We start from the raw sequence: 72,089 nt of genomic DNA on the forward strand, positions 1-72,089 counted from the left end.
CACCCTATTCACCTTAATCTAATGGAATTGCTGAAAGAAAGAACCATACTTTGAAAGAAATGGTTGATTCCATGATAATTAGTTCGGGTGTAAACCAATCAATATGGGGGAAGCTATTTTGTCGGCTAACTATCTTCTAAATAAGATACCTCACAAAGAAAATAGTGAAACACCGTATGAACTTTGGATGGGAAGAAAACCATCATATAAGTATTTACGAGTGTGGGGGTACCTAGCTAAAGTTGTACCACCGCCTAAGGTACAAAAGTTAGGTCCTAAAACAGTGGATTGTGTATTCATTGGGTATGCACAAAGTAGTAGTGCTTATCGGTTCCTTGTGCATGATTCTAAGAATCCTGAAATGCACAAGAATACCCTAATGGAATCAAGGAATGCTTCATTCTTTGAAGATGTATTTCCTTGTTTGAACAAGGAAGTTGAAAGCCCATCTTTACCAAACAACGAAGTTGTTCGAGAGGAAGAACAAGCTCGATCTGAGGAAGAAGAGATAGAACTCAGAAGAAGTAAGAGGGCTAGAGTTGAAAAATCATTTGGTGATGATAAAGTGAACCTAAAACCTACCAAGAGGCGGTTACTTCTTCTAAGGGACCTCAATGGAAATAAGCCATCAAAAATGAAGTAGAATCTATCTTACAAAGTCATATGTGGGAACTAGTGGATCTACCTCCAGGTAGCAAGCCACTGGGTTACCGCTGGATTTTTTTAAAAGAAAGATGAAACCTGATGGCAATATTGATAAGTACAATAAAGACTAGTAATCAAAGGTTATAGACAAAAGGAAGGTCTAGATTACTTTGATACATATTCACCAGTAATGTGAATAACATCCATTAGATTAGTTCTTGCCATTGCAGCAATTAGAAACCTACAAGTTCATCAAATGGATGTGAAAACTGCTTTCGTAAATGGGGAGTTGGAAGAAGAAACTTATATGGAGCAACCTGAGGGTTTCATTGCCTCGGGACAAGAGAAAAAGATTTGTGAACTTGTTAAGTCTCTATATGGATTAAAATATGCTCCAAAACAATGGCATCAAAAGTTTGATTAAGTCATGATGGAAATTGGCTTTAGAATCAATGAGTGTGATAAGTGTATCTATGTGAAAAACACCACTCACGGTTATGTCATCTTGTGTTTATATGTTGATGATATGCTTATCATTGGTAGTGATGACAAAATAATAAGATACATGAAGGATATGTTGAAATCCAGGTTCGAAATGAAAGATATGGGTTTAGCGGATGTGATTCTTGGAGTCAAGATCACAAGAACTCAAAGTGGTTTGGTTTTAAGTCAAATACTTTATGTGGATAAGATTCATGAAAAATTTGCTAAGGGAGATACTAGCATAACTAGAACTCCAATTGACACTAGTCAACATCTACGTAAAAATAGAGGTGATAGTGTTAATCAAGTGGAATATTCAAGAACTATTGACAGTCTAATGTATCTAATGAGTTGTACCAGACTTGACTTAGCATATGTTGTGAGCATACTAAGTAGGTACACTAGTAAACCCAGTTCTAAGCACTGGAAGAGTATTACTAGGTTACTATGGTATGTGAGATACATGCAAGAATATGGACTGCATTATGTCAGACATCCAACAGTTATCAAAGGATACACAGATGCAAATTGGATATCTGACATAAAAGATTACAGATCTACAAGTGGATATGTGTTTACACTTGGAGGTGCTGCTGTAGCATGGAAATCATCCAAGCAAACAGTTATATCTAGATCCATGATGGAATCTAATTTATCGCCTTAGATATTTGTGTTGAAGAGGCTACGTCAATTTGGAGGACATTCCTAAATGGCCTAATCCGGTAATGGCCATATGTATACATTGTGATAACCAATCGGCAATTGATAGAGCTCAAAGTATAATGTATAATGGGAAATCAAGGCACATTAGACGTAGACATAAAACAATACGACAACTAATCTTTACGGGGGTTATCATGGTTGACTGGATAAAGTCAAAGGATAACATTGCGAATCCGCTTACAAAAGGCTTGAGTAGAGATGTAGTTTATAATTCATTAAGAGGAATGGGACTAAAGCCCATGAATGAATAAATTCATACGAAGGAAACCTTACCCAGAAGACTGGAGATCCCAAGATCTGGGTTCAAAAGGATAACCTAATTGTATGAATGAGGCAGGTCACTATGGGGGGAGTTAACACTACTTCCTAGTCCAATCCTATATGTAGTGACAAAATTAGGCTAAACAGATGGTTTTTAACGATTCTTGGAATCACCTATGTGATAGAGAAATGGGGTCGCTTCAAAGGGAATTATAGGGGCATAATTCCTAAAGCTCTTGCAGAACCAGGTTAGTGTTCATGACCAAACCAAACAAGTCTATGAGGATATGGCCTTTTTAGGGAGAGTCTTGTGAGATTTACATCGTCGTCTACATAAATGACAACTCAGTTCAAAGACACTGAGATCTACTAACTGCTAGGAGATTAAGTGTAACATCTTAAGGGAGGGTTCAAAGGGTAATACCTACTTATCCTATGCAAGATTCAACTGTTGAAAATTTCGTTTGGAAATTGGATGTGCAGAGATCGATCTCCATTCATGTGGGGGATTGTTGGAAAATTTAGTATAAATAGTTATATTTTTACTAACTTTGGATATATATATATATATATATATATATATATATATATATATATATATATATATATATATATATATATATATATATGTTATATATATAACTAACTCTAAGCGGGTTTGTGTTCTCCTCCACGAGGACTTCGAAACGATATATTATATGTCCAAAATGGAGTATATGTGAATGAGATATCGATACTCAAAGAAGAGTATTTGAGAATAAATTTAGCAAAAACGGATGAATATGGGAATGAGTCTCATATTGGTAGAAAGACCAAACTCAACAAGGTTTATAAGCTTGAATGCATGTAAGGCTTATAAGCTTGTGTCTATGCTTTTACTACAATTCCTATCCACGCGCAGCGGGGGGGGGTGCAAAATTTGGATTTCATAGACCAAAAACACTTAACTCATGCATGGGCGCGACCTGCGGACACGAATGCAGCTCCGAAAACTCGGGCTCGCGCTACCCTTGTTTTTGCTAAACTTGACAGCTTTGGTCCCTATTTTTGGATTCTGTAACAGATGCATTAATTACGTAATTAATGACATTTATTGGCATTAAACGCTCAATCAATCATTGATTTGTTTCCATTACACAATTCAAGTATAAAAGGAAACCTTTACCATCTCATTCAATAAACAAATGAAAGTACTCTTCTTTCTCCTCCTTCTCTGTACTCCTGCTTCCGGCGACTCTTTCAGGCAAGTGAAATATCCGGCAATACACCACTGTTAAGGTTGTTGTAACTTGGGAACAGACGGCGAATCCGTTTGAGGAAATCGAGTCCAACTCGAGCCTCAACCACCACGTTTTGCTACTAATCTTTTCTTAACCAGTTAATGTGGTTATTGAGCCTAAATGGAGCCAAGACAGATAACAAAATGCTAGAAAAATCAACTATTTTGAAGATCTTATGTAAAAGTTATGGTTAATCAAAGCTGACTAAAAATTCTATATAAACTAAAGACAAACCAACAACCCTAACAACCCCTATTTAAGGTTGTTGTAACGTTTATTTCCTGGTACGTTTATTTAATTATTTTAGGGATTTTTGGAATAAGAATTTTGGAGGGACTTGACTTCACGACGCAACCAAAAGCTAGTTGCGGCGTGTGCCGGTTGTTTAAGTCGCGTCGTGACCATGTGTGGGTAGCAACGTGTGGTCGCCACAACTCAAAACCACAAGTATTGGTTTTAGTACCTTATTTAAAGGCTCTAACTTTTAAGGTTTTTCTCACATTCAATCTCCATTCCCCTTGAGATCCAAAGCAAAATACACTAGCCTATTTTCCATCCTTCCTTGTGTTTTGGTACATGTAGTGTGATCCTTTAAGAAGAATAAGTTAAATTCGGTGCATAAGAAGCTTGGTCTAGTGAAGTTTCTACCTTCTTATCACCTTAAAATCCTTTGTAAGTTATAAAGTTTGGATCTTTATGGTTGAATGCTTTTAGATCTAGGTTTGTTATCGTGATTTGGTCCCTTTTTCTTGAATGAATTGGATTTGGGAAATCTCCAAGTTAGTAGTTGTATTGGATGGTTTTATGGACTAATGAAGTTGAGTGAAGTGTATGCTCAAGCCCTTTTAGAGTTGTATACAAAGGTCCTTGTCATTTTGGCCTCATTATAGATCTAAGCTTGTGTTGGCTTTGTTAAAGGTTTGGTTAAGGATAAAGTTGGAAACTTTATACATTAAGAACCTCATTTGATGGATTTTGGAAAGTTATAGCATCTGACTTATTGGATTATACACTTAATAAAATTAGTGCTTCTGTCCGGAAAATATGATGCGACCAAGGCATGGTTACGACGTGTAGGTTGGTCTGGTCTCACGACTAGCTTGTCTTGTAGTGGTTGCGATGCGACCAGAGACTAGTCGTGATGCGTTGTCGCGTTGTCTGTTAACCGTAAACTTTTTGTCAAGTTTGACTTTTGGTCAAACCTTGGTGGATATGAATATTGAACTAAGGATTTGCCTCTATTTGATATCAGGTAGTTCGAGCTAACTGTTTCGTTTGTGGAGACCTCTTTGAGATTATGCTTGCTAGATTCATGTGAGTTTTCTCACTATACTATGTGTGACATTATATGTTATTTATGTGGTAGGATGTATATGTACTGTTAGTGTACATATATATGATTAAACTAAGATAATCTTTTGTTATGTTTGAATGGTCCTATGGGATGATGGCCGTGAGCCTACATGGCTAGTATGAGTAGGAAGATGACTGGGAGTTTACATGTCAGCTGGGTGTTGACCTATTGAGGTGTTGACTGTGAGCCGACTGGGACTCTACAAGTCAGTTGGGATGTTGGCTGAGTGCTTACTGACCCCTAAGGTGTTAATTTGTGAGATTAGTGTTGGTATGCATTATACGTTTGATGGACTGTGTGGTATACTTGAGAACTCACTAAGCTTTGTGCTTACGTTTTAAAGTAAATTTTTTTTCTTATGTTCATTGATTTTTTTAAAAAATAACTATTTAGTTATATTTTTATCTCAATTCTTTTTGGTTTTAGATTTCAAAATGTTGTCCTTCTTTTAATAGATTTAATTTCAAATTTTATTTTTATGGACAATTTAGTAATCATGCTTTGTTATGTTTTAATGCTACCAAATGTCTAGTTCTACTTCGTTCCCATCTAGTTCGTGTACCAAACACTAAATTAAAATGTTTATTCATCTATTTCGATTTCTCTCGAAAGTAATACTTTCAAGTGTTTGTATTGCAAATCTACTTATTTGGTATGGTATCAGGTAATAACCTTTTTTTTTCTTCTATAAAATGTTTTGTTTTAAATTAATATCAACTCTTATTGAGAGTGAAAACTAAATTACAATGTTGGTATAAACCTAGATTTGGTCTTCACCCCATGACACATTGATTCAAATGAACTTGCTTGAAGTTTATGGACGAAGAGGACAACCCAAAACCAGTGTTTTAAAAACTGGTTCAAACCGGCCGGTTGAGCTGGTTGAATCGAAGGTGAGGGCGGTTCGATTTGGACCGGTTTTATAATGATTTCCTTATCGGATTGAACCGGCCAGTTTTGGTAAAAAACCAGTTCAACCGGATGAATTGAACCGGAATGGACCGGGTTGAACCGGACATTCTTGGATTTTTGTGTTTGTTTTGAGTTTCTTTATTTGATTTTGACTTCTATAATGATTGTTTTTATATGTTGCATTCTATTTCGTTTGAAATACTAAAAAGATGACAAGTTTTGTAATTAATGTATGCAGGATAATTAAAACATATAAAAATATAGAACAGGTTTGACCATACGGTTGAATAAGAAAAAGTCACCTGACCGGTTCAATTAAAAAACCGGTTTTTAAAATATTGTCCAAAACAAAAGCCAATGATGGAAAGGGTGATTTTTTTTAAGAAATGGTTGCTTCTTATAGTTTCTTGATGAAGGGGACGAAATTGATTTTTATTTTTGATTTTTGAATTTTTTTGTCATTGATATCATGTAAGCTTTTGTTGTAGGCTCTTCTTATTCTCCCCCTTTCAATGTATGGACTTGCCTCTTAAAGTATCATATTATTAGTTTATAACCCGTGGAAATCACAGTTACAAAATAAATTAAATTTTTATGGTAAAAATTAAAAAATTATTTGTCATTTATTTTAAACAAATCATTAATTAAGAGATATACCAAAATTTTAAAGTTTTGAAGTGTTGCCTAATATATCTTTTTGACACGTGACATAATATTAATAAGAAGTTGTATTAAAATGACACATGTCAAATGAAGATTAAAACTATTATTTTATTAGAATAGTGATTTCAATTATATTTAACTTTTCAAGTTGTCATGTCTGGTTATAATCACAACCATGCATTTTGAATATTTTCATGGGATCATCTAGAAAAATAAAGATATAGTAATTTCAATTATATTTAGCTTTTCAATTGTTATGTCTGGTTATAATCACAATGATTTTGAATATTTTCGTTGTCATGTGTGGTTATAATCACAACCATGCATTTTGAATATTTTCATGGGATCATCTAGAAAAATAAAGATATAGTAATTTCAATTATATTTAGCTTTTCAATTGTTATGTCCGGTTATAATCACAATGATTTTGAATATTTTCATGAGATATCTAAAAAAATAAAGATATAATGATTATTTTACTAAAGGTTAATGGAAGACTGGAAGTGAGACAAAATAATAATAGTAATAACAAACTAAACTTTCAAGGCCATCCAAATTAAATATATTTTATAAGGACCAAAACACCCCAAATCACATAAAATGTATTATTGACAATTATACATTATACAATTAATAACTTAAAATAATGCAAAACAATCCCTTGCGTATAGGCATAAAAGAAGAAAGCATGTACACATAGGGGTAGAGGTAGACTTATTTTTTTAATTAAAAATAAATATTCATTACAAGTGGCTTATCTTTTCTGGTTGGAAAAGAGTAAATTGTAAAACCATGTAAAAACCCGACCCGATTGCGATTGGGATTGCCAGCTCAGCCTTGGCCCGTCGACAGGCCTTGATGTTAATGGTGTCGACTGCGCAAAAATCATAATTCTAACCTTTACTTTAACCGGAGTTTATCGGCAATCGGCGATCCCCCACCGTCTCTGATCTTTCTCTACCCAATTTCACGCACACAACGACAGAAACATATATACGCACACAGTGTTCAACAATCAGAGGTTGTTCGTCTCTGAATTTGATAGATTATTTTCCGGTAGAATTTCGAATTTGGGGCGTAATTACCTACACTGGCAGTCAACAAAGATTCGAACTGAGGGAAGGCAGAATGTCATCATCGTAATCTTGAGGTTCTCCGAGGATGCTAAAATTTAACTCGTAAAAGTGGGCCTGATCGGAGAAAATCATGTGGTTTACGTTCTGGAGATCCAAAGATCGATTCACCTTGGATGAACTCAGGTAACTATTTTTCCTTTTTAATTTTTCTTCTTTGATTTTCTTTTTTGGGGATTTAGTTTAATTTAGTTATCGGAGTGGGGAGATGTATTTTAGGGCAAAAGTAGAACGCTTACGACGATAAATTTGTAAGGGAAGACAGAATAAATATTTGAAGATTAGTATGTCCACTTCGGTATTACGCAGCTTATTTCATCCATGGGCATATGACATACTCTGTTTACAAGTTGGCCGACCACATTAAACCTGACTACCACCTTCAGAAGAGTATAGATGTTAAGTTTTTAATAAAATCCATATGAAATTTGCATTTAGAAACGTAAGGTTTGAAACAAATAATGGAAGTTAGCTCGTTTTACATGGAACCAATGGAGTTGTCATTTTGAACCTTACATGGAGTTTATTCTTCTGGGATATAGTGGTGCTGCTTTAATTTATAGTATTTTGCATATGATATGGTAAATGTGATGAGTGTATATGTTATCTCTTGTGACTTGTGAGTCTTGTCTTATCGTTCCCACCTGAGAGCATAACATGTGTCACTCTTTGTTCTAAACAAATGCTCTTTTATGTTTTTGGAGCTTTACTATCAAGGATACTGAGATAGACGAGTACAACATCCCTTTATTCATTCTACCATAATCAAAATTATCATTCATCTTCTGTCCTTAAGTTATTGGACTCCTAAGAATGATATATGTTCTTTACAGGCACTTCATGTGTAAGATACTACATTTCCCACACCCTATTGGTACCACTACAGTTGCACCCTTAAACTATCTCTTTCATTTGATATCCTCAGATTGTAGAGTGCCTGTCATCACTAGATTTTGATATCTGACTTGGTATTATCTTATAACATGATATCATCATAAGAAAAAGATATACCATCAGTATTTTGCTTGTATGCCCTCTGTAACCACATTCACAACTAAATTTTGATGGAACAATCATATATTCTCAAAAGAACAGAGTATGCAGTATAACATATTTTGTTCAAACTTTTATGGGAATATAAATTATTGCAAGATATCTACACAACACATATTGGTTGTCGTTTTTTCTGTTTTAAAAAACTGGATCCATTTAGCCTGTCTCAATGTATCTAAACATTTTAATTTGTTTACAATAATTAAAGTTCATAGCCATGGATCTATGGCATATTAAACATTCTTGATTCATGTACAAGAAATTGATTTGCTTCTGCTGCAGATATTTAACTGACCAACTGATGAAAATTCAAGTTGTTAATGACGTTAACAAGGTAACAACATTAAATTATCCTTCATCCATGTTCTTTCATTCTCCTTTTAAATGCATACAACATCAATATGTTTACTTCAATGTTTCTAATGACCTTGCTCTTCTTTATATTGTGATAGGATTTTGTGATAGAGGCACTGAGATCAATTGCAGAGTTGATAACATATGGCGACCAGCATGATGCAAATTTCTTTGAGTGCGTTTTTTTTTTTTTTATTTTTACATTTTTACTTTATTATTTATATTGAACAAGACATTTGTTAATGAGGTCTATTTATCAGGTTTTTTATGGAGAAACAAGTCATGGGGGAATTTGTACGGATATTAAAGATCAACAAGAATGTGATTGTTTCAATTCAACTGCTACAAACAATGAGCATTATGATTCAGAATCTGAAAAGTGACCACTCCATATGTAAGATGATTATATACATGTAGTGTAGCTTTATATTTTGAAGATGCTTTATTAATTTCTCGACTCTCGTGGAAAAAAAATGCAGATTATTTGTTCAGTAATGAAAATATAAACTCCCTTATAACTTATTCTTTTGACTTCCGGAATGAAGAGCTATTGTCATACTATATATCCTTCCTCAGGTTTGCTAAATTTCAGACTCTCTGTTGATTTTCTGGAATTATCCTCTTTCAATTGTTTCTTGCTCCACTTGTTTGTTCTACTTTTCCCCCATATGTCTGTTGACCAATTTGAATTTCGTCTATTGAAGAGCAATCAGTGGAAAGGTGAACAAGAATACCATATCTTTGCTTGTTAAGACTGAAAATGTAAGTTTGTTACTGTCTATTTACTGTCTCTAAGTTGTCAACATTTTGATTTTACTTGATGCATTTGATATGAACAAACACCTTTATAACTGTTTATATATATTGTTGTGCGCTGAAGGTTCATTTTCTCTGATAATACCTGTTTTTGTATATCTTTTAGAGAATTCACTTAAGTAACAAGCTTGTATGTGATGGAATTCAACATAAAACAGTGCAAACTCTGAGTGCTTATATTACCAGGCCTATTAGGAGTCACTTTCTTCAACTTATCTGTCTAATCTTTGAGTTACAGGAAAATGGGTTTGTTTTATCGTGTTTTTCACATGAATTTTATTTGATTTAAACAGAAAGCTTTACCTTTATATGCCTAAGGTACCTTTATCAATTCTGATAAAAGAACAACTATAAAAAGGAGGAAATTTAAAAGGTGCTTGAAAAGAGAAATTGAAAGGCAACTTTTTGAGCACAACTTTAAAGACAATCACCTAAAAAAGATAAATGACTATAGAAGGAAAGAGGTTAAAGCATTGAAATTGGTAACTTTTTCACAATTGACATGAACCCATGGCAAATCATGAAAGGATTTAACGAGTCTTATATAAAAAAGCTTTCCAGTTCTCAAAGCCTGAAACAGGTAGCTGAAATTCCAGTGTAGTTTCTCCTCTGTAGTTCTGACTCTCCAAGTTGCTTCTAGATGATTTATACCAATTTAATGCAACAACCACTTATTTTGGAATACAAGTGTATAGGTCAGAACATACATGTTGTTTTATAAAGTTGAGACTTGAGAGCATGTATATCACACTAAGAGATGCTTTGTCAACTATCTCACCAAAGTTTGAACCTCAAAAGTGGCATGTATACGTGTATATGTTTGATTGTTTTCTATCTCCACTACCTTCCCTCTTCATGTTATAATATATATTTTTCTTCTCTTGTATGCATTTAGGAGGATGTAGTTGCCTTTCCCCTTTATGTTGAGGCAATTCGTTTTGCTTTCCATGAAGAGGGCATGATTCGTACTGCAGTTCGTGCATTGACTCTAAATATATATCATGGTTAGTTACTTTCAACATTATGTAATATTTGCTTTCCCAAACTACCCTTGGTATAAAACTATAAATTTTCTAAAGTGCAGTCAGTCCTTACTCATGTTTATTGTTTTGCAGTTGGAGATGTAGTTGTTAATAAATATATCTCCAGCATCCCTCATGCCGATTACTTTTTGAACTTGGTTAATTTTTTTAAAGAGCATTGCATCAGCTTAAATGGAATGGTATCACCTACCACAGAGTGCGTTTCATTGTTTTCTTAATTCAGTATAAATTAGATGTGTTATATTACTTTTCTATTTTCCATTTTTTATCTGAGAATTATACTTGTGATGATGATATAGGGGTGAAGGGAGCGAATCAACATCTAGCATATTCTCTGCTGTTGATGAAATTGAAGACAATCTATATTATCTTAATGATGTTGTATCTGCTGGGATTCCAGATGTTGGGACATTAATTACAGACAGCATGTTGAAAATGCTCATATTTCCCCTGCTTCTTCCTTCACTAAGAGTTGAAGTTTCTGATGTATAAATCTGTACTCATTATGGTAGTGTTTGGTATGATGGAATCAGGAAAGGAATGGAATGGAATGGACCATTCCTGAAGGAATGTGATCCCTTCAATTTTGTTAATGATCATTCCTTAGTCATGGGTTGTTTTTTAACATCCCATCATGGAATAGAATGAAAAATTGCAACGTAACCCATTTTTATTTATGTGATTTATATCTCTACAAATTAAAACAAGTTCAGTTATTTTAATTAATTTACTGTTTAATGTTTTTAAACAACAAAATAAGTTATTTGGGGTTAAAATAATCTATATAATAGAGTTAAAGTTATATATTGTATTTACATATAATATAAAAAATCATTCCATTCCTACAGGCCAAACCAACATGATCATGGAATGTAATGACTCATTCCATTATCTTGTTTCTTCCGATGCCTAGTCTATTCCATTCATTTGTCATTCCATTCCATCCTACCAAACAGACCCTATATATTTTTTGCCACTCCATTACAGTTTTAAACTTGTTTATTATATATATACTGGAAACCTTCTTTTACTAAACTTGAAATCTTGTAATCACAGGAAAAGGCATTTGGTTCTGTGACTTCTCTTTATTTGCTGTGTTCCATATTGCGGATTCTCAAGATTAAAGACATGGCGAATACTATTGCTGCAGCCTTGATTTGTTCCATGGAAGCCATTTTGCCAAATTCTGAGGCTAAAGTTAATGGCTTCAAGGCAAACCATGATGAAAGTGATGAGAGCCATGTAGATGATGAGAAGGAAAGTGGGAATTTGGATTGTAGTAGCATGATAGTTTCTCTTCCAAGTTTATCTACTTCATCAAGCAATCATCATAATTGCTGGGGTTCTGCTTCAGTTTTAAGGTATGAAATAATGCTTCTGGCATCAAAGTAGCATGTTTTATAAAGGATTTTTCTTTATTCTTTTACTTAAACAGTCTTTTAAAATCCATTCTGATCTTCTACTTTCTTTTCCTTGTGTAGGGATGCTTTGATCTCTTATATTACAAATGGTGATGATATGCAAGTGGTTGGTTCTTTGAGTGTTTTGGCAACATTCTTGCAAACTAAAGGTTGTACTTTTGTCATCTTGTTATATGCTTCTTGATGAATTTTTTATTTTTCCTCATCATATTTTCTGAATTTACAGAGCTTGATGAATCAATGTTAGATGCTCTTGGAATCCTTCCGCAACGTAAACAACATAAGAAACTGTTGCTGGTTTGTGTTGCTGATTTTGCACTTTTTGCTTCTTAAAATTATCATGGGCTTTTTGCTGAATGTATCTGATCACCAACAGCTATATATTTCTGAAAGTAGTTATTTATTTAATTAGTTGAAACTCAATGCTTGTTTTTTGTGATTCTAGAAAGCCTTGGTTGGTGAGGACTCTGGTGAAGAGCAGCTGTTTGCTACAGAAAACTGCACATTGAAGGATGGTGGAGATGGTGAACTCAATATTTACCTTCAAAGGTTAAAGGTATGTTATACCTCTTTAAAAAACTTTATGAAGTGTCGTGTAGCTTCTGACACCTCAGTTGCTGTTGACATTGACAGGACCAGTATGAAGTGTCGTGTTCCTATCAGGAAGTTGGAGAAAGCCCGCGTGTACATAGATATCTAGTACTTTCTGTTTATCCATTTTTAGTTTTTTTTTTGTTTTCCCAGTTTTGGGCTATGTATTAAAAAAATATATTGGTTTCAGGTACTAGACGCGTTGATTAGTCTTTTTTGCCGAACAAACATATCAGCAGATACATTATGGGCTGGAGGTTGGCTTTTGAGGCAATTGCTTCCTTATAGTGAGACAGAGTTCAACACTCGTCATCTTCAGTCCCTTAAGGTCAGTCATGATTATGAATTATGTATACCAAAAATGTTTTTCTTGAAAAGGTGTACGTATCTTTGATGAACATGATTTACCAAGTAAAATTGTAACCTGGTTCAGTTTAGATGCCTGAAAAAAGTTGCACATGAATCTGATAGGATTATGACCCTTTAAAATATAATACCCTGGACATTTGAAATATAATACCATTACCCCCATACATGTGGTTGCAGGAATCCTTCAAGAAGTGTTGTAGCCAGCTTGTTGAAGAGGAAAGAGGAACCTGGCCTGATCTACTCATACAAGTGCTATGTGATGAGTGGAGGAAATGCAAAAGAGGTATATCAACTTCTTTTATGTTAATGTATTTTATATAACGTTTTTTTTTCTTAGTTATTAAAGTGTATGAAGTTCATGTTACTTTATTTTGTATAATTTTTCTTTTTTTCTCAATAATAGCAATTGAGGCTTCCTCCCCTCGAAAGGAACCCAAGTCCATACTTTTCCCAACAAAGAAGTCCTCTTCAAGTGGTATGACTTGTGATATATATACTCATAATTATTTAAGAGCATTAATCTACCCAATTATAGCATTGTACTTGCACTAATTTCTTTATTTAGGTATTACACATTGTTAAAATTGCAATGTTGTAGTAGGAAGAAATGAAAGTAGGATGCTATAATAAACACTAAATGGAGTTGTGTTTGTTTTAAGCTCTGAATTAATCTGTTTGGTTTGGTTGTCTGAATAGACATTATACCTGCTGAATCATCTTTTGCTGCTGGTGAAACAATGTACGAGCGTGTTAAGGTTTTCCTCAAACCTAATCCTTATTAATTAAATAATATTTAATAGTTTATTATTTTAATATTTTTAATATTGTGTAGGTGTTTGTGCTTCTTCATCAGCTCCAAGTTTTCTCAGCTGGTAAATCTTTGCCAGATCAGCCTCCTATCCTCCCTCCAGCTGACTTCCCTGAAAACTCCCGAGCAAAATCCGCTGGTCTTAATGTTATTGGTCCAAAACTTAGCACCGAATTAAATCTTGGTTAGTCTTCCTCACATTGTTTCTTATAGCAATCTGCATTGAAATAAATCAAAAGAAAAAAAGAAATTCAATCATATATACGTTTTCAATAAACAAAAAATATATAATACCAATTAATATGTATCTGTTGACATCCAGTTGATGCAGTGAGTTGTAGAATTGCATTTGAAAGGGGAAAGGAACGTGAGTTTAGCTTTTTAGCAATTTCCATGGGAACTTCCGGATGGATAATTCTGGCAGAGGAATTCCCTCAAAAACCCCAATACGGAACTGTTCGTGTTGTCGCACCTTTAGCCGGATGTAAAGTAAGCCTTTTCTTTTCTTAATTTTTTTAAATGTTTATTTATTTGTTAAAAACATAACAGCCAAGAATCGACGAGAGGCATTCAAGATGGTTACACCTTCGAATCCGGCCATCTACATTACCTTTGACTGAAACGGCCAAGAACGCAGCCAACCTGAAACTAAAATCAAAATCATTGGTGGATGGAAGATGGACGCTTGCATTTAGAGATGAAGCCTCTTGCAAATCAGCTTTCACCATGATTCTTGAAGAGATTGACTTGCAATGCAATGAAGTAGAACGAAGGCTTACCCCTTTGATCCCAGAAGAAGAAATGTGAAACAATTTCATAAAACTTCATTACGGGCTGGGCCGGGCCCCACACAAATAACGCCTTGTCTTTCTGTAAATGTTCATAAGACAAATCTTGGCTCTTGGGTTCGGGTATATAGGAATTTATATAGATATTATATGACAATATATATATATCGTTGTATATTAGGCCATCGTTATGTTATGCGTTTTCAACTCTATTTTCTCGTAGTAGGCTTCTTTGATTGTTGTGAGAAGAATGAATGTAAATCATAATTGCTATTGTATTCATATCGCCCTTATTCTTTGTTTGAATTCAGCATTTCAGGAGGATGTACTGCTTTGGAATAGAAAAACGTTGGACTAAACTTGCAAGTTTTTGTATACAACAAGGACCATTCTTGTAATTTTACTCTGCAAATACGCATATTATTTTTTTTTTATTTGTATGAAAGACAACATTTTGATAACATTTCAAAGAGTTTAGAAATAAACAAAACTTAATACACCATAGACTCATCAAGTCAAATTGAAGTTCAAATGGTGATCATCTAGGTTGGTCAAATCATTTGTATGAATTTAAGGCTTAAATGCGTTCTATGAAACTTAGGGGTTTTTGGTTGTCTAAATGGTTTGATCATCATATTTGAACCACTAATCCTTATGTAGTTATGTTTGTAAATGATTTCCAACCTATTTAGAATGCCATTTGATTCAATAGATGTCATTGGAAACAATGTTGATAATCTATCAAGTCAAATGAGGATTATTGATTAATTTGGGGGTTTGATGTCGATGTGCATTCATTCAAACCTCCAAGCATTTAGTCAATTAGACCATTAAGTTATGAATGAGTTAAGATGAAATAGAGCACAAATAAGTATTATTAAGAGCTTAATCTAACAGTTAAGTGATGAGTAAACTATTTATATAGGATTGGATAATCAAAACACTCTTGATTTGGTGTGAATAATTACTTCCAAGATAAGGTGGGTAAATACCAAGAGTACAAGTCTCTATTAATCTATTTGATAAATGTGATGGTATAAATTTTATAATAAATACCTTTGCTGCTATATAACTATTCAATGGATCAATTTTGTTGAAATACATGGCTCTCCATGTTGATAACCTATAGCAAAGACGGATCAATTCATCAATATGTGGGGCATTTTCATCATTTTCAATTTTGTCCCATATAGCACAAACAACATGTCTACATGGGAAACCTGTAATCTCCCATTTTCAAGTTTACCACATACTGGTCTTGCCATTTGCTTGCCACTTGGTACTTTCCTGCCCCATTGTATTTAGCCACATACTTTGCTGCATCAGTCTTAATCTTTTCAAACAATGTAGTTGCAGTAGGGGTTAGAAGTCCTTCACACTTATCTATTTCCTTTTGCACCACACATAACCTCTTCATGAGATACTCTCTAATATACTCTAAGCAAGTGATAATAGGTTTATCCCTACCTTCATCTAGCTTAGAATTGAATACCTCACAAAGGTTATTCAACAAACAACCTGTATGTGCTCTTCTTGAATAATAGATATTAAGAGAAGACAATTACACATATAGTAAACACACAACAGGAAAGATTAACATTTCTTAATAAATTTCTAGAAACTTACCACTAAAGTGAGATTTAGTCCAAGTGTTTGTTAGGATCTTACACACCCAAGCATGAGCCTCTTCATTGATCTTCTTCAACTCATCCATTGCTCTGTTAAAATGATTGACTGTTGTTGCTCTACCACACTCCCAAAGCTGGTCACTTAAGTCTTTTCCTTTCCACTGTTTCTTCATGTTTTCCTGGATATGCCTCAAACAGAACCTGTGTTTTGCACTAGGGAATACCTTCTCCATTGCTGGTATTATTCCCTAAACAAAAGTCAATGTATGCAACATCAGTTAACCAAATGTATTTAGAAAGGGTAATAAAAAAAGTTAGGTGATACACACCTTTTGTCTATCTGAAATGAATGTAAAGTTTGAATTTGGTCCCAGATCCAGATCTTCTCCTAACAGTTCCAAGAACCAGGTCCAACTACTTGTTGATTCTGTCTCTACCACTACATATGCTACAGGGTATATGTCATTGTTTGAGTCCAACCCTACAACAGTTAACACTTGCCCAGGGTAAGGGCCCTTCATGAAAGTACCATCCAGACCTAGAAAATCGCTTAACCCATATTTGAATCCTAACTTCAATGCACCTAGACATACATATATTCTTCTAGAAGTTCTTGTGGTAATAGACAGGGAGGTTTCTGGATACACATCAATCCGAACTGTTGTACCAGGATTAGTGTTGAGTAGCTCCAACACATAATCCCTCAAAAATCCATACTGTACTTGGTAGTCCCCACTAATGATACGCTCAACCATTAACTTTGCCCTAGACTTAATTTTTTCACATACAGGACCATTTTTGAAGTTTTGTCTATAATATTGTCACACCCCAAAACCGATAACGGCGGAAAACGTTTCGGGGTGGAGGACGTCATGTACAGTATCATCACAATTGCATAATAGTAAACAAGAAACATACAACCATTGCATTACATAGTGAGTTTAATTACAAATGTGTTTTGTAATGTTCAACAAACACCAAAAGTAAATCAAAAGTAAGAGATGGATCTTGTATGCTCCACCTTCTCCAAAAAGCTGCACCTGTAACTGTCTATCTTTGACCCGAGGATACAAGTTATTTTGAAAACGAATATCAGCATAAAGCTGGTGAGTTCATAAGAGTTTAGTGTGAGTCTTTGTATAAAAAGCATTAGAACTGATAGTATGAAAAGCTGCGATTTACATTCATAAGTAGTAGAAAAACCTAGAAAATCCCATATTTTCCAGAAATACATTGTAAGTGAAAACCTTTAAGAAACATGAAATTTTCATCTTTGAAATCCATTTATTTTAAAAGTATAATATTAAATCTCCAACAAGTAATGCAATATGATAGTTTATGCCTGAAGTCAATAATAGTGGTGCAAACTTCCTTTAGTGTTAGATTTTTTATTACTTCGGGATATTAACTTAACTTTTAGTTTAGTATTTTAGTGTGGTTATAGTGTATTTCTTGTATGTTACCGATAGTGTGAGAATTTGAGGACCCCATGACCTTCCCGGTCATGCACAGTGTAGTGAAGTAGTGGCATCCCTGGACCTGTGCGGCTCGAACTGAAGTTAACAGTCGGGATGTAATAGCGTCTGCCCCGTATAGATCTATACATATAGCGTCGTCTTCCTGTCAGAAGACTTTGGGCGTAGTGCGTAGCGAATAGAGTATCTCGTAGTGGGTTAGTGTGTTATCTCTTGATTAGTGCTTTCTCTTGTATTATAGTGTAGTAGTCTTTTGTATAACTCGTATTATGTTCTCTTATTAGTGTATGGTATCATAATAAAGTGTATTATAGTGTGTAGAGTAGTAGCTATAGCGAGTAATAGTGGCCTTAACTATACCTATTATAGTTAACTTAGTGTGTATGATTCTTGTCAGTTTAGTGGTTTAAACATCGAATGAAATGAAAATACTCGTATCCAACACTAATATATATGATATATAACTAAGAAATCAACGACAGTCGGACGGATAACAACTACCCTAAGCCCACAATCAAACAAGAACAGGAAATAAGGCGAGCTATCGGTCCTAAGTCCTTCAAGTCTTACTTATATAAATATATTGGTGTAGTTACATTTTATAAGGAATTTATTTAATAAAAATCTTGTCAAAGGGAACATTTAGAAAATTGTTTATTTATCCAAAATAGTTTTGAAAACGAAAATCCTTTTTATAAAATATAGTGGTAAATCACATGTGATTTGAACTACGGATAGTGAATCACATGTGATTAATTTCCATATACATGAATAATTGACTTGTATCCCCCCCCCCTAAAACATATAAAACATTTGAAAGGTTCATTAAAGGGGTATGAACTCACCTGAAACCAAGTAAATCGGGTAAATCGGGTGAAAGTGTCGGTTGAACGTTTTGTACCAAATAAAGACTTATGCACCTTGTTAAGACCCTAATATCATATGAAATATGTATTTTACAAGAAATTAATCATTTTATGCTTTTCATTAAAATATTTAGGCATTCTAGCATTGATTCGGGGTCTTAGGGCTTAGAAGGGGTTCCCGGGAATCGTATAAGGCCAAATAGGGGTTACGGGGGAGTCCAAGAGTTTACTCCCTTGGAGTTTACGGCCCTAAGGCCACTCCTTGGGAGTTTACGGCCGTAAGCCCCTAGGCTTGGCCGTAAACTCTTGTCCTTCACCCAAAATGCAAGATAAGGCCTTAAATCCATCCCCTAAATTTCTAGTGAATGCCTAGGACCAAATTTGGGGGTTAAAGCCTTCATTTGGTTGTGTTTGAGGGAGTTTACGGTCCTAGCTTGTGCTTGGGCCGTAAACTCCATTTTGTCCCTCAAAATGTGTTGCTAAATGGTCCTAAGCACTCCCTTAAATTATAACTAAATTTCTACATCAGGCGCGTCTGCCAATATTATCCTTTAAGCGCCTCTGCCAGGATTACGTCATACACTATGAGGCGCGACTGCCAGGTTTATGACATTCTCTTTTAGGCGCACCTGCCGACATTATCTTATAAGCGCATCTGCCAAGATTATCCTATAAGCGCATCTGCCAAGATTACCCTATAAGCGCATCTACTATTGTTACGACAATCTCTATTTGGCGCGTCTGCCAAGATCACGACATTTACTACTTGGTGCATCTACCGATATTATTCTCAAGCGCATCTGCTAGTTTTATGACATTCCTTAATTGGTGCATCTACCAATATCATTCTTAATCATCATTCATATCTCATCATTTTATCACATACCAACTATCTCATCTACCCATGTTCTACCCAACATATTTGTAGATATAAAATACATATACAGTTTAACTCATTTAAAAACTATATAAAACATTCATTTCATACTCATCTCAAATAAACAACAATATATAAACACATAGCACGTATTTTATAACAAATACTTCATATTTATGTGTTAGAAGAAAGTAACCACACACTCTCCCAAACATATATACTTAATACATTCAAACAATACTTGTATTATACCCGTGTTTATGAAAGGGACTATACACCCACACGTATAAACAACTTTATATTATACACATAGCACATATTTTATAGAAAATACTTAATATTTATGTGTTAGAAGAAAGTAACTACACACTCACTTGATCAGAAGATGATCGGACAGCACTACGGCTTGTAGAAGTAGTATCTCTCCGCAGATCTGGAAGATCTTCACAAAAATCAAACTTCTCACGGACAGAGCTTCGGCTCGGGAATCATGCTCTTCGGGATTCTCAGGGCTTCGGATCTTGCTTCGGGGTACTTCTGGCACGCAAATCGAGGTAAAACGGGAGAGATAAGAGAGAAAATAGCAACCCTAAACGTCTGGCCCTTCAAATCTATTTATAAGGCAAATTTGGCCCTTGCCACGTCGTGGCAACCTTTTTCCACGTCGTGGGCTTGGTTGTCACTGCATGCGTTATCCCAAGTTCCATCTGGGGGCCTCCCGGAGGTGTCAGGAGACTTGCCACGTCGTGGTCTCTGACAGTTTTGGGGTTTCGCGCCCCGAACTTCAGAAATTCATAACTTTCGCATACGAACTCCGTTTTCGACGTTATTTATATCGACGCGAAGATGAGATTATGCTTTACAACTCTCGTTTAGACTCCATTGGCTAATTTTGACTTTATTTTTAATATATTATAAGTATATTACTTATATATTATCTTTAGTAGGCCGGGACAGGAAAACTCCGTTATAAACTCATAACTCCTTCATCTGAACTCCGTTTTCGTCTGTCTTTTTATCGTTGGACTACTATCGAAGAAATCTTCGACTCTCGTTTAGATCACTAAGGATAGATATCTATCTACCTTAAATTCACTATTTACGTCGCGCTGGGTCGCGCTAGGTCGTGTCGGTTCTGTCGCGAAACTTCGACAGGTCATAACTTCTTCGTTATAACTCGGATTTCAACGTTCTTTATATGCACGGAAACCTTGTGACATATACTACAACTTGGTTAAGATTAATCCTTATAAATAATCTTCCATCAAAAAGTCATTTTTGATGCTTATCGTCTCTAAATTGACTAGCCCTAATCTACGGGTGTTACAACGGCCCAAGCATAGTCTTGGCCGTAAACTCCCCTTTTAGGCTCTAAAATGTGTTGCTTAATGGCCTTAAGCATTTCCTAAGATCATATCTAAATTCCAACATGCCTTAGATGAGTTTTTGGGGCCATTTAACATTGAAATTGGGTGTTTACGGCCTAAGCACAAGCTTGGGCCGTAAACCCTCTTTTAGACCTTAAAAGCTTGTGTTTTCATGTCCAAACTCATCTAGGCTATTTCCTTAATTAGTATACAAGCCTAAGGGAAGGAAAATGGGACTTTTAACATGGAAAAAGGGTGTTTACGGCCTAAGCATGTGCTTGGGCCGTAAACCCTTTTTAGTGCTCTAAAACCTATGGTTTTGATGATCAAAGGCTCCTAGGTACAACCCCTAACTAGTATCCAAGCTTAAAAGAAGAAAAATGGGGACTTTTGGCCATCTTTAGGGTGTTTACGGCCTAAGGAGCTTCTTAGGCCGTAAACTCCTTGATCATGACTCATTCACACGATTTTTGAGCTATAAACATATTGATGCATGTTTAGAATAAGTTAGGGAAGAAACTCTTACGTTTGGAAGCCGGAATTCGCGGTTTTGGAGTCGGAATCGGGTCTAGAGAGAGAAAGTAGTGAGAGAGTGTATGTTTGGGGTGGTAAAAGGGTGTAGAGTGGCATTCAATTTCCTTAAGTATGCCTCGGGTATTGCACCCGGTACACGGCTACCCGATGCTAAAGTTTAACGGGGTTAAAACTTTTTACCCGGGTGAAGTGGTTGAAAGGTAATATAACTTTATTTGATTAAACGAGGTTAACACTTACAAGTTATATTTACTTATACTAAAATGATACTGCCAAGAAAATATAAGTAAACAAATATTTATTTATTGACGACTCCAAATATTTTGGAAATTAATACATAACGACGAATTCCGTTAGTGAAAACGAGATTATGTAACGACAATAAATTTGGGTTGTCACAAATATAATATGCGACAAGTGTTATTATTTTTTTAGTTGGACTGAACTTAATTTTTTCACATACATAATCCACTTTACCCAAATGTCCGGCCATAAAGTTTTGGTTTCTTTAGAGTACCAAACTACCTTGGTATTCTTGGTAGGGGTGAACAAACCGTTTTTTTTTTTCAAACCAAACCGGTTCAGTAAACTGGTTTGGTTCACTCTCTAGCCAAGCAAAACCGGTTTAGCCTCAAACCGGTTCGGTTCAAATCGGTTCACTCAAAAAATTAGTCGAACCTATCTAAACCGGTTACACCGGTTCTAAACCGGTTCAATCGGTTCTAAACCGGTTCGGTTCGGTTCCATACCGGTTCACACGATATAAACCGGTTTCAACGACTAAAATCTCGAACGGATGTAAACCAGTGGTTCAGTTCTCAAACCGGTTCGGTTCACTGTGGGCCGGTTCAGCGTAAACCGGTTTACCGGTTCTTTGATCGGTTCGGATCTTGAACTGGTTTTTTTGTGCACGCCTAATTCTTGGTATTCTTCGATCATTGGGCCTAATCAAAAGCCCACTACCTACTTTAGGTGAAGTTCAATATATGAGCCCAATTAATTTCGTTTCGAACAAAACCGAACAGATTGGTATTTGATCAAGTGCAGTGGACGACGGCGACGATGGTGAAAGCGGTGGTCGGAGAAGAAATCCAGCTCAAATCCGTTGAAGACCGCCTCAGCCATTCCCGTCTCTCCTGCCAGGTAATCCTATCTTCTTCTCTGTCATTGTGTATGTGTTGACTGACGCACACATATACACGTAGTTTGTTAACAATTTTGGTGATTTTGACAGGTAGGGCTGGTGATTGGGAAGATAAGTACAAGTTTGGATAGAGGTTTTGTGTTTGATTTAGTCCCCACGCCGTTAAACGATGCCGGAGAAGCAGCTTCTTGGATCATCGAGAGCAAAGATGATAATAACAACAAGAAGAAAGGAGGATCAAAATCCAAAACGCAATCGGATTCTTCTTCGTCTTTGTCCATTGATAAGGATTGGGTCGCTGAACATGCTCGTCAGGTTTGGTTCGATATCCTCAACTTAATTCTTAGCTTTGATCGGTTTCTTAGTTTGGGCAGCTACAAGTATAGTGCTTGAAACACAATTTTATGAATCACAGTGTTAGAACAATATGAGAAAGGTCACATGCATTTTGAAGAATGAAATGTAGATATACTAGATTGACTCAATTGTGAAACTAACAATTCAACTCAAGCATCTGACTACTAATATAAAGCAGCTAAAGATCCATGATTTACTTGGATTTTGTGAATTGGATGTATGCTTGAATTTTGTATCATACATGTTTTCATTTCTGTTATAAAATTGAGTGGTCTAAATCTGTTTATTCTACTTGAGCTTTTATGTTTGACTGTTTGAGTTGCCTTTGGAATTGTGAACAGGTTTCAAAAATGCTAGTTGGTGGCATGAAGGTGGTTGGCATCTACATATGGATGAATGAAAGTTTGTTCAAGAATTCGACTTTAGTGCTCTGCCAGGTTTAATTTCATTCTATTAAAAACTAAACTTTGTGTCTACTCATGTTCTTTCCTTCAAGTCACAGTTCTTAGTATCTTTTTGACTTGATGAAGAAAGAACGACTTAACAGAGAAAGTCAGAGAAATGAGGATCCTTCCCATTAAGTTCTAACTGTTTACAAACTTTCCCTTAACTTGTAATATCTTTTTCTAAAATGATTTTTACATGTCATTTATCGAGAACATAGAAACAGGGCCTATATGTATATGTGTGTGTGTTTGGTATGTATATATAGATGCATATACCTGTTGTTGATGTAATTTCTATTGCAGACTGTTAAAGGAGTTGCAGATGCAGCACCGATAAGAGATATTGGTTGGGATGAGAGACTGCTTATTCACATAAGCTATAGTCCAAGCAGGTAACTGAAAATTTTAGAAACAATTTGGGAAAAAAATATGTTTTCTCTTTGAGATGAGTCCTTGTTATATCTAATTAGCAGCCTATAATTGCAGATTCTTAGGGGTCATTTCTTCTTTTTCCCATTAAGTCTTGTATGGATAAAGTAGCTAAAGTGTTGTATACATGAGGTCTGTTACTCTGTTTCTTTTCCAGACTAATGAGACTAATGACCACACATTCCAACAAACAATATTGATCAGTTTTAATGTGAGAGTAGTTGGGACTAGGGAAAAAGAAGGACAAATAAGTAAAAGGGTTGTTGGCTGAATACATTAAGTCAGGGTTTTTTTGGCTTAACCAATAAAGTTATTCTGTCCAGATCAAGTTAAATAGAAATGTTCTGATTAAGTGTTTAACTCATTAAGTCAAAAAGAAACAGCCTTGCCTATAAAAAAATCTTACATATCCTAATATATGAAAGCTAAATATTTAAAAATAATGATAATGGAAACATAGCATTTCTTGCTGATTTGATTTTATTCATATTATCTGGTGGGGATTGATTTGCAAATTTCAATTTTAAATCTGATAAACTAATAGTAACTTCATACATTCTTTTTTTACACAATTATGAATGTATATAAACAAAGTTGTTGTATTGAGATTGTAGCATTGTAATGTTGGTTAGGTGGACATGTCGAAATTGCTCTTTGTCTTCAAATATAACCTCAAGCAGCCTACGCCCATGCGACTTCAAAATGGGAAGAGTTTTTTCCACTCTTCAGAAGTTTAGATGCATTTACAACTTTGATATAAGGTATGAATTTACAAATATTGTTTGTCATACAAAAAGTCAGTTTTCTTGCATTGACTTCTCAAATCTGATTATTTGGCCTAAAAAATTTGGTAAATCAGCATCAATATCAAATCTTTCAAACATTGCAAAACAGAGCAACTAGGTTTGGAGCACTTGCTTTGGGTCTGTTTCGTTGGATGGAATGGAATGGAGTCATTCATTATACTCCAGAATCATGTCTGGTTGGCATGTAGGAATGAAATTAATTTTCATATGAACATTTTATATTATATGTAAATAAATACATGTGTAGTATTAACTCTATTCTATATATTATCAAATTATAATGATAAAATTTACTTCTCTTTGGTCTTATATTTGTGTGTTTTATTTTAATAATCCACGAATAACAAGAAGTTGTCTTTTCCCAGGTTTCCAATATTTCATGAGAGCATTTCAAATCCCAAAAAATTTGCTGGAATTCTTCGTGATGTAATATCAAGTCATGCTGAAGAACTGAAGGGGGCAAAGGCTTTGATTAATGGGAATTTGGTATGCATCTATCTGTTACTTACCATTCAAACTCAAGACCTCTGTTTTTGCCTATTAACACTTTACTATAGTTTGTTTGATCATTGATAGAATACGGATGATTTTTTTTGCATTCACTACCATTTATATAATTTTTAAGGGTAAAATTGTCTTCTAGAAATAAATGAAAATATATTGCTTTGTTTCTATTTCATGCATTTAGCCCAATAAAATATGACCATAATTTTTTCTATTTGTGAAGGTGAATGTGGATGAGCAATGTTCATTTGATGGTGTGTTGCATGAAGTTGAATTTCTTATACCTTTCATGCAGCATACATCTTTTCAAGGTATTTATCTGACCTTCCCTAAGGCCTAATCACCTTGTTGTGAAATTATTGTTAACATATGTGATATGTCACTCTTGTTTTCTTAAGCATACAGTGAAGAGGAGGTTGTGGGTATTTTGGTCTTTACTGGTTCAGTCTGTTCTTATGCATACTCTAATTCCAAAGAATCCATTTCACAAGCTTTGGCTGATTTAAAGGTATGAGAAAATCAAAATATCAATCTACTTACTTTTTACTTATTTTGGTTTTATTAAGGGTGTTGTTTGTTGTTTAGGGGGATATCGTTTCAAGCCTACATAGTAGATTAGATATCATCTGTGATGAGGCTGATGGACAGTTGGATTCGGATTCTGTTGCAGATGTTGGTGGGGAGGTTTCAACTCAGACACCTATTCCGCACCTTCAACTACAGTCATTAAGGTCAGCTAGTATAAATAAGTATGTTATGGTCTTATAAAAAGACCAAAATACCCTCGTTATATACTAATCAAAGGCTCCCTAAGTGTGGTGTTATTTTCTTAAATTGTCTTTTTAAACGTGATTTATCAGGAGATGACATAATGTTGGTTGATTAATATTGTTTTGTTTTGTTTAACTAAAACAGGAAAGGATGCAGTCTTTGTTTCCCTCGAAGAGTTTTTGTCCCTTGGCTGGGTGACACGTATATATGTGACTACCTACAGCCTTCTGAAACACTTGAGGTTTTTCCTTTTTTTTTTTTTTTAAAGTTCAAACAAAACAGGTCTAACTAAATTGTGGAATATTCTGTTTATTAGGTTGTTAAAGACCATTGTGTTGAATTGATGTCTATGGAAGCTCTAACCGACACATCCATGGTTTTGGAGCCAGAAGCAGAATCAGCAACTTCCATGAAATTCTCCACCAATTCCAATTCCAATTCCAATTCATTCTGGGCAACAGCAATGCCAGTGTCCCCAGAATTGAGACCATTATCCTTGAACAACAGTGGTGACAAAGGCTCAGTTTCTGGGAAACAGTTAGAAAAATCCAGTAGTAATATTAGCATCATAGCTGCACTGTTGGTTCTTTTTATCTCTGTTTTAGTAGGTCTTTTCCTTTTTGCTTTCAGGACATGACAGGGTCAGGGTCAACTGTTTTTTTTCTTCTTTTCTTGGTGTGAATTAGAAATGTTGTGTTGGTAGAGTCCAAGTATTAACAAAAATGCAGCGGATTATATTTATATGTAGACTATGTGCTATTATAATGATCGGAAATCAAGCTTAGCTTTTTTGTTTGGTGAGAAGGGTATGTTTCTAGTGGCTATGATTTTTTGGTAGAATGGAATCAGGGAGGGAATGGAAAAAAAAAATATGTTGGGTTTGCTAATGCTAGATGGAATTAAATGGACCATTTATTACGATTTCTTTCAATTTTGTTCATTCGTTAGTCATGGGGTGTATTTTTCCTTCCATTTTATATATAACCCATTTTGTTTATGTTTATAAAATTGAATTTGTAAAAAACAGCTGGTTAATCGTAACTTAAAATAATTTATAGAATAAGTTAAAATTATATATTTACAAATAATAATAAAAAAATCCATTTTATTGAAGCATGGCATGTTCTATATTCACACACTTAGTAGATTTTAGTAATTGAAAATTTGATAATGGACTTATTTTATATATGAGCAGATATCACGAACTTACCAAACTAAACGGAAGATGAGCCAGAGTCTTGTTTAGAATCAAGTAGTTAGTTGTCTTTTAAGAACCTCATTCTCCTTCCTTAGTTTCATTACCTTCTGCTTCAGAGTTTCAACGTGCCTATTTGAACTCATTTCCTGTTTGTTTTCAGCTTCACCCAATTTTGTTCTGCTAATCAGTACTGCAACACACACACACACATTAACCAAGTATATCATTGCCATTATTGTATATGATCAAATGTGTGAAATAGCAACCTACTTTTATTGAAAGTACAGTATTGTAACAGAAAAAAAAATGAAAGTAAGATGTTATAATAGAAAGTATGTTGCTATTGTTTTTTGAATTTAGCCCTTATCATATATGAAATATGAACATACATTCTTTTTCTAGACTCTGGAGCTTCCTGTTCAACCCGTTCTTTTCTTCCTGCTCCATCATAAGACAATCCTTCAAATCCTGTATCTCATTTTGATCTAGGAACAGCAGCAACATCACACTTTTTAGTTTTTAGGTGTTGTTTCTTCTTTTTTACTTAATAAACTTAATGGGGACATGACTTGATCTGGTAAGCTATATATTAGTGTTTCTTTTACTAAATACATAAAGAATGACTTAATAGAAAAAAGTGAATTTTCTATTAATTCAACTTTTACAAATTGCACTTGCATTTTTGCAAGTGTGTCGTTATTTTCTCAGATATCTTTTAAATGTCAAACTCACAGGTCATTTCCACATCGGAATGGACTCGATCCAATCTTTTTGATAAAGCTTCAACATGGTTTCTATGTGCACCTAAATCTTGGTGGAGTTGATTAATGGTCGATTCGTTTGCTGTTTTCTGAGCTATGTAATCTCTGGTCAACAATAAATTTAAAAAAATTCAAATAAGATGTCAATTTAGTTAAGAAAAATAGTCTTTATAAGTGAAAACTCACTTGATTTGAACCTCTAGCTCTTTTATTCTCTTCTCATAATCATGCTTAAGCAGACTCATTGCATTTCTTAACTCCTGCTTGCAAAACCAGAGCTTAACTTTCAAGGTCAAAGAAATCAACTTTCCACTTAGAAATTTAAAGCTAAATGCAAGAAATAGCAACCTAATTTTACAAAATGTTGTAAAACTGGATACCCCATAGCTATGATTGGGTAGATTTCTCAAAGCACTATGCTTAATAAGACCTTGGCCCTTTACTTATGTAAAGGCCAAGAAATAGGGGACTTGCAACAGAATTGCATGCAATAACACAATGTTACACCTAGCTATATGTCAAAATAACATGTGGTTATCAAATGCTCACTTACATTCTCTTTCCTGATATATTCATCATTCACCCTCTTCAGTTCCTCTTTCAAGCTGCGACAGTTATTCCTACATTCAAGCTGTCTCATTGAATAAAAATTGTAAGATGCAAAAGAAGTTCAGAATTAAAGTGGTCATTCTCACTTAAGCCTCAAATTATACTACAAGCAGAAGTTATCTGACTCAGCAATTAACATTGTTCACCTGATTAGCCAGTTTGTTGATGGATTCTGTATACAGCTTCATCACTCTCTCATTTTCTAAAAGGAGTAGATATTAGTCAAATAGGTCGTTTACAAGTTCAAATCTAGACAAGTAACTTTTCAAATAGCACAAGAAGATTGCAATATACATGAGCTATAAACAATGGAAGCTCAAAGATCGGTGGTGTTTAATAACAGATGGATAGAGTAATCTCACTCCTCCTTAAAATACAATTGAGAAAATTAATGGCTCTTATGCCATTAGATTTTCATTTCGTTAGTTTTGAACTCCCCTTCAAATTTGGAGTATGGCATATCCCTCACGTAAAGTAGAATCACAATTTAAGTAATTTTTGTACGCCTAAATAACAGAGTTCATATTTAGAAATAGAAAACGAAAACAAAAAGTAACATCCACAAACTTTCATTAAATTTCGTAAATTTGATGATTCATGATAGTAATTGAATAATTACCTTCTAATGTGCGGAGAATATAGTAAATTAAAAGTGATGTTGCTTTTGATCATAATACACACCTGATTTGAGAGCGTTGGCGGTGAATTCAAGCGCTTCTCGCTTTTTGATTTCGGATTTGCAGCTTGATTGAAGAGATTGAATCTTAACGATTCCCTCGCAGAAATCCTACGTAACACGATGATGAAATTTAGGTTATGATAAGCTGTGAATCGATTTGATCCGAAAAAAAAAAATTACAAGGTGAAGATTAAACGTAGTAAGTACATTGTGTATCTCATCGAAATCGGATAGAAGTGACTCCAATGCTTCATCAGTTGCCGCCATCTTGAAACTACCTCCTCTTCTTGGGTTCTTCTTACCGTTTGGTTTGTTTTCAATTTTCAAAGAACCAGGGAAAAAGGGAGGGTAACGCAACGTTGGGTGTTAATTGAATGTATTTTGCACTGCTATTTTGGATTTTGATTTTGGATTCATAATACGGACGTATGCTGCAGGTTATGATTTCTTGGAGCTTTTATTAAATCTCCGCTCTAATAAATGAATCTATCATAAATGAAAATATTTTTTTATTTTACCATTTCTTAAGTTTTTATTTATTTTGAATTAACTTTCTTTCAAAAAAATCATTTTATGAGTTTTTTATTTTATTAAATTTTAAATAATATTTTAATGTAATAATTGTAATAAATATAATAATAAATGGATATAAATTTCATTAATGAACTTCTTTTTTAATTTTAAAATTCTTAAAATTAAAGCTCATTAGTTTATTTTATTTATTTAAATTATTTTTTTAAATTTAAATGATTCATAATTTTTTTTATTTTCTTATAAATTTAAAGTTTTCAAATATTTATACTTCTATATCTATTTTTTTTAAATTAACTCATTTAAACATAAGTTTCACAACTAGTTAGCATAATATTACATAAACTAAGTTTAAACCTATTCAAATATTTGAATAGAGAAAACCAATATTTGCAAAGAAAAAATTTTAAATTTACAAATTTAAAGTTTTGCAAGTAAATTTATAATTTTGTTTTAAAATAAATATACATATTGTTATTAATATTGATTACTTTTTGTAAGTTCAGATATTTGGTAGAGTAAATTATATGAATCGTCGCTTGCTTGCAGGTGTCAAAATAAATGTTTAGTTTTTATTTTCAAAAATTAATTCGGACCATCTCTGGTTTGTTTAAAAATTACACACTTCATCTTTCCAGACATATTTTAATTTTCTCTTATTTGTTTATTATTTTTAGATTAATAAAAAAAAGAAAAAAAATATGTCCACCCTCCCCTTTTCTTTCCCAAGTTTGTTTTGTTCTTCATAACTTTTCAACTACAACCAAAAATCACCGCCACCACCGTATATTCATACCTAGAAACTTGTAAAAAGTAAATCACATAATCAAATTACAATTTAGAACTGTTTCTACCGACCAATTTTTAAAATTTATACTTTTAGCCCTTTTATTTAACATAGATTTTCATTTTTTTATTCTTGTCAGTTTAAAAAAATTACTTTTACTCCCTATTTATATATATCTATGTTTTTTATAAACCAATTTCTATTTTAACCTAAAAATATTTTTCTTTCAAGCCAATATATATATATATATATATATATATATATATATATATATATATATATATATATATATAATTCATCAACTCTTCAAACTATATACAACGCATACCAAAAAATTCGGAGGACGAAGAGTGCAGGTAAGACTAAAATGCAAGTTCTGCTCTCTTGGCTGAAAGATAATGCTTATATTTATGAGAGTTGTGCAAATACATTAACGAATGAGCTAGAAGATTTGTTTTCTGCCCACCCACTTTCAGTTAAATTATGACATGGATTTCCACACGCGATGTTGATAGACACAACATATAAAACAAATAGGTATGATATGTTAGAGAAAAAGGGGATGAATAGATTGCCTGGAATCTCTGAAAGTCGTGATTCACTATCAAATTGAAGTATTTCGATGGTACAGATCGAACACTCAATTGGATAAAATTCAGAGAATGAAATATGAGAATGTATATGAAAATGTTCTTTAAGATGTACCAGAAAAATGACCAAAAAACGGATATATAATTCCTGTCTGAAAACTGTCAACCGACAGTTACAAACTGTCATAAAACTACCAAACTGTCATTAAACGGATCTCAAGGAAAAAAGGGTCAACTTTCGATCCCAGCCAGGGGCTCTGCCCCTTGGACCCCGCCAGGGGCGCTGCTCCCGGACCCCCGTTCGTTTAGGGACTTCGCCCTTAAATAACAATGTACTTTGAATCTTGAAAAACTTGAACAAGTATGCACTCTTACACCATCCTAACTTGTTTAATATTCAACAATATCACTTTTGGTCAACAAAATTTAATCCTATTACCCTTAAATAATAATTTGATGACATAAAATCACCAACAACCCTCCCCATTTAAGTGTAATCCTTATTAAACTTAAAACAAACACAAACAACAACAAACTGATGCATAAATGAAATGTCGTAAACGATTGAATTTCATATTAGTATATTACTCAATCTAAATATTCGAATATCAGGGTGTCTCTAAGGATCGAACCCTTTCTATTCAAAGTGAATACATGAAGATAATACACAAACCAGTTTACATTCTCATAATTTCTAACTTGACACTATATTTTACTAGCTTGTGTCCCATCCTTCAATAAGCATATCAAAGCCAAGTCCCAACTTTTTGAAGCAGCTAAACTTCATTCTTATATAAGTAGTTCTTTTATTCTTGCACCTGCAAATGCAATTTTTCGAAGAACTATTAAGAAATAAATTTTCAACCTCCTTAACTTGCAGTACTGAACACATACCTTAGGATGATCATAAAATTGTGTTCCAATCTTCAAGTATCAAGCTTTCCACATTGAATTCAACATCTAATATTGCATTAGATGGTAATTGGGTATCTTAATATAAAAGATTTTAAGTGGACTTTAAACCCATCCCTATAGCCGCCTTGTGCACAAGATCTCTTGCTAACCCTTTGGTTAGATGATCGGCTAAATTCAACTGAGTTCTTACAAACTCCACAGATATCACACCAGTCATGATTAGCTCATGAATCATGCTATGTCTAACACCTAAATGTCTAGACTTTCCATTGTACACTTGACTATAAGCCTTAGCCAAGGTTGCGGCACTATCACATCTGATAGAAATGGTAGATATCGGTTTGGGCCACAATGGAATTTCATAAATCAAATTCCTTAACCACTCAGCTTCTTTACCAATAGTAGACAATGCAACAAACTCAGACTCCATGGTTGAGTTAGTAATACAAGTTTGTTTCTTAGATGCCCAAGAAATGACACCTCCTCCAAGAAGAAACACCCAACCACTTGTAGAGGAGTGATCCTCTAAGTTGTTAATCTAGCTGGCATCTGAATAACCTTCCAAAACAGAAGGATATCCACTATAAGTTAAACTATAATTAATGGTCCCTTTCAAGTACTTGAATACTCTACTCACAACTTGCCAATGATGTGAACTATGATTACTAGTATATCTACTAAGCCTTCCCACAGCATATGCTATATCAGGCCTAGTACTAATCATGGCATACATTAGACAACCAATAGCCCTAGAATATTCAAGTTGAGATACTGAAGATCCTTTATTTGGCAAAAGCTTGAGACTAGGATCTATAGGAGTGCTAACAGGAGAAAAATTCTCAAAGTTAAACTTTTTCAATATCTTCTCAATGTAATGAGATTGAGAAATTGAAATCCCATTGTTTCCTTGTTTAATTCTTATACCAAGAATTACCTCAGCCTCCCCCAGGTCTTTCATTTCAAAACTGGATGATAAGAATTTCTTGGTTTTATTAACTTCTTCTAAATCAGTACCAAAAATTAACATATCATCCACATATAAACAAATCATGACTCCTTTACTAGAAGTATCAAATTTGCTATATACACACTTGTCAGCTTGGTTTAATGTAAAACCATTAGACAAGACAACATCATCAAACTTTTGATGCCATTGTTTTGGTGCTTGTTTCAAACCATATAATGATTTCTTCAACTTGCACACTTTGTGTTCATTTCCAGGCATCACAAACCCTTCAGGTTGTTTCATGTATATTTCCTCATCCAAGTCACCATTCAAGAATGCAATTTTCACATCCATTTGGTGAATCACAAGATTATGTATAGCTGCAAGAGCTAATAATAATCTAATAGTAGAAATTCTGGCAACAGGAGCATAAGTATCAAAGAAATCAAGGCCTTCCTTTTGTCTAAAGCCTTGGATAACCAATCTGGCTTTATACTTATCAATTATGCCATCCACCTTCATTTTTATTTTGATGATCCATTTACATCCTAATGCCTTGCAACCAGGAGGTAAATTAGCCAATACCCAAATATTGTTATGCATAATAGAATCAATCTCATCATGAATTGCCTCTTTCTAGAAATGAACATCCCTAGAAGCCATAGCTTCACTGAAAGTCTTTGGATCCTCTTCAATATTAAAACAATATTGATGTTGAGAAATAGTTTCATTCCTTGTTCCTTCAACTAAATATAGTTGAAAATCAGATCCAAAAGACTTAGCTTTTCTAGCTCTGGTGCTTTTCCTAGGTTCAGGTACAGAAGTTGCACCACCAGAAACATCTTCATCTTGAGTAATAATCTTGTTGGAAGATTGATGAATCATGTCCCTTGGTCTAGGTATAGATGTAAATCTTTCTTCATCAAAGATAGCATCTCTTGACTCTATCACTGTGTTTATAGACACAGAGTCATTAGATTCTAAAACATAGAATCTATAAGCTTTGGAATGCTCAACATATCCAATAAAGATACAATCTATACCTCTCTCACCCAATGTTTTCCTTTTGGGTTCAGTGAGCCTTACAACTTGCTCTACAACCCCAAATTTTGAGATAACTCAAATTTGGTACCTTTTTACACCAAAGTTCATAAGGAGTATTCTTACTCCTTTTATTTGGAGTTCTATTCAAGATGTAACATGCAGTTAACATTGCCTCACCCCAAAACCCTTCACTTAAACCAGAATATGACAACATGGAATTAACCATTTCTTTTAAAGTCCTATTCTTCCTTTCAGCTACACCATTTTGTTGTGGTGTATATGGAGCTGTGGTTTGATGTATTATTCCAGTTGATTCAAAATAAACTGGATCATAATACTCACCACCTCTATCAGTACGCAATACTTTTATTAATTCATTTTTATGAAGCTCAACTTGTTGTTTATAAATTTTAAATTTATCAAGTGCTTCATCCTTAGAATGTAGCAAATAGATATAAAAATATCTAAATGCATCATCAATAAAAGTAACAACATACTTCTTGTTTCCAAGGGAAGGTGTTGCATGGAAATCACATAAATCACTATGTATAAGATCCAACACCTTGCTTTCCCTAACAACATCTTTGAAAGGTTGTCTAGTGATTTTAGTTAGCATGCATGTTTTACATTTTTCATTATTTTGCATATTAAAAGCAGGAATTAAACTCATTTTAGACATGTCTTTTAATCTCTTGTAATTAATGTGTCCTAGTCTAGCATGCCATTATTTAGATTTATGAAAATTATTGCTAGTATTACTAGAAGCCATGCAAACAGAATTATCACTAGAAGGATAATTAATATTAAGTCTAATCATTCCATTACATATATAGCCAAATCCCATAAAAGAACCATGTCTTGACAAGATATACTTGTCACTTTCTAACACTTGTTTGTAACCAGAATTATTTAATACGATTTCAGACACGAGATTCTTACGAATCCCTGGAACATATAAAACATTGTTCAAACACAAAAATTTCCCAGAAGTAAAAGTAAGTAAAACAGATCCTATGCCCTTAATTGGTTCAGTTGCAACATTTCCCATCTTCACAACAGATCCATCTTCAATTGGTTGAAAGTCCTTGAACCAATATAGATCTTTGCAAACATGACTTGTTGCTCCTGAATCAACCCACCATGCAACTTTATCATCCTACACATAAAATGCTTCAGAAATCACAGAAATATAATTCTGAATATATTTAGAATTCTGCAATGAAACAGATATCTGACCTTGTTGCTTTTCTGGATCCTTGGATCCACTTGGTCCAGCACCATCCTTATTCACTTTGCGAAGACGACAATCTTTCTTGAAATGACCCGGTTTGTTACAATTCCAACAAATCAACTTAGCCTTTGTTGGAAGACTTGTCATCCTTTCCTTTAAACTTCCTTTTTCCATTAGACTTCTTGGGATTCTTTGAACTTTCTCCTTCCACCATGTTCACAGAAGAGGAACCAACTTGGTTCTTGCCTTTAAGATTGTTATCAGGTTCTTGAGTCCTTAACGACTCTTCAATCCGTAAATGACTTCCAAGTTGATTCAAAGTTAATTCCTCTTTGTTATGTTTTAGATTATGTTTAAAATCTTTCCAGGAAGGGGGCAGTTTGTCAATTATCACAGCCACAACAATGGCTTCATCCATTTTCAGATTGTGTTGAGCAAACTGTCCTAGGATCTTTAACATTTCATGGAATTGTTCCATAACAGGCCTGGATTCAATCATCTTGTAACCCATAAAGTTACTAACAAGAAACTTCTTGCTAGAAGCATCTTCAACCATGTATTTGGATTCAAGAGAATCCCAAAGTTCTTTTGCGGATTCGAAATTTTGATAGATATCAAAAAGAGAGTCAGACGTACCATTGAGAATATGACCACGACATATGTAATCATCATTTTCCCACTTTGATCTCCTTTTTGTTGCCTCCAAAGGTTCATCTTCAACAGATTCTGGTAAGACTGACATGGGTGTACTCAGAACATACACCACTTTCAGAGTGGTAAGGAGAAAGTGCATCTTCTTCTGCCATCTACGGAAATCTTGCCCTTCAAACTTGTTCAATTTGTCAAAATTGCTTGTCATATCCTTCATAGAATCACCACTTGCCATGATTACAAAATACTTCAATTTTTGTTAGAGAAAAAAGGGATGGATAGATTGCTTGGAATCTCTGAAAGTCGTGATTCACTATCAAATTGAAGTATTTCGATGGTACAGATCGAACACTCAATTAGATAAAATTCAGAGAATGAAATATGAGAATGTATATGAAAATGTTCTTCAAGATGTACCAGAAAAATGACCAAAAAACGAATATATAATTCCTGTCTGAAAACTGTCAACCGACAGTTACAAACTGTCATAAAACTACCAAACTGTCATTAAACAGATCTCAAGGAAAAAAGGGTCAACTTTCGATCCCAGCCAGGGGCTCTGCCCCTTGGACCCCGTCAGGGGCTGCCGCCCATGGGACCCCGCTCCCAGTGGCGCTGCCCCCGGACCCCCGTTCGTTTAGGGGCTTTGCCCCTAAATAACAATGTACTTTGAATCTTGAAAAACTTGAACAAGTGTGCACTCCTACACCATCCTAACTTGTTCAATATTCAACAAGATCACTTTTGGTCAACAAATTTAATCATATTACATTTAAATAATATTTGATGACATAAAATCACCAACATGATATGCATCTACTAGAGATTGTTGGTGTAACTCCAACAAATATGACATTTGCAATTGCATTTGTTTATATGCATAAGAAAAGCGAATGCAACTATACTTGGGCATTAAATTGTCTAAAATTGATTATGGACAACTGTTTGGCACCATGTGTTATTGTAACAAATAGGGAAATGACTCTCATTAAAGCAGACAAAATTGTGTTTTCAGAGGCTAAATGTTTACTTTGTAGATGTCATATATATACAAGTATTATGAAGAAATGGAAACAAAATTTAAGTTTGAAGAAAATTTCTGATGCTTTTTACAAATTGTGGACTATATTGATTCAATTGGACACAAAGGAAGCATACAAGATCAACTTGGCCTAGATGGAAACATTGATGCTCGATTGTCCATGCATCTTTAATATATTTGAAAACATCAATGTTTTATATATCTTTACTAAAAAAGTAATTTGTATCTTGTTTCAGACGTCTTGAGATATTTAAAGAAAGTGTGGTTGAAACCATATAATGAAATGTATGTATCTGTTTTGATTGATAAATTTCTTAACTTTGACAATCACACAACTAATAGAGTGGAAAATCAACATGCCAAATGAAAACAATATGTCATCGCATCAAAATTCGATTTCATGAAATCTTTGTTGCGTATTCATGACATGGTTCAATCGCAAGAAATAGGTACCAATGCAAGTATTGAGGAAAGTAGAATTCATATTAAGCATTGGTTCGTCATGTTAACATTTTCAGAAACTCAACACTTTTGTTTCAATTTAAGCACTTATATAACTTTCAAAGAATATAAGCGCTCCAAAGATGTTGGGTTACTTGCTAAAAAGTGTGGTTTCCAAGTACGTATAAGTTATGTATTGTCTTGTGTGCATGAACAAGCCATACTTCTTAATAAAGGTATTCCTATACATCTTAATTCAATTGACAAGTTTTGGAGGAAGCTTGATTTTTTTTTTTCGTGCACATCATTGGAAGATGATGATTTTGGTTGTGAAGCCAAGGTAAACATGCATAAGGAACAATTCAAAACACAACCAACTGGTAAGTTTAGTTATATACGACAATTAAAGAACATAATCACGCTATTAACAACATCGTTACACGAAGCTGTTGTTACCAAAATACTTGTGGCCGTCCTTCTTCAAAGAATAAGCTTTTTAGAAAAAGTCATGCCGATCCACTTTCAAAACCTAACAAACAACGTATGCGTTATTGTTCGCCGCTTAATTGAAAATGTGACCGAGATATTCCCAAGTACCAACAACCAACTAGACATAGTACTCATGCATACGATAAACACCCTAAAATAAGTTATTAATCATGTTGTAAAATTTATAATTTTATGTTTTCTTAATTAAATTATATAAGTGACATGCATATATTAAAAAAATATTTGTAAATTCAAACAAGCACATGACAAGTTTTGTTTGATGAAATTAGATAAGAATCTAAGAGTATCTATAACAGTGAGTTCAATGAGAGAGTTGAATGATATGACAAATCTAGATGTCATTTAATGGATGAAACTCTATAAATATTCCATTGAACTTTATCTCATTCGGTCCAACTGGGATCGTCTTAATCACTTAATCCCAGCTGATTGTTTACATGGGTTTTGTACTCTTGTAAACTTGTTTATCATTTCGTGTATTTTCACTTGATATTTATTTATTGTAAGAAAGAAAAAAATGGGTTCAATAAACTCATTAAATTGATACAAGGATAATTGAAATGCTTAGGGAGTAGAGATATCTTTTCCTGATTTCTTGTACTTGTTAGCCTATATAAAGCTCTCTATCTATCTTGGAATAATAATATTCCATCGAAAGAAAACCATTTTGAGTGCAAGACGTACAAGGTGTAACCTTCTTTTTCCTCTTTTATTTTTCTTTTGTGAGTACCATGCATTAGTCAGTTGTACATTCCTTCACAAGTGGATTGTACACCCAACTACAAAGAGTAATACTTCCTCTGTATTTCTTACTTGTATCTACTAGCAGTTCGTATTTTTTTTTTCTTTTGGAAAATTGGTTTTGTAATGGTGACCATGTCATTCACATTAAATGTCTCAAGCAAACGTGTCATTATACAAACATTGTTCATATACAAAATCCATATCAAAATGGATGTCCACTTGATGTCCACAAGATCTGCTCATCAAATTTCGTCAACTTTTTGTCATCAATACGTTTCCATGTCTTAATACTTCCAACTCCCATCCATTCACTCTTCCCCTTTTTCAATTCAGCAAGTATAACCCTACCTCTTCTAGGCCACCCGGCCCTACCATAACCATGATACCCAAACCCACCACCATAACAAAACCATACACCATCTAAATTCCCACAAAAATCATTCAAATGGTCATGGCCTATAAAAACCGCCTTCACATCTCCCATTGACACAAGTGTCTTCAATACTCCAGAGTTCACCATAGAACAGGCTACGTGTTCAGAATACTGCCCGAAAATTTCCCGGAACTGCCCGGAACGGATTTCAGGGATGGGGATATGGAAGAATGCTAGTGATGGAATTGGAGATGTTGAAACTTCTGATTCATACTTTTCTTGATTATGTTCCTGTTAGCGACACCTGCAACAAGTTAATCAAATCTAAATCTAACAGTGAAAATCCACTCGATCATGAGATTGTTATATTTGGGTTTTGTAATACGAGAAATCAAAGTATGTTGTTATAAATACCTTAGAAGCACCACGCAGCCAACTAAGTTGAGACTCCTTGATCCATCCATAAGTTTTAAAACCATCAACCACAGCTCGGTCTCCACTGTCTAAAAAGAAGAGATTGAGGATGGTTTGGTTGGCTAGGTGGGACCCGGGTGGACCCCGTACTCTCAGATCATAATTCCCGAACCCATCGATGTTTGTTGTAACTTGTTGTTTAGTGGGGTCCAATGGGTTTGGTTGTGAAAGGGAATAGTCCATGAGGGAGATGAATGACATTAATTCTTCACGAGTCATAGTTGACTCCTGATCATGGTTGCCCAAAACTGCTGCCCAAGGAAGTCGGGCAGCCATGGCTGGACCAAAAGCTTTGAATAAAGATTCTGCTGCATCGTTTGTACTTGACCCGAATATGTTGTCCCCTAGTTTCCAAAACTACACAAAATCAGCTGAAGATATCTGTGTATATAACTATATATAATGGGAATAAAAGAAAGCTAAATTTAGTTATATACAACACTCTCTGAAGTCTGATCAACATTTATTTTGGTAATTAATTGGCATTTGGGGAAAAGCTAAATTAAGCCATATAAATTCAATCCCTTTTTTGTGTTTGCATCAGACTGTGTGCTAAATTACACATGAAAAATGACATATTTTAAGTAAACTATTTCTATATTTGTCAACTATCTGAGCTATGAATCTTGTAGACTGCGTCAATAGCATCAATTATGATTCTTGATACTAGGAAAAACAAGTAAATCTAACTCAATCTTTCCAAACAAGAAAGTGTTATAATTTCATAACTGCATTTGAATGTGAACAATAAGCAGAAACCATTTGTGATGATCTTAAAATTAATATTTCACTATAACAAACCAGATTATGTTGCCAAATTTCTACTTATTACAAGGGCTTTCTAAAGTCAACGTGTAGATTCTTTCTCATGGAAAAAGGTGTAAAAACTAAAGCAAATTTCTTCAGTTATGCAGAGTTTATCCTATCTGAGATCATAACTTCACTAACTCACGAGATTAACAGTCTATTTTGCATTGATAAACGATGTAATTTTAATTCTTCCAAATTAAAACCTCACAAGAAAATGATAAAAACATAATCTCGAAAACGAAATCCACCTGTAAAAGCAATAAAATCAGGCTTCTCGGCATCAATCATCCGCTTTAGAAATAAAGTAGTGTTAAGATCAGAGCACCATTCAAACTCGGAGGTCAAAACATCTCTACACCGAGTCAATCCAGTTCCATAATGCATATCAGCAACCTAATCAACACATACGGCCAATTATTTTCATTCCCTAACAGAACTTTAAAACTCTGACTTGAATTTGAAAGTTAACCTGAAGGATCTTAAAAGTGCCGTCGGAATTGAACCTTAGAGGGAGATTAGGATGTTTCTTGAGAGTAACTTTGTGATGCGACACCATTAATCTATCCGATAGAATATAAAACTGAAGAAAATATAGTGAAACTGTGATGAGAGCAAGGTAGAACAAGGCTTGAATCCATGTTTGGCTCGATTGCATCGTTTGTGTGCGTGTCTGGAAAAGTCAGAGTGGGAGAGTGTTCATGGGGACTTTTGCTTTGTCAGAAGGGCGAAAATAGAATTAGCATTTTTGGTCAATCAAATTAAGGAAACTTCATCTAAGTCCTCTGACTAATGAACAAGACAAAATGAGTCCCTTAAAGCTAGGATTCATTTAATTTTAATTAGTCATATACTCGTACATATGGAAAGATCGCTTATATATAAACAATATATTTTGATTAATTAAACAAACAAAGACGAACAATAGTTATTTGCCTTCATTTATATGTGTTCATTAACGATTATTATGAATATTCGTTTATTTTCGTTCATTTATGTTCAATTATTATATTGTATTTTAGCATTTGAAGATAATGTTTGGAAAATGACGATAACACTTAAACTTTATTTTTTAAAGTATTTATGCATTTTTGAATGTTTTGTATTGTAGGATTTTATGTATAATCATATTTTTATTTACATACAGTGTTGGATATGGATGCTTATATATATACATGTTCATTATGTGTGTTTGGTTATCATCATAGTCAACAAACACAGACAAGAATATTAGATCGTTTATGTATTCACATTCATTTGTTTGATTAAACTTAACAAAGGAACATAAATAAGCCATTGTTCATGTTTAGTCAATTCATTTGACCTTACTCGGAACAAAACTAACAAAGGCTTAGAAAAACGATAACATTAATATTTTATTACAATATCATGCCTATTGAATAGCATGTTTATAACCACGGACAAGAACAACATGTATTTATTTTAAGTATCATGTTCATATGCATATAACTTGCCTGAAATACTACACGCGTCAATGCGTTGCCTTCATTAATGATTTGGCGAATGAGTTTTGACAATGGGGGTAATTCATTTACTTTTCAAATTAGTTCAAGTCATGATCATGCATATCCATTCATTGGGTATAATTGGAGACTTGTGAGATTCAAACACTTCATGAAATGATTTTGCAAATTAGTTTTTATAACTTTTGAGGTTTTGTTTCTGAAAATAATTGTTTTATGTAACTTTACGGTCAAAGGTTTTAATTTGATAACAGTTGGTTTTTTTTTATTACTTTCTAATCAAGATTTTAATCTTACATTAAGATTATATAATACATTAATACCCTTTGTCATACATAGAAAATATAATAAGATGACAATAATATAATACTAGATTATGACTCCGCGTAAAACGCGGGGAACATATAAAAATGTACATGTAAATGTATAAAAAGGTTGGCACTATAAAAAAATAAAGTAACATAAACAGACTTAGCGTTACTGCTAACATTTAAATGTTTGAAAAAAACAAAGAAACACTTGAATATCTATAATAGTTGAATGACCTCTTTTGTAAACATAGTTGGACAACCTTCCTTGTAATATATGTTCCTTGTAATATATGAGTACCTTCAATCCCTTTTCACTTGTAACGCGAGACACAAAAAATATATAACTGAAAATGAGTGAAGACAAGCTTATGCAAGTATAATCCAACATATGATAATTATTGTCATTGACTTTTGTTAGTGGCCATAACAAAATAAACTACTATAGGGAATTGCCTCCGCTGAAAACAGAATGAGATTCTTTCATTAGACGGAGTTAAATTCATGCAAGGTATATAAGTAGTCTCCATAAAGAATCTATCATATATGATTCAGGCTTCAATGACGTTTCTTCCAAGCCTAACAATCTATAATCTAGTACAATTTCATAGTCATTTGGTTTGGTCGATATTACAAAGTAATATGACTGGAACACCTATTTTTAGTGTAAGTTTATGGTTGGTGTGACATCCCCAAAATCACGGTCAGAAAAGACCGGTTTGTTTATGCTTTGTAAAAATCAGAGTACTTCTTTTAATGAAAGTGTTGCGGAATTTGATCCCAGAAAAACACGATAAATACGTTATTAAAACATTTTCGAAGAAACGTATTTTATTCACCTTAAAACGTTTGGGATGTCATCGTTAATACAGAAACATAAGCATAAACATAACTTACTTTTGTTTACACTAGTGATCTACATCTCTTTAAATCTCTCAGTGTAAAGTGACTTCATATCAACACCTGTGATATAAATAAACTGAGTGGGTCAGGTTGGGAAACCTGGTGAGTACATAGGTTTTTCAACCCACAATAATATAATTATTATGTTAAACAATCAAACAATCCACCCAATTACCCATCCCCATTATCTTCTTTACTCTTAAGGATTTAACATCTATCCTGCATTCGTTCATTCTGAAGTTCCTTACTTCCAGGGTTATAGGACTGGCACTAAATCCATAGCTGCCAATGTTCGTTCGTAAAGCACTAATTCCATAGCTGCTATAGTCTACTCATCGGGTACTAAATCCATAGCTACCAGTGTTCATCCAATAGGTACTAAGTCCATAGCTACCAATTCCTAACAGGTACTAAATCCATAGCTACCAACGTCCAACTAATAGGTACTAAGTCCATAGCTACCAATTCCTAACAGGTACTAAATCCAACGTCCAACTAATAGGTACTAAGTCCATAGCTACCAATTCCTAACAGGTACTAAATCCATAGCTACCAGTGTCCAACTAATAGGTACTAAGTCCATAGCTACCGGTGTTCGTCCCATAGGCACTAAGTCTATAGCTGCCAATGTATACTCACATCATCTTCTATCTCTCATCATTCATCTACCCATCTCATACCCAACATATTCGTATATATAAAATACGTATACAGTTTAAATCCTTTAAAACATGTATAAAATGTTCATCCAGCATAGACAGCAAATATTCAGATAATATGCACACATAGCACGTAGTTCATATAAAATACTTCATATCTATGTGTAAGATGAAAGGGACTATGCACTCACTTGAAAGGTGGTGACTCAGCACTCGGACAGCGCTTCGATACTCTCAAAACGATTTTCCTTCGATAAAACCTAGTACCAACACCACTAGGGTTTAGTCTAACGATAACCGCGACAAATTAATAGTCTAGCTATTATTATTATTATTATTATTATATAGGCGTTAAATAACACTCAATATAACTCATAATAATAGCCCAAATACTCATTATAAGTTCCTAATAACGTTACTATATTAAAACATAAGCTATACTAAAGATAGGGTAGGTACAGCTCACTTACAGCGGGTTTTTCGCAAAACCAGGCTTCGCTGGAGCAGCGTTCCAGAGCCAAAAGGCTCTTTTCTCGAGGCTCTGGGAGCCTCGGGGCTTCCTTCGGGTGCTAGGGGGTTTACCCTAGGCTTTAGGGGGTTAGGGAGGCTTAGAGAGAGAGTTTAGAGAGAGAAAGAAGAGGGTTGAGGGGTGAGGAAGTTGGAATGCCCGGCACCTCTATTTATAGTGAAAATATCTGATGGACTCGCCGAGTAGGGGGACCTATTCGCCGAGTTGGTCCATGTGGTAACCTTCTGGTGGTGCCACGTGTCCAATTCTGGTGGTGCCACGTCACCCCCTATCACGTATCAGCCTTTGAACTTAGAAAAATCATAACTCTCGCATACGAGCTCCGTTTTCGACGTTATTTATATCCATGCGTAGGTAAAATCAAAATATACAACTTTCATTTAGACTTCGTCGGCTAACTCTCGACCGATCTCAAATTTAACAGTAGGAGGCGTTTAGACTGTTAAATGACCGGCAAGAATTCGTAACTCCTTCATACGAACTCCGTTTTCGTCCATATTTTTACCGTTGAGTTCCTATTAATGAGATCTTCAACTCTCATTTAGGTTGCGTAAGCGAAAAACCGCTCGAACTAAAATTCGAGTTTCGGGCCGTGCACTGCTAAGCCGAATCTTAGAAAAATCATAACTTCCTCATACGAAGTCAGATTTGGGCGTTCTTTTTATGGATTTTCTCGGTTTAACATATTCTACGACTTTCGTTTAGATCACTAAGGCTAAAAAGTCATCCATCATAAATTCACTATTTACGTCTCCCGGTGTCGTGCCGATTTTGCCATAAAACTTTGGCGGGTCATAACTTCTTCGTTATAACTCGGATTTAGGTGTTCTTTATATGTACGGAAACCTTGTGACATATTCTAAAACTTGGTTAAGATTATTTATTCTAAATAATCTTTTGTCGAAAAGTCGTTTTCGACCCCTATTGCCTCTAAATTGACTAGCCCGGATCTGCGGGCGTTACAGTTGGAAATTATAGATGCCTTAAAATCATTCAACACAACTGAATAGTAAATTGATTCCTCAAAAAAACCTGGTAAATCTGTATCACGTAAAGAATTTGAACTCATATGTTTTCCCTTAATCTTTCATCAATCCTAAAATGTAGTCATTGGTAGCATCAAATTCTTCATTTGTAGGGACCAAAATAGCTTTATCTTGAAAATATGATTGATCATCAAGATGATTTTCAAAGGATAGATAAATGATGGATACAATTGAATGAATATGGTCGCCTATAGAGTGAACAACAACGTCTTCTGAAAATTCAATTTCAGTTTCACCATCATTAGGGCCGCCAATATTACCATCACCAATTTAAACAATCCACTCATCAAATGCTTTTGTCTCATCCAAATCTTAGTTATACAACCAAAATAAATCTCATGTTTATGGTTAAACGTAAAACTGTACATCACGCCGTAATTTGGACGAATATGATACATGCACAGTATCTGAACAATTGCCTCTTTGTATTGCTAGAAGAATTTGTCTAAAGCCATCTCCATATAAAATGGTCTTTCCTCCAAACGATTCTTAAAGATAAATACCTACAGAGTAATGATATCCTCTTTGTTGACCATATTTGATGTATAAACTTCATTGTCGTTGAATTGTTCGTCAGAGTTCACTAATACTTTTGTATTGGCACGCGATATCCCTCTAGACAATGCCACATAAAGTTGGCCATGCGTGAAACCGATTTTGGGAGATAAATACCTACATTTGGAATTGTTTCTCCGTAAGTTTTATTGATTGTCATCGCAAAACATAATTTGATTAGAAATTGTTTTCTTATCAGCTTGAATGGTAACATGTCATCTTCATGTGGACATAGAAGAAACCTTGGACCAAATCTCTAGATAGTTTATTTTGACTATTAGTGATGCAACGATACCAAATAGTTTCTTTTGATGATAAGTTTCAGACGACTATTTAGGGGCTTAAGGTTTACAGGGAGGGTGTGTTGCAATAAATATTAGCAAATTGGTTAAAAAATGAGACTTATTTATGAATGCAAATTTTCATATGTTCTTAGCAGGAACATGCTATACTTTAAAGAACACGTAATATATTGTTCTTGTATTATCTCTTATTCATATATAAGTATACATTAATCCTAAAAAAATAGTTATTTTGTCAAAATATCTGTTTAAAAACTAAAATAATATGTGAAATTCATTTTAAAACGGGTAGGTGCTAACACTCTTTTTCGTAATATGATTTTCATATATGAAAAACATAAACCATGATTACTTTTATAATTTGAAAAATTAAAACATGATTACATTTATATATCTGACAAAATTTTCGTATAACAAAACTTTAGAACATAATTAATCATTTAAAGATAATAATGAAATATTTAAATAAAGAATCAATTAACTGGAACTATCTTATTTTTAATTTTATAAGGTGATAATCTCGTTATGTCTTATTTAAAAATTTATATTATAATATAACTTTTATATATATATATATATATATATATATATATATATATATATATATACAAAATAAATTAATATATTGTTATCATTCTACTTTTTCTTTTTTTACAAATTTCAATACTAAAAACAAATTTTTCCTAGAAAATTGTCATATTAAAGACCTACTAATTAACGATTAAATTTATATATTACATAAATGGTTCACATGTGAACAAAAGTACACAAATGGTCCATATTTGAAATGTTTTTCTTACATAAATGGTCTATTACGCGAAAGAAAATGAAAATGTACTTTCCATTAATAAAATGTTTTCAAAAAAATCCTATTAATTAGCTCTAATGTAGAAAAAAAATTATTCTAGATTAGCCAAAAAGAATATGTAAAAGTCATTTTTTGAAACTACGATGCTATTAATGAACTTTTTTGCAAAGTTTAATGCTATTAATGATTTTCTTTTCCAGAAAACAATCGTTTAAATGAGCTTCAATATACAAAAAATATAACTTTCCATATCAACTAAAAAAATCCAAAAAAGTCATTTTTTTAAGAGTATGATGCTATACATGAACTTTTTTTTTTCAAAGTTTAATATTAAAAGCAATTTTTTTTTCCAAAAAAGGTTCTAATATAAGGTTAAAAGAACATATTGTAAAATATTTATCGATCTACATAAGCAAGAATTAAACGTTTCCATCAATTCCCAATAAAGTATATAAATCATGTCTCCTTCTGTAATAAATTCCAATGCCCCACAATGTGGAATCCTCTCAGTCGCAGCATTCCATAACTCAAACCACATCCGATAATCAATATGAAGAGAAGCTGCAATAAAAAATAATAATTGTCACCATCTTATACAAATATTAGAGATTATTGGGGTATTAGATAGTGTAATAACTTGCAATTAAATATAATTTTCAAATAAAACTTAGTATGAGAAACTAACCAATGTGATCAAGGGTCAAAGAAGGCATTATAACTAAAACATAAACAAAGAACTATTAGGGATGAAACATGAAACTTTAAGAAGAAACATACAAATTTAAACCGTGAAGGATAACAAAAATCGACAAGTATATTTTTTAAGTAATTTAAACCAATATATTTTTAAAGTAATTTAAACCGGGCTGCAAGTTTATCCCAATATTGTTCCCTTAAGCATTTCATCGAACAGGTAGTAGACAGGTAGACCAAACAAAATTTCCAAGTATCCAAATCAAGGTCTCAAATCCTAACACATAAAAAAAAAAAAAAAAAAAAAAAAAAAAAAAAAAAAACCAAATTTGTGATTTTAGCAACCAAAAGCAAAGGATATGACATACATTGTGTATGAGTCTATCGTTTATAATTTGATTGCTCAACTTATTGAACAATTCGTCAAAAGTATGAAAAAAATGGGAAATCCCATAGAAAGATCCGTTTCAAATTTCTAAATAACACAACTGTGACAATTAATTTTCAAACCACAAAATTTGACACCCTCATAACATAAAAATCAAAATATATTTTACTTACGTTCACAAGAACCCAGATGAATTCGACCATTTCTGTTGTTTGTCAACTCCAATTACGACCTACAAGAAATCTAAAAAAAAATCAAGCAACTTGAATAACAATCATTTTAATGTTGTCACAACTTTAGCATAAATATCGATAAATAGTAAAAATATTAGTTATCAAGAAATAAGCATATATGAGATGACTAAAAAGTTGTCAAGTGGAATTTGAGTTACTTGTTTTCTTACCTTTATTTGATGTATTTATAATTCCAGTCGTTCGACTACAAATCTAAATCGTTAAGTAAAAATCAAAACAACATGTTTTCCTCCATTTTCTTCTCCACTACAAAACTTAGGTTAGATATATTATATAAAGAATTGAGGGAGGCGGGGTATTTTTGTATTTTATTTTTTTGTGAGATTTAATTGTCATTAATAGAATTCCTAATTTAATTCATTTTATTTTTGGTGATATTTAATTGTTATTAGTAGAATTCCTAATTTAATTCATTTTATTTTTGGTGAGATTTAAGTGTCATTAATGGAATTCTAATTTAAAACGTAATGTACGTTTTATAAAATCTATTGACAAAAATAAATGGGTTGACAAAGATGATGTCATCAAATAATCCAAAGGTGGAAAATATATGATTGAAATGCAATCAATGGTCCTGATTTCTTCAGTTTAGAATTAAAGGTTTTCTTTTAATAATATTTAGAGATTATATATCAGATAAAGAGGTTTTAGTAAAATAATAATAAGAATAATACTCTTTGTATTTTTTTTATTAATAAACATGGTTATATTGTTAATAAGTCTAAAATATAAGGAATTTGAAGATTACTTGCTAAAATTAAAGATTATCCACTAAAATCTCAAATGTGTATTACTTACTAAAATCTTAAATGTGTAATTTTGTCATTTACTTTAAATAATTGTTGGTTTTGTTATATTTTGGTAAAAGAAAAAGTCATGAATTTATCTTGAATAAGCCTAAAATGTAGCGATTTTTTTGAAGATAAGTTTCAGCTGTAAAGTCTATGTTACTTCAAAAATAAGGAAAAAGAAATTGTTTATATCCTTATAATCTTTCATAATTACGTCTATATCTTTGAATAAATTATTACTAAATTACTAAAATACCCATTTCGAATCCCTCCCATAAACAATTTCTTTATTCACAATATGATTCTTTGTCACTTCATATGCTACATAATAAATTAACAGAACCCAATGATTGCATATTACTAATTGTTTGGTAAACAATATATTTCTACAATCGGCTTATGAGACCTGCAATTATTCTCTTCTAAATAATTTTGTTTTTCCTTTAGTTCTTCAGTTACAAGTAAAATTATGGAAAAACTAATTTCAATGTGGATGTCAATATTATTAAAGTACAACACCTCTCACGTGTTAGTGGTTAGTTGAAACAACCCAAAAATACGACCCAAAAATTTTTGTTTTTAATATAATCAAAACTGCCATCAGAGCATCATATAATAAAACCATACGTGATGTATCCAAACATAATAAAATACTGTGCGGAAAAACTGTATCATACTACATCAGATCAAACATCTAAATCAATCCCAGGCTAAAGCTGAGGTGGTGGTGTGTGCGATGCCGTCATCCAGAGCTCTTCCCTTTGCTTGCGGAAGTACCTGAAACCCAAAACTGAAACTGTAAGCACGAAGCTTAGTGAGCTCCCCCAAACTACCACATACCATACAATAACACATAAACACATATTGGGCCTTGCCCACTGCATCGGGCCGAAGCCCGGAAACTGCATCGGACCAAAGTCCGGAACTGGCTGGGACCTTGTCCCCTGCATCGGACCGAAGTCCGGAACTAACTGCATCGGACCGAAGTCCGGAACTGACTGCATCGGACCGAAGTCCGGAACTGACTGCATCGGACCGAGTCCGGAACTGACTGCACATAGCATAGCATATCATAACCATTTATATTGCATACTGCATCGGGCCGTGGCCCGGAACATAAACACATACACATAGCACATAAAACATGTCCGAACCACGAAGGCATCAAACATACGAACTACTACATCGGACCGGAGTCCGGAAACTACTATTAACTGGACGGGCCGGCATTGTGGCCTTGGACCCGTCCCTACGGAAAGGAGACTCACCTCGTAAGCTAGCGGATGAGTGCGTGGCTCGGAAAGCTAACGGCTGCTGCTCCTGAATCTCCTCGGCTACAAATCCATAAACACACTCAATCAATCACTAGCACTATGCTCAGGGTAAAATGACCCTTTTACCCTTGGTCAAAGTTGACTTACTCAGGGCTGACTCGCCGAGTCGGGATACCCGACTCGCCGAGTCCTAGATTCCCCGTTCAACTCTTACATGCTATTACTCGTCGAGTGTGGCATCGACTCGACGGGTACCCTCTGGATCCAAGAACTCAGATGATCTTCATCCGACTCGCCGAGTCAGATGAACAGACTCGACGAGTTGTTCTTAATCCTTAAGGAGATTGCCTTGGACTCGCCGAGTTGTATGAACAACTCGCCGAGTCCCTCTATTACTGAGTCTACTCTTAACTCGCTGAGTCCACTCCCTAACTCACCTAGCCCACTCGACAATGAAGAAACTGGAGAACTCGGGACCCGCGACGTGACTCGTCGAGTCGTTCTTCCGACTCGCCGAGTCGCCGCCATGCAACATATTTTTACTCGATTTCTCTTGAATCCAACACATGCAAATGATAGATCTAGGTCCATTAAGCTGTTTTACCACGTAAAGTTTCCAACTTTACGTGCACGACTACATGAATGAGGGAGATAAGGCTAAAATATGCACAATAAGGGTAGATCCATGGCTAATAAGCAATGTAACCCCAAAAAGACAGTGGATCTGGACTCTTCAACACCCCAACACTCAGATCCATAGGTTTTTCGGCTTAATAATGCAATCAAGCAAGCATAGAGCTTGGGACAAGCATCAAATAGCCCTTAAAAGAGCTCTAAGGGAAGTTTAAGCATGAAACCAGAAGGGGACTCCGAAAATACCTGAATAAGTTCGCCCTTGACCTTGGATCTTGGCACTAGAACTCGTTTCCTTGCTTCCTTCTTCTTCTTCTTCTTCACTCCTTCACCAAAATGGAATAAAATCACTATAAGCTCACAAGAGGAAGGTTTAGGGTTTCTCACAGTGCTAACAGGGGAAAATGACGAGATGGAGGCTATAATGGGGGTTTAAATAGTGAGCAAACCCGGGGAGTTAGGGTTTCACCCAGACGGATGGACTCGCCGAGTCCAGGATATGGACTCGTCGAGTCGCCGGCTCCCGCGTGCCCCAGATGCGCGACCCGACTCGGCGAGTCAGGCTAGAACTCGCCGAGTCCCTCTTGAAAACTTAGCCCAAAACAAATTAATTAACATACCGGAAACGGGTCGTTACAATTCTCCCCCACTTGTTTCAGACTTCGTCCTCGAAGTCTGCTACTACTGGATCTGCGAATAACTCCGGGTAGTGCGTTCTCATTTCTTCTTCAGCCTCCCATGTCCATTCAGACCCCTTCCGATGCTGCCACTGCACTTTCACCAGCTGAATTACCTTGTTCCTCAAGGTCTTGGTCTTTCGCTCCAAAATTGCTATCGGTTTCTCGATATAATTCAAGCCGCTATCGACCTGGATATCCTCCAAAGGAACGACCGCTGTCTCGTCCACTAAACACTTCCTCAACTGCGACACGTGGAAGGTGTTGTGTATCAAACTGAGCTCCTCCGGAAGATCTAACCGATAAGCAACCCGACCCACCCGGGCCGAAACCCTGAAAGGACCAATAAATCTGGGGCCCAATTTGCCCCTCTTCCGGAACCTGATGACACCTTTCCAATGTGAGACTTTCAGAAGGACCATGTCTCCCACCTGGAACTCCAAGTCTGAACGCCTCCTGTCGGCGTAGCTCTTCTGTCGACTCTGCACAGTCTGCAGTCTACTACGGACCTGCTGGATCAGTTCCGTCGTCTTGAGCACCACTTCGGTGCTCCCCATGACCCGCTGACCGACCTCGCCCCAACAAATCGGGGTCCTGCACTTCCTGCCATATAACATCTCAAAAGGAGGTCGATCTATGCTCGCATGATAGCTGTTGTTATACGAGAATTCCGCTAAGGGAAGATACGTATCCCAACAGCCCCCAAAATCCAGAACACATGCCCTAAGCATGTCCTCGAGAGTCTGAATCGTCCTCTCACTCTGCCCGTCAGTCTGAGGATGGAAAGCGGTGCTGAAATGGAGACGAGTACCCATCTCGTCGTGAAACCGCTTCCAGAATCTGGACGTGAAGCGAACATCTCGGTCCGACACTACCGATACCGGCACTCCATGACGTGCCACAATCTCTCGCACATAGATATCGGCTAACCTTTCCGCCGATATACTCTCCTGGATCGGAATAAAATGGGCACTCTTTGTCAATCGATCCACCACTACCCATATCGAATCTACTCCACGTGCGGTCCTGGGAAGTTTGGTGATAAAATCCATGGTGATGTCCTCCCATTTCCACACTGGAATATCCAACGGCTGCATCTTGCCGTGAGGTCTCTGGTGCTCCGCCTTGACCTTCCGGCAGGTCAAGCACCTCTCAACGTACCAAGCGACGTCCCGCTTCATGCAGGGCCACCAATAATCAGGTCGAAGATCTCGATACATCTTCGTCGCCCCTGGATGGATAGAAAATCGAGACTTATGAGCCTCGTCCATCAATATCTGCCGTACCCCACCCCAGTACGGTACCCACACCCTACCATGAAGCGTCATCAAACCTCGACTGTCGTAGTCGAACGAAGCTACTCGACCCACTATCCTCTCGCACTTCTGCCTTTCCTCCTTGAGACCTTCCATCTGAGCCTCCTTGATCCGCTCCAACAAAGGAGTGATTACCGTCATCCTCATACACAAATCCCTGATAGGGGCCGCCGACACCTTGCGGCTCAGGGCATCGGCCACCACGTTGGCCTTCCCTGGATGATACAGGATCTCACAGTCATAGTCCTTCAGCACGTCCAACCATCTCCTCTGTCTCATATTCAAACTCGGCTGATCCATAAGGTATCGTAAACTCTTGTGGTCCGTGTAGATAGTACAGCGGACCCCATACAGGTAATGCCTCCATATCTTGAGGGCAAATACAACTGCCCCCAGCTCCAAATCATGGGTAGGATAATTAGCCTCGTGAGGCTTCAACTGTCTCGAAGCATAAGCCACCACATGGCCTCGCTGCATCAACACTGCTCCCATACCGGTGATCGAAGCATCACAATAGACCACGAAATCCTCAACGCCCTCTGGCAAGGTAAGGATCGGAGCCTCGCACAATCTCTGCCTGAGAGTCTCGAACGCCGCCTGCTGCTCAGGCCCCCAACGAAAAACTACCGACTTCTTGGTCAGTCGGGTGAGCGGCACTGCTATCTTGGAGAAATCCTGAATAAACCTCCGATAATACCCTGCCAATCCTAGGAAGCTCCGAATCTCAGATGGAGACCTCGGGACTTCCCACTGCATCACGGCCTCAATCTTGGCCGGATCAACCAAAATACCCTTCTGATTAACGAGATGCCCAAGAAACTGCACCTCGCGTAACCATAACTCGCACTTGGAGAACTTAGCGAACAGTCTCTCCCTCCTCAAAGTCTCCAACACCTCCCGCAGGTGCTCCTCGTGCTGTTCCTGCGTCTTGGAATACACCAAGATGTCATCGATGAACACTATCACCGACCGATCCAGCATCGGTCTACACACGCGGTTCATGAGATCCATGAACGCGGCTGGGGCATTGGTGAGCCCAAATGGCATCACCACAAACTCATAATGACCATACCGGGTCCTGAAAGCAGTCTTCTGTACATCCTCATCCCTAACCCTCATCTGGTGGTAACCGGAGCGTAGGTCGATCTTGGAGAACCAAGACGCTCCCTGGAGCTGATCGAACAAGTCATCTATCCTCGGAAGTGGGTAACGGTTCTTTACCGTTACCTTGTTCAACTCCCGGTAGTCAATACACATCCGATGCGACCCGTCCTTCTTCCTCACAAATAAGATCGGCGCTCCCCAAGGCGAACTGCTCGGTCGAATGAAACCCTTGTCTAACAGCTCCTGAAGTTGTGTTGACAACTCCTGCATCTCAGGGGGAGCAAGTCGATATGGTGCTTTGGCTATCGGAGCCGCACCAGGAACCAGGTCGATCCTGAACTCAACCTGCCTCTCAGGAGGTATCCCCGGCAAATCCTCGGGAAACACATCCGGGTAATCTCGAACAATAGGAACATCATCGATCGTCGTCTTGCCCTTATCCCGGGCATCCAAGACGTAGGCTACATAACCGGCGCAACCCTGCTGAACGTAGCGCCTCGCCCTAGCGGCCGAGCAGAAGGTCAATCCTCGCTGGGGCCTCTCGCCCTGAACCACTATCTCTCCCCCACTGGGAGTGCGAACCCTCACTAGCTGAAGCTCACAGTCAATCACCGCCCCGTTGGGGCTTAGCCAATCCATTCCCACAATAACTTTATTCCCGCGCAGGGGAATCGGAACCAAATCCACTGAAAACTGTTCCTCAAATATCTGAAGGGAACACCCTCTATATACTTTGTCGACCCTCACGGTCCTATCATCTGCTATCTCCACCTCTAACGGACAATCCAGTTTCCCTGGAGCTCTACTGAACCTCTTGCTAAGCGCAAGAGATACGAATGATCGGGTAGCCCCCGAATCGAATAATACCAAAGCAGAAATGCCGTTCACAGAGAACGACCCCGTCACCACATCAGGAGTCGCTCGCGCCTCCTCTGCTGTCATCTGAAATGCCCTGCTCTTCGCCACCGGCGCATCAACTCGGCCCTGACGGCCATCCGTGATCCTCAAGGTAGCAGGGGCGGGTGCATGCACCTTCCCTGCTGCAGCTAAACTGGGACACTGGGACCTTTTGTGTCCCCTCTGATTGCACTGAAAGCAAATCAGATCCGATGCTGTAACTGTAGTGGCAGGGGCCGTACAATCCCTACTCAAATGCCCAATCCGACCGCACTTGTAGCAGCCGGAACTCCCTGCCTTGCACGCTCCCTCGTGCAATCTCCCACACTTGCCACATCGACCGTGGCTCTGCTGACTCCTAGATCTGTGATCTGAAACCTTGGGCTTTTTGCCCACACCGCCTGCACCCGAAACCGCCTCCGGTTTCCTCTTCCTCTCCATCTCGAGATCAATCTCCCTCTCTCTGGCTCTGGCAATCATGTCGTCCAGTGTTTTGCAACTGGACCGGCTCACAAACATACGAATGTCGCTCCGCAACATCTCGTGATAACGGGCCTTCTTCATCTCCTCGTCTGCTGCATACTGAGGAACAAGAAGGGCCCGCTCCCTGAACTTGGCGGTGATCTCCGCCACTGTCTCGGTAGTCTGGGTAAGATCCTGGAACTCCCTGGCTAACTGTTGCACCTCAATGACCGGTGCGAACTCCGCTCTGAACCTGGTAGAAAAATCAGCCCAGGTCATGGCATCCAATGCCGCATCATCCCCGATGGTATGTCCTACCTCCTCCCACCAGTCACGTGCCCTGTCCTTCAGGAGACAGGACGCCAATCTGACCTTGTCCCCCTCGGGACATCTGCTAGTGCGGAATGCGTTGGCCACATCCGCCAACCACCTGGTACTCGCTATGGGGTCCCGTGCCCCGTGGTAGTCAGGAGCCCCGCACGCCCTGAACTCCCTGAAAGTGAGTGTGCGCGACCCCATCATGGCCGCCATCTCAGTACGGAAGGTACTCAGTCTCTCATCCATCATCTCCAAAATGCCCTCCTTGATCGAACCGAAGATCACAGGAGTCTGCTCAAGTATGATGCGAGTAATCTCAGAAGAAAGGAACTCTCTGGTCTGCTCATCCATCTGTCCGACCTCCGGGTCGGATCCCGATCCTGATCCTCCTCCGACATCTGAACTGCCGGCCGCTGGCCTCGGACGCAAAACTACCATTCTGAAACATATCATAACAATATCAGAACATTGAAATATTTCAAGGGATCATAATACGACTACTAGCTTCCTGGTCTAATCTTGGCCTTCCTTGATTCGAGTACGGATCCTCTGTTTCCAGTAGTATGGGCCCCTACTACCTTCCACATCCATCCGTACTTTCCTCAAGAACTGCCTTGACTTCCCCAAGTCACTTCTACCGCTGCTATTTTCTGCTACCCTCACCCTAGGCTTGCCCTAGAGAAAACTCGAGCTCAATACGACTGGTCCTCAGCTGCTGTAGGTCTCCTTGCACTGCCAGTTAGCCATCACCTGAACACCATCACATGTGATGAGGATCGGATAATCCTTCAAGTAAAAGATCCGTCCCTACAACGGTTGGACTCAAACAAGAGCTGCGCAGTAGGGCCAGTTCCAGCACTCTGGGATTATTCAACCTGATTACATGTGGTGTGACGTGTCCACCTAATGGCTAACTCCCATTACTCGAATTCCCACTAAGCACAAAGCAAGCAGCATTCGGACAAGGGAAACAGACTCACGCAAGCTATTCTTATAACAAGGAATTGCACTATCATAGGATGCTAAGCTCACACTATCAGGCATAACCTAAACAGGCTATCCTACTGCTGTCTACTCAATTCTAGCATGCAATATTCATAGAGCTGTAACACATAAACAGGCACATAAGGCATCCTCCTACACCCTTAGTCCTATTCTAGCATGCTGTTCTACTAAACTGAAATTGAACAATTAACTTGTATGGGTAATTTGGGAGTACTTACTTGAGCTCGGTTGACCGCATGCACACACCTCTATCTTAAAACAATTCTTTTCCTCCTAAGTGTTTTCAAAATTCTTTTGTAAAAACATTTTATTAAAGATCTTTTATTTCCCCGTAGTTTGAGTTCAGATACACCCGAGAGTGTATCCGAATCCCTCAAACCAGGGCTCTGATACCAACTTGAAACAACCCAAAAATACGACCCAAAATTTTTTGTTTTTAATATAATCAAAACTGCCATCAGAGCATCATATAATAAAACCATACGTGATGTATCCAAACATAATAAAATACTGTGCGGAAAAACTGTATCATACTACATCAGATCAAACATCTAAATCAATCCCAGGCTAAAGCTGAGGTGGTGGTGTGTGCGATGCCGTCATCCAGAGCTCTTCCCTTTGCTTGCGGAAGTACCTGAAACCCAAAACTGAAACTGTAAGCACGAAGCTTAGTGAGCTCCCCCAAACTACCACATACCATACAATAACACATAAACACATATTGGGCCTTGCCCACTGCATCGGGCCGAAGCCCGGAAACTGCATCGGACCAAAGTCCGGAACTGGCTGGGACCTTGTCCCCTGCATCGGACCGAAGTCCGGAACTAACTGCATCGGACCGAAGTCCGGAACTGACTGCATCGGACCGAAGTCCGGAACTGACTGCATCGGACCGAAGTCCGGAACTGACTGCATCGGACCGAGTCCGGAACTGACTGCACATAGCATAGCATATCATAACCATTTATATTGCATACTGCATCGGGCCGTGGCCCGGAACATAAACACATACACATAGCACATAAAACATGTCCGAACCACGAAGGCATCAAACATACGAACTACTACATCGGACCGGAGTCCGGAAACTACTATTAACTGGACGGGCCGGCATTGTGGCCTTGGACCCGTCCCTACGGAAAGGAGACTCACCTCGTAAGCTAGCGGATGAGTGCGTGGCTCGGAAAGCTAACGGCTGCTGCTCCTGAATCTCCTCGGCTACAAATCCATAAACACACTCAATCAATCACTAGCACTATGCTCAGGGTAAAATGACCCTTTTACCCTTGGTCAAAGTTGACTTACTCAGGGCTGACTCGCCGAGTCGGGATACCCGACTCGCCGAGTCCTAGATTCCCCGTTCAACTCTTACATGCTATTACTCGTCGAGTGTGGCATCGACTCGACGGGTACCCTCTGGATCCAAGAACTCAGATGATCTTCATCCGACTCGCCGAGTCAGATGAACAGACTCGACGAGTTGTTCTTAATCCTTAAGGAGATTGCCTTGGACTCGCCGAGTTGTATGAACAACTCGCCGAGTCCCTCTATTACTGAGTCTACTCTTAACTCGCTGAGTCCACTCCCTAACTCACCTAGCCCACTCGACAATGAAGAAACTGGAGAACTCGGGACCCGCGACGTGACTCGTCGAGTCGTTCTTCCGACTCGCCGAGTCGCCGCCATGCAACATATTTTTACTCGATTTCTCTTGAATCCAACACATGCAAATGATAGATCTAGGTCCATTAAGCTGTTTTACCACGTAAAGTTTCCAACTTTACGTGCACGACTACATGAATGAGGGAGATAAGGCTAAAATATGCACAATAAGGGTAGATCCATGGCTAATAAGCAATGTAACCCCAAAAAGACAGTGGATCTGGACTCTTCAACACCCCAACACTCAGATCCATAGGTTTTTCGGCTTAATAATGCAATCAAGCAAGCATAGAGCTTGGGACAAGCATCAAATAGCCCTTAAAAGAGCTCTAAGGGAAGTTTAAGCATGAAACCAGAAGGGGACTCCGAAAATACCTGAATAAGTTCGCCCTTGACCTTGGATCTTGGCACTAGAACTCGTTTCCTTGCTTCCTTCTTCTTCTTCTTCTTCACTCCTTCACCAAAATGGAATAAAATCACTATAAGCTCACAAGAGGAAGGTTTAGGGTTTCTCACAGTGCTAACAGGGGAAAATGACGAGATGGAGGCTATAATGGGGGTTTAAATAGTGAGCAAACCCGGGGAGTTAGGGTTTCACCCAGACGGATGGACTCGCCGAGTCCAGGATATGGACTCGTCGAGTCGCCGGCTCCCGCGTGCCCCAGATGCGCGACCCGACTCGGCGAGTCAGGCTAGAACTCGCCGAGTCCCTCTTGAAAACTTAGCCCAAAACAAATTAATTAACATACCGGAAACGGGTCGTTACATTAGTTCTCTTTTTATCCTTATGTCAGATGTTAGTGGGACAATTCTCTGTTTGCAGTTCGTTTATATGTAAGCTTTATGGGTTCCTAGTTTCCATGTTCATGTAATTTGCTTTTTTAAGAATATATAAAATACACAACCTTTGTGTTATTGTTCTCTGCAAATACTTCATTTAGGTTAACAAATATTTTGTAAGGATTTATAAAATAAATATGTCGAGAATAGCAATGTGTGAGAAATGTAATATTGTAATGTTAAAAGTTAATTATTTTCTTAATAACAAAAAGTCAGTATAAATATAAAGTTTTTATTTTTTTAATATATCAAATAATGATTAAATTAAGTGTTATATATATATATATATATATATATATATATATATATATATATATATGAGTTTATAGGTTTTATAAGGATATATATGTAATTTGAAATTATACTGTAACATTCCAAAAATACAGTCTAAAATTTTCGTTTTAATTTAATAATAAAACCATAGTCATCAAACATCATATAAAAATCATAAACAGTGTATCTCAAGATATCGTAACAATTGTGAAAATATCAGAGTATAAACATCCCAGGCTGAACAGATGGTGTGTGCATTGCAATCTTCCCAAGCTCCTCTTTTGAAAACTGAGTACCTGAAACCAAAACTGAAACTGTAAGCACGAAGCTTAGTGAGCTCCCCCAAACTATCACATACCATACAATAGCACATAAAGCAAATACTGGGCCTTGCCCACTACATCGGACCGAAGTCCGGTATAACTTGGCCCTCGCCCACTGCATCAGACCGAAGTCCAGATGTAGCACCTGGTTCCTGGTATGTGAAATTTATCTAAGTGTTTTGCATTATTAGTCTTGGAATCGACGAGTTGTAGGCCCGACTCGCCGAGTAGGGATGGGATATGGAGCACGTTTAAGTTGGCGACTCGGCGAGTCCATATTCTGGACTCGGCGAGTCCCCGCTATCTGATGAAACCCTAATTCCAAGGGTTTGCACCCTATTTAAACCAACCTTATGCGCCCCAAGCTCGCCCCCTTCACCCTCAGAGCTCCCTATGTCGTCCAAACCTTGTTTCTTGTGAGATTGAAGTGCTTTGGTGTGTTTTCTTGAAGATCTTGAGAGAAAAAGGAGAGTAGATCAAGAAGAGAAGAAGGAGGCCAGACATCTTGGTGTTATTTCAGTGATTCCTTGAGGTATAACTCAGTTTCCCTCTGTTTTCATGCTTATAGTCCCTTAAAGCTCCATTAAAGTCCTTCTTGAGCCATTTCCCAAGCTTGGGTATGATTTTGGGTCCGTAATAAGCTGATTAACCTTTAGATCTAGGCATGATTGAGCTCCAGGAGCTCGGATCCACTGCCTTTATGAAGCCATATTGCATGAAAGCCCTAGATCTACTTCTTTAGTGCATTTTGAGCCCTAAAACCTTCATTGGTATTTATTTACATGTAAAGTTGGAAACTTTACGTGTTAATCAAGCCCTAGAAACCCAGATCTAGGTATGGCATGAGCTGGATTCAAGCAAAATCGAGTATATAGTATTTGCATGTGAAAGACTCGGCGACTCGGGTCGCGAGTCCCCGAGTTTTCCCCCTTTTCGTGTTTGTTGGGTGGAGTAGTGAGTCATAGGGTGTGACTCAGTGGGTCGGAAGCCAGACTCACTCATGAAGGAACTTGGCGAGTCAATACCCTGACTCGGCGACTTCAAGGAAATCTTCTTGCCTCAAGAACAGACTCGGCGAGTTGTTCATACAACTTGGCGAGTCTCAACATAGAATATTCTTCGGATGAAGATGAACTCGACGAGTTGTTTGTACAACTCGGCGAGTAGGATGAAGGACTATTGGTCATCGGTTAGAAGAAAACTCGTCGAGTCAATGCCTAACTCGATGAGTAGAGACAAGATTATGGTCAATCGAATGAATAGGGACTCGGCGAGTTGGCAAGCCAACTCGGCGAGTCGGGTCAATTGGAAGTTGACTTTGACTTTGACTCTTGGCTTGATTAGGGATAAATAGTCATTTTACCCCGAGGTCGGTTGGCCGTATTTGACTGAGTGTTTTGTGGGAATTATAGCCGGAGGATTTCCGGGGCAGCAGCAGCAAAAGACAGTCAGTTCCCACGTAGATCAACAACTACTTTGAGGTGAGTTACCTTCCAGTAGCGGTGGGTCTACGGCCACAATGCCGGCCCACCAGTAGGAGTTGAATGATAGATGATTGTCTCTGTGATATTCATCTAAGGTTACTACTACCTGTGTTATGTTTATGTGCTAGTATGATATGATGCTATGTGTTACGTGGTAGCTGTAGGGGTGAAATAGTCCCCAGTATCCAGTCGTGAGGACCGAAGGGGAGGCCAGCACCCAGATATGCTAGGCAGTATCCGGTCGTGAGGACCAAAGGGGAGGCCAGCACCCAGATATGCTAGACAGTATCCGGTCGTAAGGACCGAAGGGTAGGCCAGCACCCAGATATGCTAGGCAGTATCCGGTCGTAAGGACCGAAGGGGAGACCAACACCCAGATATGCTAGTCAGTATCCGGTCGTGAGGACCGAAGGGGAGCCCAGCACCCAGATATGCTAGGCAGTATCCAGTCGAGAGGACCGAAGGGGTAGATCGGGCACCCAGATATGCCCGACAATATATGCATGTTATGTGATTATATGGTATGTGGTACAGTGGGGGAACTCGCTAAGCTTTGTGCTTACAGATTTCAGTTTTGGTTTCAGGTACCTTTTCGTCGAAGGGGAAGGAGCTGGCGCGGTAGCGGCACATCACATACATGCTTTGTATTCCGCACTATGAGATCTTCCTGAGGATTTGTTCTTTGACATTATTATGTTTTATAAAATGTTTTTCTAGACACGCGATATCTTTTATGAAAGGACATGTTCGGTGAATGTTTTATTTCTAACGTTTTGCTAAGTATATGTTTTAAAAATGAAATTTTTGGCTCGTATTTTTGGGACGTTACACCGGAACTAACTTACGCCTCACCCACTACATCGGACCGAAGTCCAGAACTAACTAGCACCTTGCCCACTGCATCGGACCGAAGTCCGGAACTAACTAGGGCCTTGCCCACTGCATCGGACCGAAGTCTGGAACTGACTGAACATAGCATAACATAATCATAACATATAACAATAACACATATACTGCATACTGCATCGGACCGCAATCCGGAACACATAACACATAGACATGCCTGAATCATAAAGACATCAAGCATTCTGAACTACTTCTCAGGACCACTCCAGCATCGGACCCCAGTCCGGAACTACTGCTATCTAAACAGGCCGGCATTGTGGTCGTAGACCCGTTTCTACTGGAAGGAAAACTCACCTCACACTGCTGAAGTCCCGCTGACAAAACCCTAGCTGTTGGATGACAGATTCCCGAATCTGTCAATTATCAAAATAACACCCAATTAATAATTGGTTTCACCACATAACTATAAATACATGCTTTGGATAATTACTACTTTACCCCTAGCTTAGCTTACCCAAGCCCAAGGCCCAATCCATAGGCCTGAAGTCAACTAGGGATCAAAGCCCAACATATGGCCTAACTTTCCAAATTGGGCCCAAACCTCTACATGGACTTCCCTTAAGGCCCAATTCAGTCCATTCCAACATGTCTCATTCTAAGGGCCCAATATCATACAACCATCTAGGCCCAAACTATGGCCCATCTATGGCCCAATTTTCTAAATTGGGCCCAACTCCTCATATGGGCCTTACCTCAAAGCCCATTAATTATTCTAGTCCATTTGCATGATCTTGGATGGCACATTGATACTCAAACATCAAGGCCCACTAAAAAGGCCTAACTTAAGGCCCAAGTGAAATTAGGTTTTACGTAAAATGATGATTAGGGTTAAGTTTCCTACTTAACCCATTAAGGACTTAATCCACTAAGTACTTAATTTATTAAGTTCAATATTGCTTAGATTAATTTCTGCCAATGATTATTATTTAATATCTTCAGTTATTAAATAATTTCCGTGTGTCCCGATTAATTCCCCAAATTAGGGTTTTATTGGCATTATGGTTTTTCCAACCCAAATACTAGCCCATTTATCAATTTGTTGGGCTTTTAGGTCAATTAGGGCTTTATTGGGCCTATTAGGCCCACTAGAATATCATTAAGCCCATTAGGGTTTTATTGGGTCAATTAGGGTCCATTAAGCTTCATTGGGCCTATTAGGGCTTACAAGGCCCACTAGGGTTTCAAGCACCCCAAATGAATCGATCATAACGAGGCAAAACACACCGCCACCCGACACGGCAGTCGGTGGCGGCAGGAGGCGGCAGCCACCACCCTAAGGTGGTGGTTTTCAATTTCTTTTCATTATACTTTAGCTAATTACACTTTACAATGCCTTAACCAAAAATAAACACACACAATGGTGGTTCATGGCGGCAGCCACCACTTCGCGGTGGTGGTTATGTTCTTGGGCCAACACAACACCAAAAGCACTCCAAACATCAATCCAAACGTACCCGAAAGCCCACAGCCACCCGAGATGGTGGCCAACAGTGGCGGATCGGCGGCAGCAGGTGGTGGTGATGAGTTTTCTTCATTTTTTTCCTGTCCAAATATCCATACAACATTAAATTTACAAACTATACCTACACACACACCATCACGCACACAGCCACCTCCTCTCGGTGGCTGGTGGCAGCAGGAAGGGATGTTATGGCGGCAGCCACCATGGTTGGCAGCCATGGTGGGTTTTTCTCAGGTTTCTATGGCCAAACAAGCACCCACAACCACCTCGTTGTTCTAACAACAGCTTAATCTCTTCCAGGTACAAGACAAACAGCTCCCAACCACCAACTAGGTGGCTGAGGAGGCTGGGATCAAGCAAAATGGCGACCACGGTGCTTCCGGCGGCAACAACGACTCACATGGCGTCAAACCACTTGAGGGAAACGAAAATATGAGGCGAGGTTGATCTTACCAGGGGATTATGGTTGCTCGCAACCATCTCTTCATTGTTCACGACTCCAACTCCTATCTCGGTCGTCCTCTTGGCCGTTCACGGTGTCACCGATAGCGGAGTTGTGGTGGTCGGCTCGGGCTCGCAACCCCTTGGCTTCGCCGGCAAGGAGATTGACGGCGGCTGGAAGGTCTCCTCATGGCGGCGGCTAGCGATGCATTAGGTTTAGGGTTAAGATGTTGCCACAGGAGGAAATGAGGCATCAGGTTTTAAGTCCCGCTTCATTCAAAACTCATGCATGATTAACACATTTGGTCCCTCCCCACAACATTTGTTTTCAATTTAACTCCAAAAGTTACCCTTTAGCCCTCCCTTCCATAATTCCTTTCATAATTAACCCTAATAATTACCAAGTAGCCCTCAACACTTCAATATCTTTTCAATTAAGTCCCAATCTTACCAAACAGCCCCTGACTTCTGAAACTCTTCATCAACTAAGTCCTAGAAATACACTTTAGCCCCCGAATAATCCAATTTATGACATTCGGCTTCCCAAAACCACCAACCCACTAAATAATATCAATGCAGAGCGACTATTCTTTCATCAATTTTTTTTATCTATTTATTTATTAATAAACAGGATGTTACATTTACAATGATGTAGATATAATTATAAAAGTTTACAAGGAGATAAATGAAACTATCCCTAAAAAGTAAAGTGATCGACTCAAAAAAGTATTTCATTTGTTAATATGAGAACCAAAACAGCAAATTGCTCAAAACCTAACAATCAAGTAAGTCAATATCTTTTATTTAAATATGTATGTTTAGAATTCGTTTACTAAAAAAACTATAAAAAGTTATTTGGCGACAAAATGAGTAATTTTATCCAAAATCCAAACTTACCAAAGAAAACCAACAATCTGTCTTCGATTTACCTCCCCACATTTGAAATAGACATTCTCCCCAACGTTCGATACTAAACATATACGACGTGTTCGGCACAGAGTGTTTGGGAGCTTCTAGTTTCTAGCTTTGACAAAACGCTCCGTTTAAATCAAAAAGTCTCGTTTGGCACTACAAGTTTCTAGTGTTTAGTTTAATCAAAACGCTCCAAATCCAAAAGCTACTTCATGTAGCGTTTAACAAAACGCTACAAGCTACCCGCTACCAGCTAGTTTTTGCCAAACACGCCCATATACCGGAAAATAAAATAAAAAATAACGGCCAATAACTCCCCTGACAAAGAAATAAACAAACAATAACTCCCCTAGAGAAATGTAAGGTTGATTTCACCAAGAATTTACAACTAGCACAAACAAACTTGAGAGTTGACCATGTAGGACACAACAGAGCAGTAGAGTCAAATGTCTATAACTGATCAGACCACCTTTATTGGTAATCTTTGGTAACTTTTGTCATTGGGTGTTCCTTTTTTTTTACGTACTTTATACTCTCATTTTATAAATTATAAATTAGACTTTTATTAAAGAATAAAATGAAAAATCAAACTACGTCAAAGTTAAAAGTTAATGATTTTTTATTCCTAACAAATAAAACTAGATATATTTTTTTATATATATTATCTTTTCAATAAATAATTTAGTTGGTTTGCTAATAAAGTAGTAAAAAGTGATATTGTTTAGTTGAGTATGGATGAGAAATTTTCATTTTGACTAAAAGCTGGGTTGGTTTCAATCAATCTAGTGGTGTGGTGAGATGTTAGCGTCCAAAATAAAGATCCAGTCACCCAAAAAAGTTAAAGTGCCTAAAACATAAACAAAAACACATCAGGAACCAAGTGGTGGATGCACTGGCATTGGCAATAAGAATAGCATTAGAATCAGGGGAGATAGTCAGTAGGGAGGTCGATAGCGGTTAGTGGAGCAGACAGAGTCAGCTTGTGAGGACCTGATAAGTCTGGTAGGGATCTGATGACGAGCAGCAAGGAGGCGCACAACACGTTTGATCTCGCTGATGTCATCAACCAATCCATCAAGGGTAGTCATCATCCGCTTCTGGTTGTTCCGAATAACTCTCTGCTTTGCTCGAACATCCTCAAATATGTGTAAAGCATTCGTAGCTGGCACACGCCCATGCTGCTGTGAAGTAGATGTCAAAGGATGCACAACACTGACGGCTGGAATACTGTTTGGATTACGTTGAGCGAAACCGGTGACTGGGATAACATTTGGGTGACATACGGTGTCTGGGATACTGTTTGGGTCACATCGAGCAACATTCGTGACTGGGATACCGTTTGAGTCACGTCGAGCTAAGAAACCGTTTGGGTCATGTTGAGCAACACTGGTGTTTGGGATACTCTTTGGGTCACATCGAGTGACACCGGTAGCTGGGATACCGTTTGGGTCACATCGAGCAACATTGGAGGCTGGGATATCGTTTGGGTTACATTGAGCTAAGAAACCATTTGAGTCATGTCGACCAACAACGGTGTCTGGGATATCATTTGTGTCACGTTGAGCAACACTAGTGGCTGGGATACCATTTGGGTCACATCGAGCAACATTGATGGCTGGGATACGGTTTGGGTCACATTGAGCTAAGAAACCATTTGGGTAATGTCGACCAACAACGGTGTCTGGGATACCGTTTGGGTCCCATCGAGCAACATTGGTAGTTGGGATACCATTTGGGTCACATTGAGCTAAGAAACCATTTAGGTTATGTCGGGCAACACTGGTGTCTGGAATATCGTTTGGGTCACGCTGAGCAGAGGCCTCGGGTGTACACCCTCGAGGTGGAGCTAACACTAACTCCCCATCTCCAGGCACCAGAATACCTACCTCCTCCAGCATACGCAAATTCCATGTCTCACTTCGAGACTCCTCCTCAAGGTCAGATAAATCGATATGCAACATCTTGGCAATTCGTGTGATAAATCGTGCACCAAAAATATCTCGAGGATATTGGGAACTTGAGTACTGAAAGAATACACGTGCAAGGCATGCTGCTAGGTTACAGTCACGAGGCTTGCTCATGCAGGATAGATAAAAGAGCTCTGTAGCATATACAGTGTCCTGTCTCCCACCTTTTGAAGAATATGGATAATTGGATCCTTCAACAGGTCTGTTTTCCGTTGAAAAGTGTCAGTGTATGGCCCTATGCCAAATTCCTGCCAAACGGCATATACATCATAACGACCAGGCCATCTGGTGATGGCATCCTGGAATGCCTGTGAGCGCGACTCCTCCACGGTATAAAGATCTGTAATCACAGCCCAATCGGGTAGAGAGAAGGAGCGAGGAAGCCCACCTAACTGGAATGTGATGTACCCTGGATCCGTGGAAGGTATCTTGTGTAGCTCGAAGGTGCTAAAGAACTCTAAAGTCAAAACCTGCTATTCTGCATCGTCAATGTGGAATAATCGTCGCCATGGCGCATAACTCAAATACCTCTCGATCGAATCCAACACTCCAAACTCCTGTAACACAGAATCTACTAATGGCCTTTGGTGAATCCAACACGTGTTATAAATGTTGAAATAGCGCTCTTGAAAAATAGGGTTCTCGAAGTGCAGCCAAGGGCATAACGGGGCTCCAGGGTGACAGTGGAGAAGAAGGAGGTGATGTTGATGGTGTTCTGAACTGTGTCGCCCTCTTCCGTTTTGATGGCAGCCTCCTCCTCTTGGGGCGCATCCTGTGAAAACAAACAAAACAAAAATAAGTAGGATGCATTTACATTTGCACAATTTGTTAACAAACGGTCATTATTGCATGTAATAGGGTTCATTTGTTAATATTCACAAGAATGATGGAAAATAAGTACAATGATTAGAATAGTTTATTACAGTTTATCTTTCAAAATATATTGCATATGCATTCAGTTAGTTTTTGTGTTTTCCCCATCAAGTGATTATAGGATCGGATAAGGATCAGAAGATCCTACCAAAAGGAACTACTCTCCAAATTTGCTTGTAATATCTTGTTTGTGCAATACCCATTATAACTTGATGTTGATTAAGACATCAATTGAAGAATCAGTTTTAACTTCTTAAGTAGTAACAATTAGGTTGAAACATCTTAAGTACATATCTTGCTTTAGAATCCGTCCTAGTGTAATTGGGATTGTTTCTTGCTTGTAGGATGTTCAGAATCTTAACAACAATATCCAGATCTTAACAACCATGGTCTAGATAGATGATGTTCAAAAAATATTTGAAAAAATAACGCACACTTAAGTTGGTACTTAATGGGAAAGCCTCATTTCCTTGAGTTTTTCGATTAAGTAAAAAGAAACAGCCATATATAGCATACTGGAGATATGTCCCAACAGCTTCTAAAGCTTGGAGAACCTTAAGAGCTTCTCCCTGTAACTTAACAATTCTATCATCCGAGCAAAGGTATGTTGATGAAAAGTTATCTGGCATAAAAAGTAGTGCACATATAAGACATTTCAAACATACACACACAAAAAAAAGAAAAAAAAAAAGTGTAGAATAGAATACATACAACCCCATAGGAGACGATATGAGCAACCAGTGCTCTCCAGTTTTCTCCATATTGAGGAACTTTGATTCCCAATCAGACTTTCAGCTTGTTTTGAATGTACCACTAGTCTGATTGAACAAGAGGAAATGGATGCTAATGCTGCACTATCACTCTCATCCTCTAGAAATCCATTAACAACTTTGAATACTCGTATCAGAGCATCCATTGCAGGTGACAATGGTGCCTCTTTTGCTTCCCCACTACATATTTGAACCTACAAGAATATGGAATGAGAAGAAGTAAAAAAACCAAAAATATTGATGAGAGGGAGAAAGGAATAAACATCAATTGGTAACTACTTTTCAGTATTGAAAAGAAAAACCACTATTAAACACAAGAATTATCAACAAATCATACAAAAGAAAAAATAGATTAGAGGCGAAAACCTACTATGCAGGCAAAATTCAGTGCCATTAAAGGTCTAACATTTTGGCTACATGATTATAGCCATGAGACAATTGTAACATGTGCGAAATGGCAATAGAAATGCTTATAAATCAATTTTAATATTTTGCATTAGGCTATGGGGTGTGATACCCCACCACAACTCACTTTTTTACCTGCCACAATCATTTCCTCTCAATTCTCCTTTCAACTAGGAAATTGTCTAATCTCCACCCCTCACTTTATTATTATTTTTTTAGAATAAAAATAAATACGACACTAATTGGAAGATTAATTTACTAAATAAAAACAAAAACAACAGTAATAAAGAGTTAATTAATACCATTGAAATATAGTTTGTAAATTGTAATAAACTTCTATCTCTCAAATTAAACAAATACTAAACATGGATTCTTTTTTTTTTAATAGATGTGACCTCAAAATCATTTATATATCAAAAAAGAAACTTAAATTGCAGATAATAATTTGACAAGGACTTTGATTAAATTGTCACTTGAGGAAATCATATTCAAAGCTCATAAAACCCAAAATACATGTAATTTAAAAAATACTGCTTCTAATTATTTAATATATCCCATTACCCATGTGGACAGAACACTAGCAATAATTTAAGTGTGCCAAATTAAAAAGGGGCTGTAGAAGAACTGATAAATAGCTATGGAATGGAAATCGAAGATTGGGTTGTTTAAAGGTATCCCATTCATATTTGATTCATGTATGATGCATAGCTGAGTGAATAAAAAATACATATCGCTATTGGCTGCATTATCTAAAACAAAAACAATAAGAAATCCCAAAAACGAACAACTTACAATGCGATCAGGATCGTCATTATGGCCTTTCACGACGAAAATGTTAGTTTTGGTCTCTTCTGACATCTTGTTGGTGAGATTTGTAATACTTTTTCCACCGGCACCATAACCCTGTACACGCACGCGCCCGGCCATCCAACCCATTTCTTCCTATGAATCGCTGTTTCCGCAGCCGGATTTGGGTCGGTAACCATTGGGTTATCAGCTAATAGCTCCACCTCCGCCTCCTCCTTCTCCGGCGCCGCTTCTGCTTCCGCCGTCTGTTCGGTTTTCGGAGGCTGTGGCGGGAATCTCGGATTCATTTCTGGCTAGGTTCGCGGGTTTTTTGCAGCGGTAAAAAATGGTCAAAAGTGTAAATAATGATAAAACCGTAAATTGTTTATATGGGAAAAAAATGGTTTTCTTACTTATTTTTATTATATATATATATATATATATATATATATATATATATATATATATATATATATATATATATATATATATATATATATATATACGTTTTTATAAATTTTTCTTACTGATTTTATTACATTAAATTTAAAAATGATATTATTAGGCAAATATTACCGATTAAATAAGGAGTAACTCAAGAATATGACCATATTTTTTTGGAAAAAAATTTAATTTATTCCTAATTACTATTAATTTCATTCATGTTTCATATTAGTTTTGAACCCTTGATATCAAGAATAAAAGGTAACACTTAATATCACCATATACACCGGTCATGGTATTAGTACGTGTGGGTTATGCAATTATACACGTATGAAAACAATTGGAGTTCTAAAATAATTCATTTGGATATAGATATAAATATTAGTTAACAATTTAAAAGGTCAATATAATTGGTTTCATGTTCTCATTTAGTAAACAATGTTTTTTTGTACATATTTAATCATTGACTCCCGATGCTAAAAGTTGAGTAATATTACTGGTTGTTATATGTTGCTACTAATTGGCAGATATGTGGCCTCTATTAGTGTCACACCCTCGAATCAGACGGCGGAAACGTCTGAGGGCTCGTGTGACTAACAATTGAATTATCATCACAATGAATATACATGAAACATAACACATTCATCATCAACATTACATATAACAACTAGTTATAACCTGTATGAGTGTAGTTTAGATGCATTGTATTGTGAATAAGTGATAAATGTATATGAATAATTTCCCAGAAAATCCGATATTTTCTGTTTTATAACAACGTCTAGATTCTTGTATCGTTAAATAAGTCGTTTTGCATTGACACAATCGAAGAGTTTATCTTCGAAAGGTTAACTTTTTGGTATTGAATCCCTTTTGTACTATGTTTAATGTTTACGCATATGTGGTATGTTTTCGTATTCGAAAGGAACATATATAAGTATACGAAGTTTAATGATTACGCAAAGCTATAGTTACGGTCTACTAGCATGTGAAATTTCCATTCCAAGCCCTATTAGCATGTAATTAGACCACAAAGGCCCAATAACATGTAAGAGGGTAATTTAGGCCAAATAGGCATGTAAATGGGCCACAAAGCCCAATAAACATGTAATCCATAACTTAGACCCAAATTAACATGTAAGTGGGTCGCAAGGCCCAATAAACATGTCATGGAAAACATTGGGCTCAATATACACTTAAATTGGCCCTTAGGGCCCAATGGCCAAGTAACATGAATATTAGGCCCAATAAATAGTTATCGACGTATTTCGTTCATTTGTTTTGTTTCGTTGTTTGTTTTAGCTCGAGGTTTACTAGATTGATGATAAGAAGCTTTCTTTTTGTAAAAATGACATTTTTGGCCAATAATCCTACAATTTTTAATTAAGGCCCAAAGTTTTGTAAAAATGACATTTTAGTCCATAATTTATAAAAATTTGTAATTTTGCCCCAAATGCTTAGAAATTCACAAATTTAATCCAAAATTTTATATTTTGACATTTATGGCCTAGTTTTGCAGAAAATTACATTTTCAGCCTCTTGTTTGTAAAAGTTGTCACTTTCGGCCCAATCTTTGATAAAAGTTACATTTTTGGTCCAATATAGGAATAAATGTTATTTTTACCCCAAATTTGGTTTATTTACATTTATGATTCAAACTTTGGCCAATTTACATTTTTAATCCCCAAAACCTCTTTTTTTTTTTTTTTTGCAATTTTGGGCCCAAAACCGTGAGGCCCAAAAATTTGGCCCATTATGCTAAAATTTACATTTTTGGCCCTTTGGAAAGTATGTTTATCATAAAAATCCCTTTTTATACAAGTAGGACCTGTTTGGTCCCTATAAAAACATAAATGTCACTTTTTGCCCTTATCTTTTATTTTCTTGACAATTTTTTACCTTTA

At 36.8% G+C, this 72,089-nt stretch overlaps 5 protein-coding genes across 5 annotated transcripts; 2 read left to right on the top strand and 3 right to left on the bottom strand.

Annotated features, from left to right (window-relative positions):
- Positions 1-7,147: 7,147 nt before the first annotated feature.
- Positions 7,148-14,979, top strand: LOC111913984 (protein TRANSPARENT TESTA 9). The gene is made up of 21 exons (XM_023909716.3): positions 7,148-7,580; positions 8,790-8,841; positions 8,960-9,036; positions 9,122-9,255; positions 9,341-9,437; positions 9,566-9,623; positions 10,573-10,681; positions 10,793-10,916; positions 11,020-11,206; positions 11,777-12,081; positions 12,202-12,290; positions 12,368-12,438; positions 12,587-12,697; positions 12,775-12,840; positions 12,923-13,060; positions 13,279-13,384; positions 13,505-13,576; positions 13,798-13,856; positions 13,934-14,093; positions 14,232-14,398; positions 14,459-14,979. Exons 1-21 carry the CDS (start codon positions 7,528-7,530, stop codon positions 14,714-14,716), a joined length of 2,493 nt encoding a protein of 830 aa, XP_023765484.1. The 5' UTR covers positions 7,148-7,527; the 3' UTR covers positions 14,717-14,979.
- A 7,459-nt stretch (positions 14,980-22,438) lies between these two features.
- Positions 22,439-26,705, top strand: LOC111913982 (uncharacterized). The gene is made up of 11 exons (XM_023909713.2): positions 22,439-22,587; positions 22,679-22,903; positions 23,287-23,382; positions 23,695-23,783; positions 24,453-24,581; positions 24,992-25,112; positions 25,354-25,441; positions 25,529-25,638; positions 25,716-25,861; positions 26,046-26,142; positions 26,218-26,705. The coding sequence occupies exons 1-11, from the start codon at positions 22,507-22,509 to the stop codon at positions 26,536-26,538; spliced, it is 1,503 nt and encodes a 500-aa protein (XP_023765481.1). The 5' UTR covers positions 22,439-22,506; the 3' UTR covers positions 26,539-26,705.
- A 211-nt stretch (positions 26,706-26,916) lies between these two features.
- LOC111913983 (protein At-4/1) lies at positions 26,917-29,569 on the bottom strand. The gene is made up of 8 exons (XM_023909715.3): positions 29,356-29,569; positions 29,151-29,256; positions 28,616-28,671; positions 28,414-28,491; positions 28,047-28,120; positions 27,832-27,965; positions 27,489-27,584; positions 26,917-27,289 (listed from the first exon to the last, which is right to left on the bottom strand). The coding sequence occupies exons 1-8, from the start codon at positions 29,413-29,415 to the stop codon at positions 27,150-27,152; spliced, it is 744 nt and encodes a 247-aa protein (XP_023765483.1). The 5' UTR covers positions 29,416-29,569; the 3' UTR covers positions 26,917-27,149.
- A 5,744-nt stretch (positions 29,570-35,313) lies between these two features.
- On the bottom strand, positions 35,314-36,078 carry LOC128127281 (uncharacterized). Its single transcript, XM_052765732.1, has 2 exons — positions 35,825-36,078; positions 35,314-35,677 (listed from the first exon to the last, which is right to left on the bottom strand). The coding sequence occupies exons 1-2, from the start codon at positions 36,076-36,078 to the stop codon at positions 35,314-35,316; spliced, it is 618 nt and encodes a 205-aa protein (XP_052621692.1).
- A 2,614-nt stretch (positions 36,079-38,692) lies between these two features.
- LOC111913981 (probable inactive purple acid phosphatase 28) lies at positions 38,693-40,948 on the bottom strand. Its single transcript, XM_023909712.2, has 4 exons — positions 40,707-40,948; positions 40,486-40,630; positions 39,368-39,771; positions 38,693-39,244 (listed from the first exon to the last, which is right to left on the bottom strand). Exons 1-4 carry the CDS (start codon positions 40,890-40,892, stop codon positions 38,783-38,785), a joined length of 1,197 nt encoding a protein of 398 aa, XP_023765480.1. The 5' UTR covers positions 40,893-40,948; the 3' UTR covers positions 38,693-38,782.
- Positions 40,949-72,089: the final 31,141 nt, after the last annotated feature.

The sequence above is a fragment of the Lactuca sativa genome, chromosome 7 (assembly GCF_002870075.4).
Source record: "Lactuca sativa cultivar Salinas chromosome 7, Lsat_Salinas_v11, whole genome shotgun sequence".
NCBI lineage: Eukaryota > Viridiplantae > Streptophyta > Magnoliopsida > Asterales > Asteraceae > Lactuca > Lactuca sativa.

Excerpts from the sequence above, each read along its gene's own strand:
- LOC111913984 (XM_023909716.3), top strand. The coding sequence starts at position 7,528 with ATGTGGTTTACGTTCTGGAGATCCAAAGATCGATTCACCTTGGATGAA. Across the intron at positions 9,624-10,572 it reads TGCTTGTTAAGACTGAAAAT|GAGGATGTAGTTGCCTTTCC; the intron begins GTAAGTTTGTTA and ends GTATGCATTTAG. Across the intron at positions 13,577-13,797 it reads AAAGAAGTCCTCTTCAAGTG|ACATTATACCTGCTGAATCA; the intron begins GTATGACTTGTG and ends TTGTCTGAATAG.
- LOC128127281 (XM_052765732.1), bottom strand. The coding sequence starts at position 36,078 with ATGGCAAGTGGTGATTCTATGAAGGATATGACAAGCAATTTTGACAAA. Across the intron at positions 35,678-35,824 it reads GGTCATATTCTCAATGGTAC|GCCTGTTATGGAACAATTCC; the intron begins GTCTGACTCTCT and ends GATTGAATCCAG.
- LOC111913982 (XM_023909713.2), top strand. The coding sequence starts at position 22,507 with ATGGTGAAAGCGGTGGTCGGAGAAGAAATCCAGCTCAAATCCGTTGAA. Across the intron at positions 22,904-23,286 it reads TCGCTGAACATGCTCGTCAG|GTTTCAAAAATGCTAGTTGG; the intron begins GTTTGGTTCGAT and ends AATTGTGAACAG. Across the intron at positions 25,639-25,715 it reads AAGCTTTGGCTGATTTAAAG|GGGGATATCGTTTCAAGCCT; the intron begins GTATGAGAAAAT and ends TTTGTTGTTTAG.
- LOC111913983 (XM_023909715.3), bottom strand. The coding sequence starts at position 29,415 with ATGGCGGCAACTGATGAAGCATTGGAGTCACTTCTATCCGATTTCGAT. Across the intron at positions 28,492-28,615 it reads TCAACAAACTGGCTAATCAG|CTTGAATGTAGGAATAACTG; the intron begins GTGAACAATGTT and ends TCAATGAGACAG. Across the intron at positions 27,290-27,488 it reads CCAGAGTCTAGAAAAAGAAT|TACTGATTAGCAGAACAAAA; the intron begins GTATGTTCATAT and ends TGTGTGTTGCAG.
- LOC111913981 (XM_023909712.2), bottom strand. The coding sequence starts at position 40,892 with ATGCAATCGAGCCAAACATGGATTCAAGCCTTGTTCTACCTTGCTCTC. Across the intron at positions 40,631-40,706 it reads GCACTTTTAAGATCCTTCAG|GTTGCTGATATGCATTATGG; the intron begins GTTAACTTTCAA and ends TGTGTTGATTAG. Across the intron at positions 39,772-40,485 it reads TGATTTTATTGCTTTTACAG|GGGACAACATATTCGGGTCA; the intron begins GTGGATTTCGTT and ends TTTGGAAACTAG.